Below are 72,089 nucleotides of genomic sequence, written 5' to 3'. Positions count from 1 at the left end.
TTGTCATAATTCCTTTATTCTCTTCCAGTGGTACCAGACTATAGGTCTTGCCTTGACCATAACATTTTTTTAATCATACAGGCCAGTTATTCTGTATAATGTTCTTCAATTAGCCTTATATAATTTAAAATTAGATTCAGATTAAGTATCTTGGCAGGCAGAGATCCTACATCCTTCTAGTATATTGCATCATCTGCATGATTTCCATTCCCATTTGTGATAAGGCTCAGTTTGATTCAAATGGTGTTTGTTAGACTACACCACCATAAAGTAAGTCTTTTCCCCTTTGTTGTCAATAAGCAGATGATGATGAGGTACTATGTGTATATAAAAATCGTGTTGCTCATCAAACTTCTAATTTATTTATTTATTTATATCTCTATGTACTCAAAATTATTTATTGAATGTTACAAATGTGTAACTATCATATATTACATGTTCAAATTGTTCCTGGTTTGACTGGTGGAGACCTATTACAAGTCTGCATTTTTATAATTTTCATTTGCTTCTATAAATCTTCAAGCACTTCCTTGATTTCTGGCAACCAAGTGCATATTCAGGGATTGTTTTGTATTTTCTGTATTCCAGACACAGAACCAGCCAATTATTCTAAAGAGTACTTGTTCCTTATAGTAGAACACAGTAGGTCTTCTCATTGTTATTGGAGCATCACTGCTGCCAGGCCTTATCAGTTAACAGATTTATTTCTATAGTTATGCGTATATATTGAAAGTGATGAATTGATACACACAATCTCATTCTGACTCATGGGGTTTCAACTTTTCTTTACTTGCTAACTCACTTTTCTGGAGAAAGAAACCTGGCTTCTGTTATACTTATTTAATTAGCTTATTTGGAAATCTTCCCGTATGCCACCAACCTTCCATTTGTATCCCCAGCCTTCTATTTCTTTCCCTGTGAATAGAGACTTGGCACTCTGGGTGTGGACACCCTGAACCAGGCTGTCCACAAACCTGATACGCTTCTAATTCTTATTACATTCCAAACTGCATGGTCAGTTGCCCCTCCCCTACCACCCTCCTAACCAGCTTAAGCTCTAAAACTTGCATCTTGGTTACTGCATGTACACTTTCCAATAGCACCCACATCTCTCTGCTAGTTCTATTTTTATGGTTGAATTATTCAAAACAAAAGGAAAGAAGAAAAAGAAAGGAGAGGAGAAAAAGTGCTTTCTTTTTTAATAGAAGTGAATATTGTAGTTATTCTGTCAGGCTTTGCTCCCAAGAACCTCATGGAACATGTTAAATGACAGATTGTGGATTAATGCCTGATGCCATAGTGAGATGAATCTTTTGGAGAATAAATTGAACATAATTTTCAAGTCAGAGAGATGTTTGGTCATTATGAGGATAGAACATGGCACACTGTGTTTGTGTTTCCAATGATAATCTAAGGAATAACTTCTTATCATGCTCATTTATAATGTGATTGCCATTTTCCTATCATAAGAGTGTGTCTGTTTCTCATGTTCTTGAATGTAGGCTGGTCCACTGACCCTTATTGACTAATAGAATGTGATCAAGTGATGCTATGGAACTTCCAAGTTTGGGTCTTATGATATCTGTAACTTCCACCATAGCAGCTGGGAACACTTGGAGCAAAACTATGAAGCTCCAGTTGAAAGCATTAGCTGAACTGTCAGCCAACATTCAGCACCAAGTAGAGTGAGCCATTTAAGTGATCTTTCTTGTCTGCTTCAGGTGTAACCATGCCTGCACACAGAGCTAATACCATGTAGAGTAAAAATGTTTCCCACCTGAGGACACTAAATTCTCATACTGATTGGACAGAATAATGGTTTGGTTGTTCTATGTCGTTAGGCTTTGGGCAGTTTAATATTGTAGTAGTAAATAATCAAACATGCTGGAATCTGAAATGTGGAATGGGGACATCTGAGTAGAATTTGAAGAAGTCAAGAATCTTGAATCTGTCATTCAGCCTACCTTCCTGTGAGTTTAAACCTATTTCCAGGTCAGAGAGTATTATCTTTTCTTTGTCTCCTGATTTTAAGAACAGACTTTTCTGTCTTTCAGAATCACTCTGCTCACATCTTCTTTACATAAGTCTATCATATTAAAGACTATTCTGTTCCTGCTTTAGAACATTATATTTTTTTCACCTGATAATAAAGTTCAACTGTCCTTTTTCAAGTAGAGGGAGTTAAAATCTTAATTTCAGGTTTTAATCTTGGATTCAACTATGCCTCACTGAAATATGTTATTATGCCATCCAAAATACATCAGGAAAAAAAGAGGTGCTGGATAAGATCACTCTGACAAGATTTTCAAATAAATATTTCATATGTATTCTATTATAGTGCCAACTATATTAGGCATGTGAATTTGGAAATGAACGATATCAAACACCTTTTTCTATAATCTAAAATATGTTTATAGATAATCATGATAAGAGATCTGGCCCTTTTTTTAGTAATATTTACAATGAAGTAAACATTGCATCAGCACAGTCAGGGGACTCCCAGGCCAATACACTTAACATTTCTAGAACCAATTTTAATATACAGGATTTGGATACCTGGGGCAGCTTTGACATATGCTCTTTCTTCCAAAAATTTCACTTTGGCAGTTATACAAAAAATAGAAGACAGCTGGAAAGCCCTCCCTCCCTTTTTTTATGAACCCCTTTCTGGCCATATTCTGCCTCTGGACACTGCCTCTTAGAAACATTAGGGACAATCACAGTGCTTCACTTAACCCCCATGTGCCTTCCTTCCAGTGGCAAGCTCAAAGGTGAAAGGTTTCCCTGAATCCATCAGTGAGACTGTCACCTAGGTCATTCTCTGGGGCCCACCTCTTACCTCCAGGGAGCATCAGAATCTAAAGAGTCAGACTCAAAATGGTTGTGACTAGTCATTTCAAAGACTCCCAGAGTTTCCCTATAAGTCCTTCTTTAAGTGATAGTAAATTGGACTTGAACAACTCCCCAAATCCTGAGTACCTTTCTAATCATTTCCTAAGAGAAACCTCATTGTCCCTTCTTATTACTGAGATGTGGTGGTTTAAGTTCGTACCCTCTCCTGCACCTACAGGTCACCCAGGAGTGGGACTGATGCTCACTCTGAAGGTCCAGTGACTGTCACACTTCAATGTGTGAAGAATCACATGGGGTCACATTCAGCACTCAGATCCTTGGGCCTTTCCCACAAGTCTGTCCTATGTGGGGGTCTATGCCTGAAGATTTTACATGCAGAGTGTCAGGGAGATGCTACTCGTTAAAAGTGACACAATTCACAGTGGCTTAGAGATAAGATTTGGCTTAAGTGTACCTTAGCTATTTCTTCCAAGAGTTCTAGTGGCAATGATATCTAATCTGACTCTGGCTACTGTAGAAGGTATAACATTTTAATTTATGCCTTTCATTCACTCTGGTTAACACTTTAAGTCACTTTGGAGACTTAGTTCTTAAATAATATTGTCACTGAAGTACTGTATTTGATAAACAGTATGATTTGATGAAGAGACATTGGAAGTTGGACTCTGCAGAGAAAATTAATTCATCTCTGACCTCAAGGAGTTTACAATACAGCAAGTCACTTAATCAGAAAAAAATATTAAGTACTTTATCTCAGCAAAAACTCCACTCAAGAGATAAAGTTCAGATCCTATTCATTTTCAGAAATTAAGTAAATACAATATCATCGCCTGAGGATAGGGATGGACACTCTTGGGCAAGATGACATCTATAGGGAGGAGGGAGAAGGACAGGTTTCAGAACCTTCCTTCTTCAGTGAGACATCTGTGGTTCCCTTTAGAACCTTCTGCTCTTCAAGTTTTATGCACATAGATCCCACGCCACAAGGTGGCAGAATGATCCTCATAATTTCTTGAGCAAACTGATGGAAGTCCTGGGCCTTTAAGTGCCTACTCTGCCTGTGCTACACACTGTTGGCTGGGAGAAATTTAGGGCAATTATCCAGAGTCGCATCACCTAGATCACAAAGTTGTTTCTGTCACCCACTCCAACCTATTCTCCTTTCAATGCTAACTCAAGGACACTGCAAATTTACACTTTGGAAGACATCTTACAGCAGTTGGAGTTTCAGACTACACCTTAAAACCATTTAACATCCTACTCATTTTAATGGCTGAATAGCTTCTTTCATATGAAGTTCTCAGTATGATGATAATCTGTGTACCCCAATACCAGTCCATGCCCTTTTCGTCCAAGATGAGATGTAACTCAGGAAAATTCTCCATAACACCAAATCTCTCCAAGAAAATGTTGTGAAGTCAAACTTTCTGAAAAAGTAGCATTCTCCAGAACATTCCCATACATTTCTCCACTGCAAGTTTAAACATTGTACGTTTTTACAATAATTCTTCAGGTTTCCCACAGGCTTATCTTTCTCTTCTCTGTGATCTCTCAGTTGTTAGCATGACAACCCTGGCTCTGAGGCATTTGCAGCAAGCTCTTTGGCTTCTGCCTCATCACATTGTCTTTGGCCTGAGTCAGTGAAACAGGGAGAGCTTGAGACAGGTGGCCTGAATGTGCCAGGGTCATCCTAGCTCATTCATGCCCAGTAAAGCCAAATGTTCCAGTGGAGTAGCAAAAAATCAAAGAAACAATTGAGCAATTGGGACCAGGAATCACTTACTAGCAGAGCTAAGGGCCCTTGGTGGACACTAGGTCCTATTTGGGTTTCTGGATGCGACTGTGGGGCAGAAACTGGCATTTGATAGTAATTGGAATAAAGTGGTCTACCCGCAGTGGGTGCCAGGTCATTTTTCTGCTGAGAACAGGTTTGGAAGCATCCAGGCTGACAGAGGGCCAGGCACCTTTGTGAGCAGTATGTTTGGGATGTCTCAACTGTAATTTCTGTGTCCTCTGAACAGGGTGTGGGGCCCTGAGTGTTTTCTGTTTCCTTTTGTCATTTGGGAGGAGGAAAAGAGACTCACAGAGCTCTTTTTCATTTAATACTGAGCTGGAAGGAGACATGTGCCATCATTTGTAGTTGGATTTGATTTTTACCACTCTGCCACTCTGGATTTTTCAATTCCCGGTGTTGAATCCTCCACATATGGAGCAGTGATAATATATTTTTTTGGGGGGGGGATAACTGGGATTGAACTCAGGGGCACTTGACCACTGAGCTGTATCCCCAGACCTATTTTGTATTTTATTTAGAGACAGGGTCTCACTGAGTTCCTTAGTGTCTCACTGTTGCAGAGACTGACTTTGAAATCCAAATCCTACTGCCCCAGCCTCCCGAGCTGCTGGGATTACAGGTGTGTGCCACCTCACCTGGTGCAGTAATAACATTTTGGTACATCATAATAATTGCCTAAACTTTGTACATAGGACAATAATCTTTGTGGGTTTTTATGCTGAAAAAGTCTTGAGACTCATAGTTGGCTTATGGTACTCTCCATGCCATCTACCTCTCTTTTGCCTTGTCTACATGTAGTTTTAGAGCAATAATTTGTGAAGGCTTTCCTTTTTTGGGATATCTTGGAAGATTATTATTTTAACAAATATTTCCTGCTTATATTATACAAATGGAATTATATGTTCACAAGAGAAAAATGAGAAAACCTCAGCAAGAAAATGATGATGTAACCACTTAACATTGGAGGTTTTCTCTTCTATCTATCTTACATTTATAGTTAAACTCATTTTTGTATTTAAATGTAAAATTGACTATACATGTTTATATTATTTATATTCACATTTTAATATAAGAACTTATTTGTTAACAATAATAATTCATTGTCTCTGTTTCAGGCAATTTTCTGAATGATCATGGATAAAACAATGAACAAAACAGATAAAAGTCCCAGATTTGCTTAATTAACATTTGCTTTACTTCACTGACATTAAGTAAACTATATAGCTAGAGGGTAATAGATTTAGGTGGAGAAAATAATGAAAGAGGTTTATGTGAGTGTGTGTAGGAATGTCAGGGGTGCAACTTATTCCAATCCTTTGCCACCCAGTTTTATTAAGGTTAAATGTTGAATAATATTCCATTTTAAATATTTATCACATTCTAACTTTTTAAAAAATTGTAACACAAAAAATTGTAACACAAAAACATAACATAAACGTCCACATTTCTGCTGTAGGTATAGTTTGTAGACCCCACCCTCCCTTTGGTCATTAAACATTAAAGTTCTGTGAGACTAGATTCCAGGCCCTCAAATCTTTTAATGCTATGCTCCCATTTTATTCTTGAAAATTTTGGTCACCACTCATTTGTCAAAATTACATCAAATTACAAGTTAAATCCTTAGAATTTCCAAAAGAGAACTGAGAACTGCTATATGGTGTTTTTTGTTTTGTTTTGTTTTGGTTTTTGTACCTGGGATTAAACTCAGGGGCACTCAACCACTGAGCTACATCCCCAGCCCAATTTTGTATTTTATTAGAGACAGGGTCTCACTGAGTTGCTTAGCATCTCGCTGTTCTTGAAGTTGGCTTTGAACTTGCAATCTTCATTTCTTAGCTTCCCAAGCTGCTGGGATTACAGGAGTGTGCCACTATGTCTGTCTATACAGTGTTTTTATCTTACTGGTAGATAATATTTTTACTTGGATATTTTGGAGGTACCTCAAACTCAACTCCAAAACTGATCTAATGATCAAAGATATTCATTATCTCTCTCCTCCACCACTATTGTAGCTCTTCATCTTTGAAGAACAATTTGGATTATGTAAGTCATTTGACTCTGGGGTCTCCCAGACATTGATCTCTGAGGATTCTGAGAGCTTAGTTCCTCTGCCTTATCAGGCTATATATGTTTTACTTTCTTGTCCAATGATATTGCTGAGCATGAAAGTACCAAAAGAAGCCCCAGTGCATCCTCTACATTCCATTCCTGTTTCTCCCTGTTCCTGTTATGTAGCAGCAACAATTGACAGTCAGAATAAATCACTCTGACTAGTGCAGTTAATCTTTTGTCAATTGGCATATTCAGATAATCCACCTGTGAACCAAGCCTGGGGTCCTTTCTTTTCCAGTCAGAAGGTTTTGTGAAACCTGCTCCACTTCCCACCTTGAAGCCAGAGGTATGAACTGAAGAAAAGATGTGGTACAGTGAAAGCATGTCTGTGTCTCAAGGAAGTGCTTCTTAATGTATCAAATAATTTGCAATTCCATCAGATGTCAAAAAACTTAATGTCAGGACAAATTTAAGTTGAATGTATAAAGTTTGGTCAATAACTTAAACAAAATTACAAATATAAAAATACCCTTGTAATTACACAATAATTTATTGAGTTACTTTTATTGCTCCTTTCATATAATTGAGAATAATGGAAATTGTATGAATTTTCCTTAAGACCCACAGATGGAAATGAGTGTTAACATCATGAATACTTTAAACTCAACATTAAAGTCATTTTCAATGACTTTCTAAATTATTTATAGTTTCTTCCTCTTACAGTAATTTTTAGGTAATTGTTCAGCTATTTGATTTATATTTCTTGTGCAAAGTATAATATAAACCACTCCTTCCTGTACAACTTACATAAATCCCACCTTTTTTCATTTTTTAAACTATAAAACTTTACTAAAATACATAAAATAACACATAAATAAAAAAATAATTTAGATAATATTCTTGATTAGGAAAAGTGAACATTATTTATGATATTATTTCTTCCTAAATTCATGAATAAATCTTAAACAATCAAATTTCAATAAAAATACAAAGAAACCTTTTTTGAAGTGGAAATAAACCAAATTATAGTTTATCTGAAAGAATAAACAGGCAAAAAAATTTTTTAGGAAAGAGATATAATAAAAAATACCTACATTTACTAGCCATTAAACATTTGGATCTGGTTGTGTAGTGCTTAGTGATATAACACTCACCTACCATGTATAAGACCCCAAGTTCAATCTCTAGGATGGAAAACAAACAAACAAAACAACAAAACAAAAAAAAAAACCAAAATATGTAATGCTAACAATAATAAATCCTGACTTTTAAGTCTGGACAATATTTTCAATCCAGGTTCTTATGGTGAGTGCTGTTTAAGATGATAATGGAACCTCATTCTAGCAATCCTTAAAATATGATTACTTTGTAGATATATATCACCCGTGTCTTGCTGAGGTAAGTTGCATTTGACAGATATAGTTTGTCTCTCTTTTTATTTATATTTTATGAACACCCTGTTCAGTTCTGAAGATTTTCCTCAGAGCATCTTTCATCTCCTTGTTCCTCAGGCTATATATTAGAGGATTACATAGGGGGGTTATCACAGAATAAAATAAGGTAATAATTTTTTGCATTTTTACCGTGTGTCCTGATTCAGGGCCAACATACATCATCAAAATAGAACCATAAAAAAGGGTGACAACTGCCAAATGAGAAGCACAAGTCAAGAAAGCCTTGCGTTTGCTTGCTGCCGAGGGCATCCTCACCACAGCTAGAATCACCAGAGCATAAGAAGAAAGAATAAACAGCAAAGTGCCAATCATGAAGAAAGCATTGAAGGCAGAGTAAATGAACTGGGTGGTGGAGTCTTCAGAACAGGACAGCATCATCAGTGGGACAGGATCACACACAAAATGGTTGATGATATTTGGACCACAATAGGATAACCGTGAAATAAAAATAAATGGAGTTAGAAAGAGGATGAACCCACATGACCATCCAAAGATGACGAGGCCAGTGCACAGCTGTCTGGTCATGATGTGTGGGTAATGCAGAGGACGGCAGATGGCAAGGTACCTGTCAAAGGCCATGATGCAAAGGAAGAAGCCCTCATCATACCCAAAGGAGAAGAAGAAGTAGAATTGTGCAAAACAGCTCACAAAAGAGATGGACTTGCTTGTGGAGAGGAAGTTTGCCAACATGTTGGGGACGGTGGAAGTGACATAGCATATTTCCAGGAGAGAGAAATTGCCCAAGAGGATGTACATGGGGGTGTGAAGGCGCCGGTCTCCCCTCACAGCACAGGCGATGGCTGCGTTCCCCATCAGGGTCAGAGTATAGGTCATGGAGAAGAGCCCAAAGTAGAGGAGCTGTATTTCTGGGCTGGAGGGAAAGCCCATGAGGATGAAGTGGGTAACAGAGAGTGTGTGTTCTTGGTTGGACCCATTCATTGGTGTAGAAGTCACTGAGATGACAGAGGTTATTGTCATTTAATGTTGAATATTGTTTTTTTCCTGGAAGCACCAATTTTTTATTATTCATTTTATAAGGTAATAAACAATTAAAGTGTTGCTTGAGCAGCAAAATTGACCTGAAAACTTGCAAGACTCAGTTCTGAACAAACAATGTTATTTTTAAAAGTCACAATAATAGCTAGGAGGAAAAAATATGAGGCAAAATTTACTTCACTAAGAACCCTAGATTAGATACTAAGAATATACTCGTTTTCTGCATATGTGGAATTATTTGAACACTATATGGATACTTCATAACTTTTTTATTATTTGTAACAGTGAAATATAATAAAATACTAAATCAAGATATTTTAAGAGACCATGTCTCAATATATTGCCTAATAGGGCACAAATTAATATTTATTTTCACTTGTGATTACTCATGGTGTTTTATAATGATAATAAAAAAGACCTCTGTCACTCAAGGATAAATAGTCTTTTATGCTAGTTTGTGTATACATACCAATGTTTAGTATTAAAAAAAAAAAAAAAAAAAAAAACTTTTTTTTTTTTTTTCCTTGTAGGCAGCTCCGTGCAGTGTTAGGAAGAGTTCTATGCCTTGGCCTCTAAATCAATCTGCCTAAATATTTTTATATACTTCCAGGTGAATATATGAATATGATGTACCATTTTTGGAAATTGGTCCTAGGTACAACAGCTGGTCTGATTGAATATGCCTAAGTTTAATGTGCCTGTACTTGTTAAAGATAGGTCTAGTGAGCTGCAAGAGTAATTGAAAGATTGGTTAAGTTTTATGATTATGGGACTCATAGTAAAATTTTAGTACATTTTTACTGATATTTGACTTAAATATCTTTGTATTTTATAAATAATACTCAGTAAGTGAAGAAATGCTTGTCAAAGTAAGACTCTCTGACCCTGATCAGAGAAATCCTGGTCATATTTGTTTATAGGAGATAATATTAGAGTTTCTCAGGCCATACTACACAGAGATCATTGACTCTTTCTTTGAGAGCCATTGAGATGTTACTAAAATTGGAAGAACTACTATTTAAGACCCTCATTGCCCTTGAACCTGCTTGAAAACTAGTGTAGCAAATTAGGCCAGCTGAATCCTGTCCCTTACTATGTTGTTTCAATAACTTATAATTCAATGTATAATCTTTTTGTTCTTTAGACATTCTTTTATCCTACTTACTTAGGATCCTTCTCTTAGTCATTTCAGTTAATTAATTTTATGTAGAGAAGTATCACTGGCAAAGGATTTGTTTCAAATCATTGGTACTTGCCTTTCTTGTGTCAGAATATCCTGGGGATAATACTTGTCCAGTATTACAGTTTAGAGTAAGTCCTGTAGTGAAACAACAACAAAATGGAATTCAAAAGCCATATATAAGCTTGGGAAAGATGTTATCTTTGGAAAAATAAATATGCCATATTTATTCATCAAGTTAAAAAAAGTCATCAAAATAAATAAATTTGATTTTATCAGTTAGTGTGCATCCTTTCTTAAAATCCTAAGCCTTTTTATATGTGTCTATCTGTGTGTGCATATATATATAAATAATAACTTATAATATACATATATATATTCACACACACATATATATGCGCATATACATATAACGTATTTTAGAGGGAAATGATAACTAAGTAAAAATACTCATCAGAAACTGCATTAATTTTTTGCCAGTTTTATTCTAATGAAAAACTTTGTTTTCTCAAAGAAAAGAAGAAAATATTTTTTATTATTTTTGCAAAACATTGAGCAAGTATGGCCCACATGTTATAAAGTTTCCACTCACTCCTTGGAGGAACGCTGAGAAGGTCAGAGATGGGGAGAGAAAATATTATTCCATGGAGCAAAAGACAAGTGGGAGACTTCCAAGAAATGGGATCATCCAGTTTGTAATCACTTTCAGATTGCAAAGAGTGAGCACTAAATACAGTTTCACTAACTTCAGGGTACATGTGATGAAGTGAACGTCCAGATGAAGGTTGCATGTATATTTATTTGCTTGCATCATGGCCTTTTGGGATTTGGGGCTCTCTCAATTCAAAATGAGGTCATTTTTGAAATTACAATCAAATGCCAAATTTTACTGTTCCCCAAAGAAAAGTGAAGATGTAGAAGAAAATTCTTTATTTCATTTCTAGTGTTCACAAGTTACAGACGGTTCCTGGGGAAAAACTAAATAGTAAAAGAGATGCTTCTACTAGCTGCCATAGAAAGCTCTGTTAGGTTCCCTATACCCATTTCAAAGAAGAAATCATTCTTTGCTTATCAAATATCTGTATCTGTATAGTTTGTTGGAGATTTTTGAGTTGAACATTGTGTAGAGCACAAAAAATTGACAGTTCAAAAAATTTAATTTGCATCCTCTTATTCCAAAAATATTTATCAAATGTGTATGAAGTGCCAAATGTCTCTCAGATCCTGGAGATATGTAGAAATCAACCCCACAACTCCTACTGTCACAGTTATTATATTCTGTTAAGGAGAGAAGAAAACAAAGGCCTAAATAAGATAATTATATAGTATATTGAAAATAGTAAGGAGAAAAATGAAGCATGGAGTGTGGCAGGGAAGTTGGAAGTTGGAATGGGAGATCATGATTTTACAGTGACAGGAAAGCTGTCTGGGGAATGTGACATTTAAGCAATGTCCCCAACTGGAAGAACAACCTGTGGATATCTGGAGGATCTGTGTTTCAAGCCAAAATAACAATTGTCAGAGGAACCACTGGCAGAAGAAAGCATAATAGAATGATAGTATAAAGGCCAGCAGGTTGTTGTGGCTGTGGCAGGGTAAGCAGTGGGGACAACCATGAGATACCAGGCAGAAGGACACTGGGTGAGGCAGATCGCTTAACGTAGACCATTTGTAAGGACTTTTTTTCAGTGTAAGAAAGGGTCAGTATTTGAGCAGAAAACAAAATGGTCCGGCTTAAAGTTTTCTTTTTAAGAGATTCAACATGGCGGCGGGTGGGGAGGCAGCGCTTTCAGTACCTCCTCAGTAATGGGGTCAGAGAGACGCATTGATACGCTTGGATTCTACCTGCTGAGAGGCTCCTGGCGAAATTCCACTGAAGAGAGACCGGCTGGCAATTGGTAGGATTTTTGGAGGTGACAGTTTGCCCCAGATGAGTGAATCTCCGCCTCGCAGCACAGCGCAGAGGTCCGGACCCGCCAGCCGCTGCCCGCGCGACTCGACTTGGTGACCGCCCGCCTGCGGCCCCCGCGACTGGGCGGCTAGCCCCCGAGGCGCGGCCCAGCAGGTGTGGCGCAGGGACTCTAGGAAGAGGTCTCTAGCCAGGCCTTCATGAAGTAGCAAACCGGAAGCTGAAACCAACCAGAGACAGACCAGTCCCACCCATCCCTTCGGACACTCCAGCAAGGAGCCTGTGGCCCGCCATAGCAGAGAGGTGACGTCACCAGAGTTCGGCTGATGGAATTCCTTCCCAGCGGAATCCACTTTAGCAGGTGTGTGACTCCCACCCCCTCCAAATACAAGCAGCCAGGAAACCTCGGGAATCTCCCTGGGGGCATGTCTGTAGGGAAGCAGAGGGGATTCCCGATCCCCAACTCCCCTTACCACCAGCGGCAACACCCAAGGTCTTAGCAGCCAGTTTCGGGGGGCATGCCCACCAAAGGGGTCCGGAAAAATTAAACTGTTGGTCCCCAGATCACCACACCACAGCACTGGGGCTTAGATGAATGACGGAGAGAGAGCTCAGTTGTTCGAGAAATAGGACACGCGGTGGGGCTGCAAGTGTAACCAGATCTTTGGGGAACTGCCTCTGGTGAACAGGACCTGGCTGGCTGGCAGGAGGAAGGGGGGGAGGGGCCGGAGAAGTGAAACGGCTCTGGACTAACAGGACTGAGAGACTCCCAGGAGCCGCCTTACAGGGATTGCTATCGACACATAGAGGGCAGAAGCTCGGCTTGGAGGGCACAGCTCTGCCTACTGGAAGAGAAGAAAATGGATCTCTATGACTTCAATTTTTTTTATTTTTTTTCTCTCTTTTTGTTCTTTTCTCCCCTTTTCCTTCTTTCTTTCTTTCCTGTTTCAAGTGTTATTGTTCTTTCCATTCTCCTCTAATCTATCTATCTCTCTCTCCTTCTTTCTTTTTAAGAGCACCTTCCTTCCCCTACCCCCCAACTTTCATCCCAAGCATTATGTCTTCCATTATGTGTAATTGTCTAAATGCAAATAGGTGAAAGTTTTGAGGCTGTCTATAGGGCTCCTAAATACCTAGCTACTAACAACACCCTGATCCAATCACCTGTTAGTATCCCCCTTCAGTAGAGCAATCTTCTAAAGTAGCCAAGACATACTAACCCTCATACCATCATAGCACCTAACCTAAACATAAAGTCCGAAGAACAGACAACAAATCACTATATGCATACAGAATCTGGAAGCCTTTTATGAATTGAATGAATCAGCTTTAAAGTACAATAAAGCCCAACATTTCTAGGCATAGTCTCCCATCACAAAGGAGAGACAACAGAGATATACAAAACCAAAACAAATTTATAGGAGAAAGCAGAAACACAGCAGTCAAACAGAGCTGGAAAGTAATGTGAACAACATGAAAAAAACAAGGGAAAAAAGGATTACAAACAATGCAGGACAACTAACATCTACAGGAGGACCTAGAGGCATCAGAAAAATGGACAGAGAAAGAACTCAAGGCATACCTAACTCAGATGGAACGGAATATTAGAGAAGACATGAGACAGCAAGTCCAAGCAATGAAAGTATATTATGAAAATGAATTAAACAAACAAATTCAAATGGTAAAGAACGAGCTCTACCAGGAGATAGAGATTTAAAAAAAAAAAATCAAACAGTAATCCTAGAAATGCAGGAAACCATAAACAAAACTAAAAACTCAAACGAGAATATTACAAATAGACTAGATCAAGTAGAAGTCAGAACATCAGATAATGAAGACAAAGTTTATCAACTTGAAAAGAATATAGTCAACACAGAAAGGATGCTTAAAACTCACAAGCAATCTATCCAAGAGATATGGGATGTCATAAAAAAACCAAACTTGAGAGTCATTGGGATAGAAGAAGGTATGGAGGTTCAAACCAAAGGAATGGAGAACCTATTAAATGAAATAATCCTAGAAAACTTCCCAGATATGAAAGATGGAATGGATTGCCAAATCCTGGAAGCCTACAGGACCCCAAATATTCAAAACCGTAATAGACCAACTCCAAGACACATAATTATGAAGATATCCAACATACAAAACAAGGAGAGAATATTAAAAGCAATGAGAGAAAGGAGGCAGAATACATGCAGGGGTAAACCAATTAGGTTAACGGCTGATTTTTCATCACAGACGTTGAAAGTGAGAAGATCCTGGAACAATGTATTTCAAACACTGAAAAATAATGGATTCCAACCAAGAATACTGTATCCAGCAAAATTAAGCTTCAGATTTGACAATGAAATTAAAATATTTCATGATAAACAAAAGTTAAAAGAATTCGCAGCCAGAAAACCAGCACTTTGGCAAGGCATTTTGAGCAAAATACTACAAGAAGAGGAATTGAAAAATAGCACCCAAAACTAACAGTGGGAGGTATCTCAGTAAAGGGGGAGAAAAATAACCAAAGAGGAAAAACTAGACAAACTAAAATAAATAAATAAATAAACATGACTGGAAGTACAAACCATATTTCAATAGTAACCTTAAATGTTAATGGCTTAAATTCACCAATCAAGAGACATAGGCTAGTAACCTGGATTAAAAAAAACAGATCCAACAATATGCTACCTTCAGGAGACTCATATGATAGGAAAAGACATACACAGGCTGAAGGTGAAAGGTTGGGAAAAATCATACCACTCACATGGCCCTCGGAAGCAGGCAGGAGTGGCCATACTCATATCGAATAAAATAAACGTCCAACCTAAGTTAATCAAAAGGGATAAAGAAAGACACTATATACTGTTAAAAGGAACCATCCACCAACAAGACATAACAATTATCAATATGTATGCATCAAATAATGGTGCTGCAACGTACATAAAACAAACTCTCCTCAAGTTCAAGATTCAAATAGACCACAACACAATAATTAAGGGTGACTTCAACACACCGCTCTCTCCATTAGACAGATCCTCCAGACAAAAGCTGAATAAAGAAACTATAGAACTCAATAAAACAATCAATAACCTAGACTTAACTGACATATATAGAATATATCAACCATCATCAAGTGGATACAAGTTCTTCTCAGCAGCACATGGATCTTACTCAAAGATAGACCATATACTATGCCATAGGGCAACTCTTAGTAAATATAAAGGTGTGGAGATAATACCATGTACCTTATCTGATCATAATGGAATGAAACTGGAAATCAATGATTAAAAAAGGAAGGAAAAATCCTGCATCACCTGGAAAATGAACAATATGTTACTGAATGATCAATGGGTTACAGAGGACATAAAGGAGGAAATCAAAAAATTCTTAGAGATAAACGACAATACAGACACAACATACTGGAATCTATGGGACACAATTAAAGCAGTTTTAAGAGGGAAATTCATTTCCTGGAGTTCATTCCTCAAAAAAAGAAAAAAAAACAACAAATAAATGAACTCACACTTCATCTCAAAACCCTAGAAAAGGAAGAGCAAAACAACAGCAAATGTAGTAGAAGACAAGAAATAATTAAAATCAGAACGGAAATCAACGAAATTGAAACAAAAAGAAAACCACTGAAAAAATTGATAAAACTAAAAGTTGGTTCTTCGAAAAAATAAATAAGATCGACAGACCCTTAGCCAAGCTAACGAAGAGAAGAAGAGAGAGAATTCAAATTCCTAACATACGGGATGAAAAAGGCAATATCACAACAGACACTACAGAAATACAGAAGATAATTAGAAAGTATTTTGAAACTCTATATTCCAATAAAATAGAAGACAGTGAAGATATCGATAAATTTCTTAAGTCATATGATCTGCCCAGATTAAGTCAGGAAGACACACACAATTTAAACAGACCAATAACAAAGGAAGAAATAGAAGAAGCCATCAAAAGACTACCAACCAAGAAAAGCCCTGGACTGGATGGGTATACAGTGGAGTTTTACAAAATCTTCAAAGAAGAATTAATACCAATACTTTTCAAGCTATTTCAAGAAATAGAAAAAGAAGGAGCTCTTCCAAATTCATTCTATGAGGCCAACATCACCCTGATCCTGAAACCAGACAAAGACACTTCAAAGAAAGAAAACTACAGACCAATATCTCTAATGAACTTAGATGCAAAAATTCTCAATAAAATCCTGGCGAATCGAATACAAAAGCATATCAAAAAAATTGTGCACCATGATCAAGTAGGATTCATCCCTGGGATGCAAGGCTGGTTCAATATACGGAAATCAATAAATGTTATTCACCACATCAATAGACTTAAAGATAAGAACCATATGATCATCTTGATAGATGCAGAAAAGCATTCGACAAAGTACAGCATCCCTTTATGTTCAAAACTCTAGAAAAACTAGGGATAACAGGAACTTACCTCAACATTGTAAAAGCTATATATGCTAAGCCTCAGGCTAGCATCATTCTAAATGGAGAAAAACTGAAGGCATTCCCTCTAAAATCTGGAACAAGACAGGGATGCCCTCTCTCACCACTTCTATTCAATTTAGTTCTTGAAATACTAGCCAGAGCAATTAGACAGACAAAAGAAATTAAAGGCATAAAAATAGGAAAAGAAGAACTTAAATTATCACTATTTGTGGATGATATGATAATATATCTAATAGACCCAAAAGGGTCTACAAAGAAACTGCTAGAGTTAATAAATGAATTCAGCAAAGTGGCAGGATATAAAATCAACACGCATAAATCAAAGGCATTCCTGTATATCAGTGACAAATCTTCTGAAATGGAAATGAGGAAAACCACTCCATTCACAATACCCTCAAAAAATAAAATACTTGGGAATCAACCTAACAAAAGAGGTGAAAGATTTATACAATGAAAACTACAGAACCCTAAAGAGAGAGATAGAAGAAGATCTTAGAAGATGGAAAAATATACCCTGTTCATGGATAGGCAGAACTAACATCATCAAAATGGCGATATTACCCAAAGTTCTCTACAGGTTTAATGCGATGCCAATCAAAATCCCAACCGCATTTCTTGTAGAAATAGATAAAGCAATCATGAAATTCATATGGAAAAACAAAAGACCCAGAATAGCAAAAGCAATTCTAAGCAGGAAGTGTGAATCTGGAGGTATAGTGATACCAGATTTCAAACTGTACTACAGAGCAATAGTAACAAAAACAGCATGGTACTGGTACCAAAACAGGCAGGTGGACCAATGGTACAGAATAGAGGACACAGAGACCAATCCACAAAATTACAACTTTCTTATATTTGATAAAAGGGTTAAAAGCATGCAATGGAGGAAGGATAGCATCTTCAACAAATGGTTCTGGGAAAACTGGAAATCCATATGCAACAAAATGAAGCTGAATCCCTTTCTCTCGCCATGCACAAAAGTTAACTCAAAATGGATCAAAGAGCTTGATATCAAATCAGAGACTCTGCACCTGATAGAAGAAAAATTTGGCTTTGATCTACATATTGTGGGGTCGGGCTCCAAATTCCTTAATAGGATGCCCATAGCCCAAGAGTTAATAACAAGAATAAACAAATGGGACTTACTTAAACTAAAAAGTTTTTTCTCAGCAAGAGAAACAATAAGAGAGGTAAATAGGGAGCCTACATCCTGGGAACAAATTTTTACCCCTCACACTGCAGATAGAGCCCTAATATCCAGAATATACAAAGAACTCAAAAAATTAAACAATAAGATAACAAATAACCCAATCAACAAATGGGCCAAGGACCTGAACAGACACTTCTCAGAGGAGGACATACAGTCAATCAACAAGTACATGAAAAAATGCTCACCATCTCTAGCAGTCAGAGAAATGCAAATCAAAACCACCCTAAGATACCATCTCACTCCAGTAAGAGTGGCAGCCATTATGAAGTCAAACAACAATAAGTGCTGGCGAGGATGTGGGCTAAAGTGTACACTTGTACATTGCTGGTGGGACTGCAAATTGGTGCGGCCAATTTGGAAAGCAGTATGAAGATTCCTGGGAAAGCTGGGAATGGAACCACCATTTGACCCAGCTATCGCCCTTCTCGGACTATTCCCTGAGGACCTTAAAAGAGCATACTATAGGGATACTGCCACATCAATGATCATAGCAGCACAATTCACAATAGCTAGACTGTGAAACCAACCTAGATGCCCTTCAATAGATGAATGGATAAAAAAAATGTGGCATTTATACACAACGGAGTATTACGCAGCACTAAAAAATGACAAAATCATGGAATTTGCAGGGAAATGGATGGCATTAGAGCAGATTATGCTAAGTGAAGCTAGCCAATCCCTAAAAAACAAATGTCAAATGTCTTCTTTGATATAAGGAGAGCAACTAAGAAAAGAGCAGGGAGGAAGAGCATGAGGAAAAGATTAACATTAAACAGAGACGAGTGGGGGGAGGGAAAGGGAGAGAGAAGGGAAATTGTATGGAAATGGAAGGAGACCCTCAATGTTACACAAAATTACATATAAGAGGTTGTGAGGGGAAATGGGGGGAAAAACAAAGGAGAGAATCGAACAACAGCAGATGAGGTAGAGAGGGAAGATGGTAGGGGAGGGGAGGGGGGATAGTATGGGATAGGAAAGGTAGCAGAATACAACAGTCACTAATATGGCATTATATAAAAATGTGAATGTGTAACCGATGTGATTCTGCAATTTGTATTTGGGGTAAAAATGGGAGTTCATAACCCACTTGAATCAAATGTATGAAAGATGATATGTCATGAACTTTGTAATGTTTTGAACAACCAATAAAAAAAGTTTTCTTTTTAAGTTTTAAAACCTTGAACCTTAAAAAAATGTGTATATAATAAAGCTCACTAAGTACAACTTCTTTCTTCTTCCTAAAGATCTTCTAAGTACAACTTCTTTCTTCTTCCTAAAGTAACCACCAACCTTATCATAAAGGTATAGGGGAGATCAGTTGGAGTAGAAGAAGATTGAGAGGGAGAGAGGAGAGATGGGTAAGAAAAATAAAAGAAGAATGAAATTGACAAAATTACACTATGTGCATGTATAAATATACCACAGTGAATTCCACCTTTACATTTGTTTATAAAGCACCAAATAAATGAATGAGTGAAAGGAAGACCAGTAGGGTAGAAGAAGGGGAATAGGAGAAGACAGGAGAGAGAAATGGGGAGCACCAGGGAGTGTAATGGAGAAAATTAAATTCCGTTCATGTATGAGTTTGTTAAATTGAAATCAACTATTACATTTAAGTAAGGTGCACTAATAAAAGCAAAGGAAAAAAAAAACTATCATCTTCTGTAAATTTGTATGTTTTAGAAATATGCATTAATGAAATGATATATGTGCATAGTATCTGGAATCTTTCACTCATACATTTCTGATATTTATCTGTGCATGTTCATATATTAAAGTAAAATGACACTTCATGGATTTTCATCACTGTATAATATTTCTTTACCTTTGAACTTTTGTATAACTATAGTTCATTGATTTTCATGGCCGTTTAATATTCTTTTGAATGCTTATACCACAAAAATAGATCTATTGCTGATGGGACATTTGGGTTATTTTCAGTTTTGAATTGCTATGGAAAATGCCACTGTGAATAATATGCATATATTTAAGCATATGCTTTCAAGAATTTATGTTGTATATATATAAAGTTTCAGGATCCTAGAGAATGCATGTGTTCAACTTTAACAGATAACCTGCTAGAAATTATTTTAAAAATATTTACTCCAAGGTACACTTCCATGAGTAATACATGATAATTCCCATTATTATATATCTTTTCCCAGTTCTTTATTATTTCAGTTTTTAAAACAAAAAATATTTCAGAATATATGTAGCCATATCTCATTGCAGTTTTAATTTGGATTTTCTTTATAACTAATATGTTTGAGCACATTTTCTTATATTTGTTTATTGTTTGGATGTATTCTTTTTCAGAAATGATTTTTCAGAATCTTGCCTGTTTTTCTTTTTATTGAGATCATATTATTACTTTAAAACTTTAAAAAATGTATTCTGAAGGCTCTGTTTTCTCTGCTCCAGGATGTCCAGGTTTCTCTACCCTTGGTCTCTGCCACTCTTGACCTGCAGGTGTGCAGAGATCTACAGAGAAAACCTCAGGACATCTTGCAAGCTGGGAAATGAAATCCAGGAAGTAGAGATTTCAAGATGACTGAATAGAGGCATCTAGCCTTCCCCTCCTCTCTACAAAGGAGAATCAAAGCAACACATGTATGGCCTCATTTTGAGGTGAGTGTTCATGGGAGACTACTGGAGATCAGCGAGAGAGAGACTGGGAGCTTGTAAGACACAGAGACAAATGAAAATGGCATAGTGAGAGAAACAAAATATTCCAGCACCTGTCTTCCCAGCTCCAAATCTGGGGTGGGGGAATGTCACCTCTTCAGGGGTAAGGGTGAAAGAGATTGTCCCAGAAAGCTCCTTAAGTACAGATACTGGCGATGTTAGCTGTTGGAAAATTTTGTTGCTGTAATAGGCCTACAGCCTAAACAGATAATAGGCCTGAAATTCACACAGCAATCTGGCTTGGAAGACATCCTCTCCCACTCTACCTGGTATGGTAGCCAGGAGCTATCTGGAGAAAGGACCTATTGTCTGAATTTGGACTGCTCTATGGGTCTGAAGCCCCTGCATATGCCTATCTCTGGGTCTCAACAGATATTCCACTCCATTGGGTCAGTGGATACCTGCCTAACAAGCCTGACTAAGCCCATCAGAGTGACTCTGACCAGCCTTGTTGGGGGCCCTGCACTGTAGGGGATTGGTATTGGGACATAGGAGCGGTTGGGAAGCATTGCCTTAAAGAAACAGGAGATGAGGGATCTTGCCCTCTGAGATCAGAGGTGTGGCCAGTCTCATGCAGGTTCATGTTTGCGCCAAGACTGAAGGTAGTAGCAGTTCTCTTTGCTCCTTCCTCCTGCCCTGTGCACAGGTACCTGCTACTAACAGGGTGGGGAAGGAATATCATGGTTCCCTGACTGCTCCCCACAGGAATGTGCTGAGGGGAACTTGAGCAACACTGTGGGAGCATAGCCAAAAGAGGTATACAGCGAAAGTTTGCCTAGCTCTGGCTACATCCTGATACCTCTTGTGGGCATTTCAATTGAAGGAGTCAGGAAGAGAAAACCCTTAGCAGTCACCCTGTTCCTGGGTACACAAGGCCCTGAGAGAATTTTGCCTGCCTTAGTCATGTTTAGCTCCCATTTGCTTCCTGGTGGGACCTGCAGCTTAAAGATTCAGAAAAGCCCCCATAGTTGTCCCGACTCCAGGCATGCAAGGCTAGAGGGTCCAAGGTTCTGCTCCTGGGTTGGCACTCTAATAGTAGCAACAGAGGGAGCACTACAGGTCCTGCTGCTGCCACACCAATTGCTGGCTGCCACACACCTTGACTGACCACACACTGCTGTTAGGACTGTGTGTGAGCAACACAGAGAGGGTGCTTGGTTCCTGTCACCACCTCTTCTCACGAAGTGCTTGGGCATGCACCTCTGTCTGACCAGAGTCCTAGTGCTTCAGACCCCTCAGTGTTTCAGAAACACAACTGGTTCAGTCATTGCCAGAAATCCTTACAAGTAACAGAGCCAACATCAGCAGTTCCAGAGGAAACACATCACCAAGTAGGTGTCAGCACTCCTATTGGAGGAGTAGCCAAACATTGTGCACCCTACACTCTCTGTTTTGTACAGCTCAGCTGCTAGAGTGTCCTACAGAGACCGTGGTCTCTGACATATAACACATTGTCCCCAAATTCACTTACAACAGTCAAGGAAGCTACAGGGAGATGACACTATGATGCCCAGTTGGAAATAAAGCCAACACTGCATAACAAACAGACAACCCAAGACACGTCTTTAGGAGAAAGCTGCTGACTAAGAAAGCCATCCCATGAAAGTGGTAGAGATATCTGAGTTACCAAATTCTGCAGATCTCAATGTAGGAACATAAGGGATATAAAAACATCAAGATAATGTGACACCTCTGAAAGATTATGATGCTTTAACATTAGACTCCAAAGAAATTTGAGCGAATGAAATGCCTGATAAAAAATTTCAATTATTATAAAAAAGCTCAATGAGATACAAGAGAATACACTGTCAAATACTGAAGTTAAATTGGGAAGACAAAGTGTATATACACAACGGTATATCATTAGATTATAAAGAAGAATGAAATCCTGGCATTTGCAGCAAAATTGATTGAACTGGAGGAGGTTATCTAAAATGAAATAAGCCAGACAGAAAAAGGCAAGTACCACATGCACTCTCCCATATATGGAAAGCAACTGAAATTGATCTGAAAGTAGAAGAGTGATTAGTAGAAACTGGGGAGGGTATTGGAGTGAGAGTGGGTGGTGAGGCTGGAATAAAAGTGGTTGGACATAATCGACACATGTACATATGTGGAAATATCACACAGAATGCTACTAATATATATAATTAATGTGTTAATAAAAATATATTTTAGACATAAGCCTTTTGTCAGTTACATCTATTACAGATGTTTTCTCCTATCTGTGTGGATTGATTTTCCATTCTCATTTTTCTTACCTTTATTTATTTATTTTTTTACCTTTATTTTATTTATTTATTTTTATGTGTTGCTGAGGATTGAACTGAATGCCTTTCATGTGCTAGGAAAGCACTTTACCACTGAGCCACAACTCCAGCCCCTCAATTTTATTTATTTATAATTTTTAAAAAAAATTTTTTTTGTGTGTTGATGGATCTTTTTTGTTTTATTTATTTATATGTGGTGCTGAGAATTGAACCCAGTGCCTCATGCATGCTAGGCAAGTGCTGTACCACTGATCCACAACCCCAGACCTTAATTTTATTTTAATAAACAGAAATTTTAAATTTTAATTCTTCTGATTTATTAGTCCAGTTCATTTATAATTATTATTTTTTGCTTATTTCAAAGTCATGAAAACATTTTACTTTATTTTCCAGAAAGTTTAATATCTCACTTTCCACATTTAAAATCTGCAATCTGCCTTGGCTCTACTTTCTGTGTGTGGTATGAAGTTGTGGTTAAATTTTACTTTTTCATATAGAAATCCATTTGACCTTTCATATATATATATTTTAGATGGAAAAGACCTTCTTTTACCTCCACTAAGAAGTTCCTTTATCATAAACTAAAGGTATGTGTGTACATGAGTTGGTTTCTGGAATCCTTGTTTGATAATATCTGGCTTTTTGTACTTATTGTATCAGTAGCACATTCTCTAAATTAGTATAGCTTTATAATGAGTTTAGATATCTGGTAGTAAAGGACACAGTTGTGCCAACAGAAAGTAGATTGTTAAACTAATTAGTCTATACTAAGTTGTTTTTTCATTTTTGAAAGATAATTTATTTTATTTTTACTATTACAAAAGTAACACGTTTATTTCAGAAAAAAAAATGGAGAGCAGAAAAGGATTAGAAGTTTAAATTATTCATAGGGCTTTTACCAGGGCCATTTTTAAAATTTTACATTTCTAGTCTCTTTCTGTCTTCATATTTCATACATTAAATACAGAAGCAATTATTTTCATATTTGGAATTATAGCACACACGATTTGCCAATGTTTTTTATTTGATATTATATTTTGGTTCTCTTCCCATAGCACTAAATATCCTTGGAGCATGATTCTTAATGAATGCAGGATATTCCATCTTTCATCATTGTACTTTATCCTTCTGTTTCAGGGCACTTATTTTATGCAGTTTCTGAGAATATGAGAAAAAATTCATATAAATAGATATGTGTGTTATTTTGACCAGGTTTACCCCATTTTTGCCTATTTTAACTTGGTGGCAAGGTCAGATGTCATTGGTTAGAAGTAAGTGGAAATAGTGGAGAGCAGAGTACTGGATTGTGACTTAGAGCAACACTAGATCCAAACTTTTTGATACAGGAACTGTAATAGAACAGAAAGCCACTTAACTTCATTTATTTAGATTCCTCATGTGTACTATGGGGTAAAAACCATCATTCATAAAATCCTGTCATTGGGAGAACCTCAGGAATTAGGAGAACTGAATTTGTTGGACCTTTGGTAAGTCACATGCATGATTTCAATTTAGCTTCAGAACACTGACAGATACCCATAGATTCTTGTCCCATTCCTCTGGAATAGTATAGCTTTTTAACAAATGAGTGAACATCTTGCTTTTAACAGAGGCAGAATGAATTTATTTTGAAAAACACACATGAGATTCTAAAATCAATTTTTTGTGTATTTGCTTTTTGAGGGATATTTTGTGCTGTGAAAGGCCTAGCCGGTATCATAACTGTCCTATGAATGAATATCTTATTTCTAGTACTTTAAAATGTTTTCTCACTAGAAATTGCTATCTTCATTTGTATCATTTTAATAGATTTGAAGTAAGTATCACCTCAGACCCCCTGGTCAAGCCTGCCCTCAGACCACATGATGGCATCCAGGTCACTGCTAAGATATTCCTGTATGGTTAGATCTCTCAAACCCTTAATCATCTCTTTCTTGTCCAGCTTTCCTTAGCCTTTTCCGAAGTTGCTCACAGAAAACATCCCACTCCACTCTCCCTTGAGGCAAATCAAAATAGTCCTCTTTTTGAAGCCACCTGGTGAGTCGGTGATAGCCGCAGAGCTTCCGCGGATCAATAGGCTCCAGAAACAGCAGCAGGAGGCAAGCTGTTCCAGGTCTGGCCACCAAGTGATAGGTGGCAAGCCTTAACTCCAGATGGCACCGGGGACTCCCCAGGGCTTTGTTGCTGAGTACACAGAGGATGGCCCTGCAGTTCTCCATGCTGGCAACCAGGGCATCCATCCTGTCCTGCCCAACCCCAAAGTCCCTCTCTGGCAGGCACAGCCTCAAGCCCTCACCTGCTGGAGGAGACTTCTCCAGTGTAGGAACCAGTTCTTCCAGCACCCAGTCTTGGTCCTGCTCACAGTAGGATATAAAGACATCATAGTGGAATTGGCTTCTGGGGCCACGCCCACATAGTTTCCACCACCACACATGAAAAAGAGTCCGGAGGTGGTGAAGCCAGGACCATTTGGGGCAGCCAAGGAGTACAAGGATAGTGAACAGAAGCACCATAGTCAAGCTGGCAAGAAAGCCCTGAAACTCAAGATCATGTGCACACTGATGAGAAAGGAAGGAGAGCAGTGGAGTCTTGGAGTAGTCAGAAGCATTGGCCATGCAGATGGATTTCTCCAGCCCATACACAAAGGTGTTGGGGGCCTGTGTTGCCCAAGGCCCCACCCAGGAGCTTTCACACTGGCAGGTGAAGGTGACATCTGAGAAATAAACATATTGAGGCATCTGGGGGATTAACTCCTGAAGGCTGCTGTCTAACCCCAGCATCCATTCAGAGTTGAACAGCAGTAGCTGCAGGTGGTCCAAGTCCTTGAAACTAGACATGGAGAGGTTCCCAAGATTCAGGTGGCTCAATGCCAGCACCTGTAACTGAGTCACTTCCTGCAGTACCAGCTCCAGCTTCGTTGACCTTGACTCATAGTGGAAATTCAGATCTCCGAGCTCGAGCACTCGAAGCTTGGGCATCCCAGATAGTTCCAGGTTTTCTGTACTCCCATAATCAGACCAGAAGTGCAGGTGCTCCAGGACAGGAAACTGAGGGAAGGATCTCTGAGACCGTTGACCTGAGAAACCAAAGAAACTTACGCCTCGAAGAGTGAGATGACGCAGGGAAGGAAAATGAACTGAGGTGTTGTATGGAGACAGTACCACGTTGGAAGTTTGTAAGATCAGCTTCTCCAGGAACAAGAAGGGCTCTTCATTGAAGTTATTAAACCAGATACCTGTTTCTGCCCATATCTCTAAGCTGAGCAGAGCTGGAGGCCAGGGAGGATAGAGGTCCAGCATCTGAAGTGAACCCAGCTGCAGATGGCTCAGCCTCTGGGGACCCTGGAGCTCCTTGCCTGGGATATGACTTAAATAGGTGCCCAGCAGGTTCAGTGAGGTGAGAGCAGGGAGAAAGGAGAGCCAGCCTGGTTTTAGCACCTTAATTTTGTTCCAGCTCAGGTCTAGTGTCTTCAGCTGCTTTAGTCCCTCCAGGCTCTCACTGGATAAGTTGGAGATGTTGTTGCCACTCAGCCACAGCTCCTCGAGTTGAGGAATAAAGGAGAAGGCTCCATAGGGCAGAACACATAACTCATTGTTGGACAGATCTAGCACTCTCAAGTTTGTGCTAACCAGCCCATCTGGGAGCACCAAGGTTGGACCCAGCTTCTTCATGGATAGGTTGAGACTTTGAAGCTGGGGCAGGGCATTTAGAAACTTTATGGGAAGCAATTTCAGGCCATTGCTGTAAAGGCTGAGATGTTCTAAGGAACGGCAGCTTGAGAGATCTCCATCCTCTATGTTTTGGATTCGATTTCTCCCAAGGTCAAGTGCTCGAAGCTCAAAATAGCCTGACACATTCCCAGGCAGTTTTTCCATACCTGTACCCACAAGGGACAGAAAGTCCAGATGGAGCAGTCCTGAGCCTAAAAGACCTAATGCATTTAATGGGGTGCCATCCAATCTCAGGGAATGGAGCTGGAGGCCATTCAAGGCTCTGACACCTGCCTGGTTCAGCTTCAGGTTGTAAGACAAATCCAACACCTCTAGGAAGGAAGACCATGATCTGGGGCTGGCTGTAGGAGAAAAACTAAGCACAAGGTTTGAGAAGAGCACTTGTAGCTCCTGCAGCTCCATCAAACAGCTGTGCCCCAGGGTTAGATGCCTAAGGCTGATTGGCAACTGGATGTTCTGGCTATAATTCAGGCAGTAGCCTTGAAAGGAAAGACTACTGAGGAATGTGAGAGGCACCAGGGCATCTGGAGGGAGAAATAGACTCAAGCAACAGGGAGCATGATGCTCAAAGGAAAGGTACTGCAGCCGATTCAATCCTTGAAAGGCCTCAGATGTAATCTTGAGGGTGCCCAGCTGTAGCCTCAAAAGCTGTAGGAAGGAGAAGTGACCAAATGCATTAGCTGGCAGGACAGGAACCATGCCCTGGAGGCAAAGTGCCTGTATATCCTGGGGCACTGCTCTCAGGGTCTGTGTCAGGTCTGTAACATTGGAGCATGATGCAAAAGTATGCAGCCCTGGGGCCAAGGGACAAAATGGGATGTAGAAGGAGAGATTTGACAATAGGGAGCTATCTGCTATGGTACAGTCAGGGACAGTCCATGCCTGGCTCTTGAGATCACAATCCATCAAGTCCAGCAGTAAGAGAGGGAGGACTGCAGAGACCAGACGTCTTTCCATCTTTGACATTGCTTCTAGGATAAGAGGAGAAAGAATAAGAGTGTCAAATCCTACAGTAATGGATAACACTAGTCTCAGACCCTTCTAATACACAGAGCATCCTTGGGATTTTGAAGACATATTGAAGAAAAATATATGATATGAATTAGACATTTGATCAAGTAGGAAACTCAAATTATGCTCATTCATGTGTTACTCCACGCAAGGGAACAGAAACCCAGAGACGGAAGCAAAAAAAAAAAAAAAAAAAGTCAGAATCTGTGGTAGATCCAGGGGAGAAACTGATAACACTTCCCTATCTTCCTGCTGGGGATGATTAGCTCAGGTTACTAAGTCCTTTGGAGGGGAGCCCTCAACCATGAATGCGTTCATTCCAAGACAAGGCAGCAAATTTAACTGTCCACTACAGAGTGGACTGAAAGAGGAAAAAGTGGTGATGATTCAAACATAAAAGGACATTAATATACACTCTTATTTAATCTGAAACTATGTGGTGTATGTGGGCCCACTGTCTTATTTTACTTACAAGGCAGTTGACTGTCAAAGAAGCCAAGTTACTTGGCCACGATTGAAGAAATAGAATGCAGGCAGGACTAAGGAAACATTCCAAATGAATTCTACTGAAGAGTTTTTGGAAAGTAGTCCCAAAAGCTACCTCAGGCAAAATATTCAAAAAAGCAGGTGAAATAAGCAGGGTAAGAAGTTGAAAAAGTAATTAAAGAAACCATAGTCTTAATACTTTTGTGTTCAGAACACAATGCTGAAATTGGGGTAACAGGGACAAGGACTGACTGTGCTAAAAGCAGTGACCCTTTACTTAGACTTGCAGATACCCCATGGATAACTGAAAGCAGCATAAAGCTTGACATCCCTGCCTTCAGTTTATTACCTTAAACTGTGAGTCAGGCCTCTGCTGGGCTCTGCAGGTAGGCTTGTTGATCATTTAAGGAGTGCTCATCTAATAACTAGGTAAACTTAGCCTTAAGTTTACCTAGTTTATCTTGTCCAGCTTCAAGACTGATGTAAGATTTGTATCATCATATTTAAGACCTTTGGAGTGGGGCCTAGAAGTCTGCAGTCATTGTTCTGTGCAATGGAGCCTTGCAGGCACATCAACCCAGGATAAGACTGCTCCCCTAAGCAGGAGCCATCATCTAAGGGGAACTGAATCATGCCCTTCCAGGATCAGAAGCCTTCCAGATAAACATCCTTAGCAACAAGTGGAAATTGCCCCTTCCAAGTGATAAAGAGCTTCTTCAGAGCCATGTTGTAGAATAAGAGCTGAGAAAATTATCAACAAGACCACACTTTAACCAAAACAGCTTAACTATGTAGACTTCTTGCCGACTGCTCCATTTCTTCCTCTATTGAAACCTACAGCTCATGTCATCAACCTGAAGTTGGGGCTGAGATGCTGGATCTCACTTTGCCTTCCCAGTATGATCATATTGATTAAAGTTCTTTTCCTTCTTTTTACTGTTATCTTTTCTCTTTGTTTTTTGGGGTGAGTGGTCAGACCAGTTTTCTTGGGGCCTTTAGAGTCAGACCTCTGTCCTAGGACTCTGGTAACCATAGAAGTTTTCATTGACCCTTTTCTCAGTTTACTTATTTCTCTTTTATGGTTAAGGCTCAGACTGACCATTATGAAATGAGTAGTAATCACACATTTCCTGTTTAGGACCCTGAAAGAATGAAACTAGGCAGGAGAGCAAACTGGTGCTCTGGGCATGAGCCATAGCAGTTAGGCACAAGTGAAGGGCATTGATCTCCTAAGAGTGTAACTGACACCCAAAGGAGGATTTTGTATTGAAAACATGAACTTCTCCATCTTTCCCTTAAGCTCTCATGACAATGATTTGCCTAAGTGGGATTGAAAACCTGGCTCTCCAGCACTGCTGCTGCCTCTCCTCCAGAAATACCCTTTCAGTTGCTAGAGCATCGTAGTCACAGCTCCTCAGACTTCAGCAAGAAGCTCAGAGGAGGCCTGAGAGGAGGCCTGGGAATCTTCGTCTGGATGACTCAGCCTTATAGTTTATGGCATTTGCTACCCTTGATGCCCTGTCCTTATCTTTCCATGGTGGTTCCCTACATTTTTGAAAGATGTTTCTTGAACCTTGATAAGTCACATAGCATGTCCTGTTAGTTTGGGGCTTTTGCCGGGTTTCTGTTCTCGCGACTAAAAGGCTCAGGGATCACTCCAGTTGAACTGGGCTAACTGGGCTGCATGAAATAACCACACAAGAGACACAAATACCTTTTTCTTTGGGGTCACTGTGATGGGTGACCTTAAGGGTCCGCAGGAAGAGAGAGAGAGAGAGAGAGAGAGAGAGAGAGAGAGAGCATTCACTGACCCATTTTATTGAGGAGAAGCTATTCAAATGAGGCAAGGGGTCAGGTTTCAGGGGCCTGAGTCTATCTTCATGATGTCCACTGTCAGCAGGTTGACTGACATCTGGTAGGCCACACCCAAGGGCACAGTAAGAGAAGGGGACACACACAAGGCAATTCCATGGAAGATTCTATCCTAAACAGGGCAATGGGTTGTATTACAAAGGGACAGGTGAGTGTAGCTTCACCCATGGGGCTGTAGCAAGACACACCCATGCATGAGACACCGACCCTCCAGCCCAAGAAGGGTGGGGAAAGCTCTGCCACATTTCTGTGACTAAGTGCCTCAGCACCCAACCGGGGAGTGTGACTCAGTCACTTGCAAGGTTGGTCTCCCACAGGCTTTCCCTCTCTATTCTAATATGTAGGGAGATTTTAGGGGCTAGACTATCTCTCAGGCCAAAGAGACACAATGGCCTTGGGACATTTAGAATTCTGAGCTGCTGAGTACTCTTTTTTCCTCAGGAGATCAGGTTTAATGGTATTGACCTCTGGCATACTTATATCTATCCTCCATAAATGACAGTTCCTCATTTGGCCAGTTAAATTGTAGCAAAACTTTTCCAAACATTCCCCTTAAGCTCTCCTGGGCCCTTTCTACCTCCTGCTGCTGGCTTCCCCAGAAGAGAGACAAGTTCTTCCTTTAGGGGCTAATCTCTTTCTTCCCTGTCAGTTCTACCAATTGCTCTTCTATCTTGTCCACAAAACTCACCTGGCACAAGGGCAATAGCAAGTTTATCTCTGAGCACAGGAAATTGGGGTCAGCAGAAACAAGGAGCTGAAACTCCTCAGGAAGGATTCTTTCTCATCTTCTCCTGCAGCAAAGGAGAAAAGACCTTTTCTCCTGCAATTCTTTTCTCCACAAGGGCCTCTGTTGGGTCACACATCAGTATGACACTCCTGTTAATAGCTACAGGGTGGGAAGTTCCAGAGAGAGAGGTGATTGCTTTGTGAACCTCTTGACTTCTCTCATACTGTATCATTTTCTCTTCCTTTTCTCTTCTCATGACCTTTTCTATTTCATGGTTTCCTCTTTCCTCTTCTGTTTGGAGATTTCAGTTCTCACTTTATATCATATCCTCCTGAAATGTGAAAGGACAAGTCCTCTTTTATTTTCCAGGAGCGCTTTCCTCCTTGATATAACAGTGACCTACCAACTCCATTATCTCTAACCTCCCCACCCATGCTCCTAATAGTCTTTTCTTTTCCACAGTTTTTATTGGTGCCTTATATGATGGAATTTGTTACATATTCATACATGTACACAATATAATTTGGCCAATATCACTACCCAGCAAGACTTAAAGCAGGAGGATTAAAGAGGGACACACAACGTTATTGGAGGGAACTTGACTTTGCCACTGAGGTTGGAAGTGCAGAGTAAAAGAAGGGAAAGGCTGATTTCTCTCCAAATGGTAGGATCTTCTTTTCCAGAGCATTTGAGCCATGGGGAAATTTCTGGGAAGAAAGTCATAAAATCATAACTAAGTGTTGATTATTTAATATCCCAATACGAGAAAGACCCCCAGATTTAGATTCATATCTCCTTTGATTTGAGTGAAACAAATTTTGATATTATTTTGCTTCTGCTCTTATAATAACAATGTCTGTTGCAAGTTTGATTTTGTAGATATTTGAATAGTTTTCTCATCTCTTTTTTCATGCATTCAGTTTTCAAATACCATGTGAAGGATTTTTGTTCTATTGAAAATTAGGAAACAAAGTTAAGTTTATTTTTCCACACATATTTATGAGTTTTTACTACAAAATCTTAAACTCCAGAAAATAATTTTTTTTGCTGATTAAAATTTTGTCTTTGAAATCTTTCCTATTAAACTTGTTTATCTTGTTGTTTATTTGTATATGAAGATTTATGTGGGGCTGGGGTTGTGGCTCCATGGTAGAGTGCTTGCCTCACACATGTGAGGCACTGGGTTCCATCTTCAGCACCACATAAAAATAAAAGCAACAAAATAAAGGTATTTGTCCACCTGCAACTAAAAAAATAAAAAAAAGATTTATGTAAGTAAAATATCAACCTCCTAAAGTAAGACTTCTAAGAAAAGAAGCCACTTCTAAACTTTTATCATTATATTTCTTATTTTGTGCCTAATACAATCTCAATTTTATTCTGATAACAATGTGCCTAGTTTAAGAAACTAAATGGTGCAGCGTCTCTTGTTTATAGGAGTCGTTACTTGACACACTTATGTGAAGGCAATAACACAAGTAGGTCACAGGTTTGCCTCTTTTTGCTGACTGAAGCTTTTGCTGTCATCTTCAGATAATAAGGTGGCCTTGAGAAAGGAAACATATATTAAGAAGGATTCCTGAAAACTGCAGAAGAGCCAGGGTGCCCAATGGTGTCTTAGAACTGCTATCTCCAGGTTGCCATGGACCTCTTAGAAGTATTAATAAGACAGAGGTGAGGGGGGAGAAAGCAGACATCTAACCACTATGTCTTGTTACTTGAGCTTCTATTCTAGGTAGTTCAATCTAAGCTTAATGCACATGATAATTCTGGGTCATTGGACAGAAGCTGAGTTTCCTTTTTGTTTCTAACACTTCGGTGGGTAATAAGTGGAGTAGCTGCAATATTTGATAAAAAGTTATTATTTATTCCTTAATAATTATTACTTAATAAAAAGTTAGTATTATTCCACAATAATTACTATTTATTAAGTAATACAGTTCCTTAAATCCTGGATTCTTCTTTGGAGATAGTTGAATTTTCATTAAAAAAATGGATCTGTTTTTATTAAGATGATTAAATGTATATTTTGACAAATAAATGACTTATTTGAAAGGGGTGATGATTTAAGATATATTGTTATAAAAAACCACAGATAAATAGTGGGTAGGTATACAAAGCATAATTATTTAAACTTTTAATGAAAACTGGTGCTTATGCTAGTGATAAGCATGGGGCTCAGGGCAGAGACAGATATAGATAGAAGTTCCTGGGGAAAACATTCCTGTTTGGGAAGTTTCATTAGCGATTCATGTGACTGCATGGTATTTCCCTCCATTGTTTTTCTTTACTTCTCTTCCAAGCATTTAGAATGAAAATTGCAAAGTCAGAGTTTGCAGCCACAGATTCCTTATCCCTGTACAGAAAGAGCTGACTCTGAGAGAAATACAGTTACTAGGGTCCTAAATGTCCACTTCTCTACAAAACGCCCACATGGAAAAGTCTCTGAGAAGCTCTGCAAAGATAACATTATAAAGGTTATCCTAGCTGCAGCAGTATTTATTTCTTATGCACAGAGTAGCAGGGAAGCTTAGGTAGGTGGTGTCTAAAAGCATTGCTCGAAGTTATGTATTCATTCCTAGATATTAGTTTTCTAAGTTCCACACCCAAATTAGAAGTAACATACATTTTTATCATGGAAAATTTAGACAGATGTTAACATAAAAGAGGAAATAAACAATCTAAGTTACCCACATCATGACTCTATGTAAAATTATATAATAACGTTTCACGGTCTTCCTTTTTCACTCAATACATATTTTACATATTAAATATTTTCATATAATTTGTGTAGTTTTTCTCCCAAAATAGCTGAGAAGAAATTCCTTTGTGTTATCCTACACTCATTTGTCCTTCATAAATCCTGCTCTTTGGTCAGCATGGCCACATCGTGCTGAAGGCAGACACAGAGGACTCAGCCATAGTTCCTAGGAGTGGACACATGGTACAGCAGAAAGGTGACTGAACTCCTAGTCAGAACTAATTCCTTCACTTACTGAACATGACCTTCGACGATGTATTTGCTTTCTTTGAGTCTCATTTATAAAATAAATATGGAAATATCTACCCTACTTAAGTGACAGAAACTGCAAAATTTAACTGAGCATCTATGTGAAAGTGTTTTATAAATGCAAAGGGTTTTAAAATGAAAAACATGAATAATATTAATTGAAATTGATTCCATACACAATATGTATAATATGGTATTCTGATTCATCTCATTTATTCATCTCAGCCACTCTCTGACATATTATTATTAGCTCTATTTTTTTTTTTGATTAAACAATTCAAGGCAAAAAAGCCAAATAATTTAGATTTGAAATCAACCTACGTGATTCCAATGTGCTGGCCCTTTCCTTCTTTAGTGGTAGAGAGTGTGGTCGTAGCTAATAAACTCATGATTCAAATTTAAAAGTAAAAAATGCTGACTGTCTATTTTCATTTCCCTTGAGGAAACCACTAACCAGCACAGTTATTTTTAAATGTTACCCTATTGTGCTCTTTTGAAAGTCTAAAAGCTGAGGGGGGAAGAAATTTCTATCCTTTTTATTGCCATCCCTAATACTCTTTTTCTCTTCCCCTCTTTCTCTCTCAAGGATATAGTTTGGATTTGAAAAAATACAGCATGTTAATTTGTAGTGTAAATAATTTAGCATTATGGAAAGTACTGTGAACCAATCATAATATTTGGAATTATAAGACAAAACTGTTGAAAAGCTAGTGGCTGCATAAAGATATTAACTTAGTGATCAAAGACAAGGAATTGTGATATTATAGTGGAAATATTGCCAGTCGTTCTTCTTGACGTCTTTTCTGATCAAGCTCAGGAAATTAAATAATCACATTCCCTGGAAAAGGATGTAGAAATAGGAAACATCCCATGGGGCTGTATAAGTGAGAAATATATGTCAGTTTCTGTAGTAAGATTGAATGAGGAGTTTGACAACTTCTTATATCAAAGGAGCAAATATTTCTCCTTCTGAAATGTTCATGCCAAAATTTACAAACGCATTTCTGCCTTTTGAACTGAATAATCATCTCTTTTTCAAGATACTGTTTTAAGACAAAAAGCCCTAAAAGTAGAATTGCTAGATGCATATAATATTCCCATATCCTGAATTTTCTGGGACAGTTCTGTTTTGAATTAGACGATGAATCTTGATTTAAGTTGGCAAAATATTTTCATGGCAAATCTTTATGAAGATTTGATTGAGATATTATTTTATAACCAAAAAATAGGGGTAACTATAATGTCCAAAAGGAGAATTGGTAGTAAATGGAAAGAGGATATGGGAGTGTTCAGTAACCTGTACTAATTCTGTAAGAGATTATTTTGTGGTGGTGGTATTCATTTTTCTTACATTTCTCCTCCTAAAAATTACTTTTCTTACTCCTTTAAAAAAGAATTCTTAGTTCCTTGGAAGTAAAGCCCTCCTTCTAGGAAAATGTTCACCTCACCACATAAAAATTCACAACCCATATCATATTTGCTCAGTGGAATATTATGATTATTAAAAGCAATAACTATAAAATTTGCTATAATATGGAAACAAATTCCACATTATATTAAACAAAACACATATAAATAAAAATAGCTACATTATATTGAATTCTGGATGCTTTTCTCCTTTAAAATTTTTTCTTAATTTGTTTTCACAGTTTCAACAACAAATAACAATGAATAGTCATTTTTTTTTGGAGCTTTTGCAATTTATCCCCAAGTAAGTAATTTCCCTGTTTGATACTTAGGAGAAAATATTCTATTATCTAAAACTCAAAGGACCCATGAAGTTTTTGGTGATTCCTCATTTAGGTAAAAAATTAAGTGCCCAGGACACTGTATTTCTAATAATTCCAACTGATGTTGCTGTACATAAAATTAGAAGCTTCTCCTTAGAGGCTTAGAAAAAGGTAATATATAAATAAAACAGCATACATTTAGATATCATTAGGCTAGAATATTTTATTGTCCCATAAAAATTTTAATAAATCATTCAAGGGCTTATTTATCAGGAATGACCATATAATAAAGGCACATAGGGTAAGAACCACAATCAAGAAACTATATTTTCCTCCTTTTATTTATAATCAACTAACAAAACAAACCAAATGACATACTTATAATTTTATTTATCTCATAACTATAAATTTATATTATCAAATAGAACAGAAGAAGTTTTTTACTTATGAAAACTATCCAGAAAACACCCAACATGTACCTTCCTCAGTTAATATACACAAGTTCAAACAAGAAGCCACAGGCATCCATTTATCTATGTAATCTGGCCACTTTAATTCTACAAAGGGGCCTACAGATGTTTAATTTCATAGCTAATATAGTAAATATCACTATTCACATTTGTAGATATGGATAACTATATAATTCTTAATGCATCTTGTTTGACTATACTGACCTGATCATACAGAAACCATCCAATAGACCTCAGATTATGTTAGGAATCCCCATAATTTTCCTCATGGCTGCCTTTATTTCCTTATTTCGGAGGCTGTAGATGAGGGGGTTAAATAGTGGGGTCACCATAGCATAAAACAGTGTTGCAACTTTCTGCATCCCAGCAGAATGTCCCAGTCCTGGGCTCACATACATGACCATCAGAGAACCATAGAACAACGATACCACGGCCAAGTGAGACCCACAGGTGGAGAAGGCTTTATGTCTTCCAGAGGCTGAAGGCATACGTAGCACAGCTATCAGGACCAGAGTATAGGACCCAAGAATAAAGAAAAAGTTACCAAAGATAACTAATGAGCTTAAAGTGTAGCATAGCATTTGAGTTCCTGGGGCTGTGGCACACGCTAACGCAAAGAGTGGCCCTGGATCACACACAACATGGTCAATAGTGTTTGGTCCACAGAAAGGCATTTGAGAGATGAGGGCAATGGGAATTAAGAACCACAGAAACCCACAAACCCAGCAGATAATGACCAGTTTGATACAGGAATTCCCAGTCATGATATTAGGGTAGTGCAGGGGACGGCAGATAGCTAGATACCTATCAAAGGCCATGACAGTCAAAAGCAAGCATTCAGATGTACCCAATGAGAAAAAGAAATAGAACTGGAGGAAGCACCCAGCAAAGGAGATGGTTTTTTTCTCTGACAGGAAGTTGACCAACATCTTGGGGACAGTAGAAGAGACATACCAGATCTCTAGAAAGGAGAAATTCCCCAGGAACATGTACATGGGGGTGTGAAGTCGCTTGTCACACAACAGTGCACAAACAATGGTCCCATTCCCAGTTATGGTGAACACGTAGGTTGTAGTGAAGAGAGAGAAGAGGAAGATCTGAATCCTCCACTCACAAGAGAAACCTTGGAGTATAAATTCTCTTACAGAAGCAAAGTTGGACTCTGGCTCAGAGATATTCATTAGGTCGGTATCCTGCAAGATCAAGAGACATATTACTAATAGTTTAAAATGTGTCTCTTTTTTATGAGTAAAGAGACAAGAACAGACATGGATCATTTTAAAAAGAATTGTCAAAATATATCATACTTTAATTTTTTTCTTGGTTGTATACACTGATTTTTTAAAAAATACCAGTTTTCCACACAAAAACAAATGTTTGCCTGTTCTAAATTTCTTCCTATATGACCACAGTTGAACTAGATAAAATTAAACTCATTTTGTAAGTCCGTTATTTTGGGTCAGGAATGATCTATATAGTTTCTGGCAAACATGTAACACAAAAATTGACCCTTAATAAAAGTATTTGTTTCTTAGCCCAAATCCTACTTATAGTATAATATTTATAGTTCAGTTAAATATATTACTTAACTTTATTTAAATATGCAGAAATGAACATATTTTATAGTAAGTGAGTAGAAATCACCTTAAAGCCATTATGACTGAGTTTCCATGGTTGCTATTAGCTTGAGCACCATAAAACTGCAATTTTATAAAGTTACTTACCAATACTGACTTTTGATATTGTAATGTTGCAAGATCTTCTGAAGAAAAAGAGTCTGTAAGCTTTTGCCTGATCTTTCACTTTGTTTCATAGGCTGATAGATGTCCTATATTAACACAGCAATGTTATATTTATTTGGTCAATATGTGGAGAAGTTTGAAAAATAAGATCCAAGCATGAAACTTCCTTTTTAAATGTATTTTCTTTCCTCCCATAGAATATTGGGGTTGATTTTTCTCATATGCCTGTGTAAAACTAAAAATTTCTAATAAATAAGTCAAATATTTTCTTTTGTCATAAATTTCCTTCATCCCACATTTTATGAGAAAGATGTCAGGGATTTGTTACATGAGAAAAAAAAAACTTTAAAAAATATACAGGGATATTAGTCCTGAAAGTTGTTAGGGCTTATATTTTAGGCAAAACAAAATTTTCAAGAGTTTTTCCTTCCAGCCTTGTCTGCACACTGATGCTCTGGGAAGTCCTCAAGAGAAAGCTATATTTATTCGTCTTTTCATTATAGGTATCTCTTTTTAAAATACTGTAAACCAGAAGCATTAATAAATCAATTTTAAGAAATTATGGAATAAGAGGAGAATGACTTAGAGGTGTCACAACTTTTAGCAGTACCCCCAAAATGAAGCCATCACAGTTTTGATATGACCTAAATCTTAAAATGACTTATTTTATAATCACTAGATAATGACTTTTACTGCTGCACAAAAATTAAGAATGTGCTTTCTTTATCTCATATTCTCTTGGGACTTGGCCTCTGTAGCATTAGGGAAAAACTTCTCTTCCAAGCCAGTGGGTCTTTAAGAAGCTAATGATTACACATTCTTTGAGAAACCAGTAGAGATGGCAAACTTCTTTAAGGTACCATTGACTTACAAAGAGCATGACCATTTGGAATACAGAACCTAGAAACTTCCAGAAGACATAGTTTGAGGAAAAATGAGACACACAATACATTCCCAAATGTTCTGACATGAAGTTGAGAAACTATTCATAATCTCTGTTGTTCCATATACTGAAGGATACAGAACTCAATGAGATTTTTTTTTTAATAGCAGGGATTGAACCCAGGGGGTGCTTAATCACTGAGCCACATCCCCAGTCCCCCTTTTACTATGTTTTATTTATTTTATATTTTATTTAGAGACAGGGTCTCGCTAAGTTGCTTGGGGCCTTGCTAAATTGCTGAGGCTGGCTTTGAACTTGCAATCCTCCTGTGTAAGTCCCTGGGATTATAGGTATGTATTACGTGCCTGGCAAGAAAATGTTGAGTTACAAACATTGTAGGGTATTAAATGAAAATTTATAGGATTTTGAAAAAGCACTTAGCATGATAAGATTCTTTAGATATGAAAGGTAAGTAGAAGAAACATTAATATTTAAATTACTTGAATGGTTTCTCAGCATGAGAAAAGTATTTACTTCATTTTTTATTTTTATTGCTTTGATTGCTTCTGGTCATTACTGTTACAAACCCAATTTCTTCTTTTCTCTATATACAAATGTCCTGTGTAATATACTCTGTTCATATTCTGTTTTCCTTACTTAAAAAACCAATTCGGGGGGCTGGGGATGTGGCTCAAGCGGTAGCGCACTAGCCTGGCATGCGTGCGGCCCGGGTTCGATCCTCAGCACCACATACAAACAAAGATGTTGTGTCTGCCAAATACTAAAAAATAAATATTAAAAAATTCTCTCTCTCTCTACCTCTATCTCTCTCACTCTCTCTTTAAAAAAAACAAAACAATTCAGGAATAGATTCCCTTATAACCCACCACCCCCAATATTTCCTTGCTAACCCTCACTACCAAAATATTTATTTTGTCATTTGTCTTTTGTTCTGGGATTAGGATGCCTTTGTGTCAGACAATGACAATGAGGGTGGGGAAGTTAAATTAGAACCAAGTGCTTTGATGAGGGAAGGATGATAGGCGTTGCACAGAGGATTTTAGGACTGTGAAACTATTCTGTATGGTGCTATACTGGTGGATACATGCCATTACACATTTATCAAAACCCATACAATGTACAACACAAGAATAAACTCTAATGTAAACTATGAACTTTTGGGTTTTGGTGGTGGTGCATTGTGGCATATTCATACATGCAAAAAGTATTTAGTTTTATTAATTAGTGTCCCTTCCATTTCTACCTTATGTAATTCAAGGTTTACATAGTATGACTAAAACACCAGGTGGTAATGAATGCTTAGACCAAGTGGTATAAAATACCGAGGACATCAGCAATGCACACCCTAGGAACACTTGTTTCTGTACAAATCTGATGAAAATGAATAAAAATGTCCTCACTTTGACATTTTTAGGAAAAAATTATTTAGACCTTTATTACCTCTTACTCAATATACCTCACTCCCTAATAACTCTTCAAATGTAGCTTTGATCTTATTTATTTGCCTGCTCAAAAGCCATCAACAGACCTGGGCCCAGAAGAGCACGCCTGCCAACTCAGTGATTCAGGATGATGAGGTAGGAGGATCATTAGTTCAAGGCCAGCCTTAGTGATCCTGTCTAAAAATAAAAATAAAAAGGGGTGGGGATGTAGCTAAATGGCAAAGTGTCCCCCTGGGTTCAAGCCTCAGTACTTAAAAAAATACAATACAATAAAATGAAAATATAAAAACAGTGGTGTCATTATTCACAAAATAAAGTCCAAATTTCTTAATTCTCCATAATTGATTTATTACTCCATTTTTTTTTTTTACTTTTCTTGTGAGATGATATCTGATTGTAATTCTGGTTTGTATTTCCCTGATAATTAATTATGCCCAAGCTTTTTTTTTCATATAATTGCTGGCCATTTGTACATTTTCTTTTAAGAAATGCATATTCAGATTCCTTGCCCTTTTTTTAAAAAAAAACAACAACAAACAGGAATTGAACTCAGGAGCTCTCAAGTGACCCTGAGCCACATCCCCACCCCTATTTTGTATTTTATTAAGAGATAGGGTCTCACTGAGTGACTTAGCACCTTGCTTTTGCTGAGGCTGGCTTTGAACACACTGGGCTTGCTCATTTTTAAAACATCAGATTATTTGATATTTTTCTATTCCCACAGCCCTTATATGGCTTAGAAATATTCTTTCCCTTCCAGATGTTACCTCTTCCTTCTGTTGGTTTTCTTGCTATGCAGAAGCTTCTTAATTTCATTCAGTCTCACTTTGAAATGAGACAGGATTGAACTTCCTGTGATGGGTCCTGGAATGGTGAGGAAGCCGAATGCCTCCTTCCAACTCACTCCCACTGTAGAAACCGCTGGTCCAGGGGAATTGTCCATCTGTGATAACCACATTGGCTTGGGGGAGGGCTGATGTGGTCAGAGAACCTTCCTCTTTCCATGTCTTTTCTCAGCTCTGCAATGAAGAGGGTGTGTCTGTCAACCCTGAGTTCTGGGATATTCACAGGGGCATTCTTGACTGTGGATATTTGCTAGCTGGGTTTTTTAGAAGAGAGTGGAACCAAAGAACTTCTGTTCTTCCATCTTGTTGATGTTACTCTCATCCTTAACATTTATATTAAAATAAAAAGTGATTCACTCACCACCAATATAGTATTAGAACAATAGGATTTTGATGATATACTTGCCTTTATAGTTAGTTAGTATGTTTTCATGTTTGAAACTTGAAAAAAAAACTTGGCCATTTGAACTTGAAAAAACGTCTTTTAGTCACATGGAGGGGTAATAAAACTCCCATAGCTTTTGTTTCTTTACCGGTTTTCAGTATTTGAAGGTGATTTTGCCGGTATAGTCTTCTTAGTTGGCAGGGTCTTTTGTTTGTTTGTTTGTTTTCTTTTTTTAATATTTACTTTTTAGTTTTTTTAGGTGGACACAATATATTTAGTTTATTTTTTTATGTGGTGCTGAGGATCGAACCCAGTGCCTCACGCATGCCAGGAGAGTGTGCTACCACTTGAGCCACATCCCCAACCCCTGTTTGTTTTCCATCTAGTATTTTAAATCTCCTCCCTCTTCCTACTGACCTGTAGGCTTTCTCCTAAGAAAATTATGATTTGGTAGTTCCCTTTGTGAGAAACACACTCACCTGTTCAAGCCCAAAGAATGGGTTAAAAGACACAAGTTACAGCAAAAGCCAGGCTTTACTTCAATGCTGGTCTTTCAAGATCAGGTGCCTGGAGATCAGGGATCCTCAGATTGGGTACAACTAGTGTTTTATTTCCTACAGTACAAGATCCCTTTCCCAGTTCCTCATTATTTGAGTACTATGGAGTGCATAATCTTCTGGAATGTCACCTAGGTTTTACTATCTCCTATTGAGTAATTTAAAGAAATCTACTTTTTCTTGTCCTTACCTCTCTTTGTTCTCTGTGGTAAGAAAGTCCCCTGGGATCAAGTACCTTTTGGCAAGTACATTGTTTATCTCCATTGGTCAGGTGGGGGTGAAGGGCCTTTCTTCTTACCTTCTGTTTCTCAAAGAGCTGTGAATTTTTACACTCTGGTGTTAACAGCTTGTAACTTTCCATTCTGTTCTCCCCTCCAGATACCTTTCTTACATCACAAGTTTTATATTATATCACAAGCTTTTTTATTCAAATATTATATTACAATTTTTACACTTAAAGCTAAATACTATATTCTGAAAATAAACTACAGGACTCTATTTCTCACATCTTTTTGTCAAAAGTTGCTTTTTTCTTATTGGTTCCAAAATTCTCTTTGTTTTTGACAATTTGATTACAATTTCAATGTGGATTCCTTTGGGTTTATTTGAACTTCTTTGAGTTTCTTTCTTGTGGATGTCCATTTTCTCCCCCAATTTTGTCAAATTTTTATCCTTTATTTATTTTAATTGATCTATTGTCTTCCCCTCTCCTTCTTAGAGTCCCCTGAAGTATGTGTTAGTCCAGTTGCTGGTGTCCCATTAAAACTTTTAACATTTCTGTATTAATTTTTTTTTTGCTCTTATAGATGAATTATTTACAACAACATATCTTCAAGTTCACTAACTCTTCTGCTTGGTGCAGTCTGTGTTGAAGTCCTATGGTGAATAGGACTTCAGTTTAGCTATTGTTCTTCAGCTCTATGATTTCTGTACTATAACAGTGGTCCACTTCACCTTTTGAATATAGCCCTCATTGCTCTGAGGCTTATTTTTATTTTTTTATTTTTAATTTATTTTTAATTTTTTTAATTAGTTATACATGACAGCAGAATGCATTTCGTTTCATTGCACACAAATGGGGCACAAGTTTTCATTTCTCTGGTTGTACACAATGCAGAGTCACACTATTTGTGTAATCATACATATACCTAGGGTAATGATGTTGGTCTCATTCCATTGTCTTACCTACCACCATGCCCCTTTTTCCTCCCGCCCCTTTGCCTAATTAAAGTTCTTCCATTCTTCCCATGTTCTTTCCTGCATTATGCATTAGCATCCACTTATCAGAGAACATTTGGCCTTTGGTTTTTTGGGATTGGCTTACTTCGCTTAGCATCGTATTCTCCAACTCCATCCATTTACCTGCAAATGCCATAATTTTATTCTCTTTTAATGCTGAGTAATATTCCATTGTGTGTATAGACTACAGTTTTTTATCCATTCATCTATTGAAGGGCATCTAGGTTGGTTCCACAGCTTAGCTATTATGAATTGAGCTGCTATAAATATTGATGTGGCTGCATCACCATAGTATGCTGGTTTTAAGTCCTTTGGTTATAGACCAAAGAGTGAGATAGCTGGGTCAAATGGTGGTTCTATTCCAAGTGTTACAAGGAATCTCCCTATTGCTGTTCAGAGTGGTTGTACCAATTTGCAGTTCCTCCAGCAATGTATGAATGTAACTTTTTCCCTACTTCCTCGCCAACACTTATTGTTGCTTGTATTCTTGATAATTGCTGAGGCTTATTTTTAAAAGGACATGTTTTTTTTTTCTGTCTTCTCCCCTCTCCCCTCCTTAACAAGATTAGGGAGACAGTGTTATCTTTTCCCCTAGTTAATTGTCCTTGAAAACACCACAGAAAGGAAATATCTGCCAGAGGATCTTGGAAGTGAATATCTCCCAAATGATCAAGTGAGTCCTAACATACCATCAAGGCACCCTAGGATCCCTACCAGAGCATACCTGGAATGCAATGTTTGAAGAGTTTCTTTAAATATCCCTGTTCCTCCTGATGGGCAGAATCATAGCCTCTGTGACTGGAGTCCCCTACATTTCTCCTTTACTAACAAAGCAATAAAACTTCCTTTTTTCCTCTTTTCTTAAAATCATGTCTTGGGATTGGCTTACGTCAAAACAAAGGGCCAAATGTTTTCTCTGATAAGTAGATACTCATCCATATGGGGGTGGGGGGCATGGGAGGGATGGAAGAATTTTGAATGGGCAAAAGGGAGGGAGGTGAGTGTAGGGGGTTTGGGGATAGGAAAGATGGTGGAATGAGATGGGCATCATTACCCTAGGTACATGTATGAAGACATGAATGGTGTGACTCTACTTTGTGTACAACCAGAGAAATGAAAAAATGTGCTCCAATCTTGTTCGATGAATCAAAATACATTCTGCTGTCATGTATAACATGTATGACAAATAAATAAAATAAATAAATAAAACATATTTATTATAAAATTGGCATGAATTGTCATCTGGGACCAGGACTGAGCTTTTGGTAATAGTAGTTTAAAAATATTTTCTGTTTTTTTTATTTGCAAAATTCTCACATGGTTAATGCATTATTCCCTTTAATTCATAGATATTTATTTTGACAGTTATTTTGAATACTTACTGACAGTTATTTTGAATACTTTGTCAGGATAATTATTCAGCTCCATTTTATTAAAGTTGATTTATCTTGCCTATTTATTGGGCACATTTTTGCTTGTTTCTTGATGTCTGTGTTTTAGGTAAAGGGAGCATGTCTCCCAGGTTTACATATTGGTCTTGAATAAAAGAAGAATCCCATCAATCAACCTGGCCAGAGATTGATTATGTGGCCCTCTATCTTTCCCTTTCCAGGGAGAATGAGTAACTGCTTTTTCTCTGCTCACTCTGTACCAAGCCATGGACAGGAAGGATCTATGATGTCTACCAGTCAAATTGCCATTTCTCATTCTGTAAAGAATATCATTGGCTTTTTGATATAAATCACACTAAATCTGCATAATGCTTTTAGTAATATGGATAGTTTGACAGAATTAATTCTGCCTATTCAAGTGTAACAGTGGTACACTTTTATCTTTTGAATATAGCCTTTGCAGCTTATTTTAAAAGGAATATATATTTTTTTCTTTTCCTCTTCTCCCTGTCCCCCTGACTAACCTGGGGGTAAGGAACAAGATTATCTTTGTTGTCAAAAGCTTGGTCCTTTTCCCCAATGCCAATCCAGTAACAAGGACGTGGTTTTTAGAAAAAAAGTAAAAGAAAGCTTATTGCTTTGCTAGCAAAGGAGAAACAAAGGGGACTCCTGTCCTGAAAGCTGTGATTCTGCCCATTGGCAGGAACACAGGGCTTTTAAAGAGGTAATTCAAAGGCTACATTCCATTTCCATGCAATTTCCCTTCTCTCTCCCTTTCCCTCCCACCTCTCGTCCCTGTTTAATGTTAATTTTTTTTTCTCATGCTCTTCCTCCCTGCTCTGTTCTTAGTTGCTCTCCTTATATAGAAGAAGACATTTGGCATTTGTTTTTTAGGGATTGGCTAGCTTCACTTAGCATAATCTTCTCTAATGCCATCCATTTCCCTGCAAATGCCATGATTTTGTCATTTTTTAGTGCTGAGTAATACTCCACTGTGTATAAATGCCACATTTTTTTTATCCATTCATCTATTGAAGGGCATCTAGGTTGGTTCCACAGTCTAATTACATATAAGAGGATGTGAGGGGAAAGGGAAAAAAAAAACAAGGGAGATAAATGAATTACAGTAGATGGGGTAGAGAGAGAAGATGGGAAGGGAGGGGAGGGGGGGATAGTAGAGGATAGGAAAGGTAGCAGAATACAACAGTCACTAGTATGGCAATATGTAAAAATGTGGATGTGTAACCAATGTGCTTCTGCAATCTGTATATGGGGTAAAAATGGGAGTTCATAACCCACTTGAATAAAATGTATGAAATATGATATGTCAAGAGCTTTGTAATGTTTTGAACAACCAATAATAAAAACAAAACAACAACAAAAAAAACCAACAAAGGCTACATTCCACGTGTTCTGTGTTGGAGTTATAATTCACTTATTAATTTGGGAGATAGTTAATTCTGAGATATTCTGGTAGCATCCTGAAGTATGGATTACTTTGTTTCCTCTGGTGGGAGTGTACTCAGGAACAGATAAATCTGCCCCAGATGGGGAAGAAAGGTAATCCTGTTTCCCCTGAGATTAGGGAGCAGGAGAGATTAGGGAGGAGCAGGGAGAAAGGAAGAGAAAGAAACATGTCCATTTGAAAAATAAGTTGCAGTGACAGCACAACAGGGATATATCCAAATCATAAAGTGGACCACTGTTACACCTTGAGTTATCTGTTCTCCACAGGAAGGAAATGCCACCAGAATAAGTAGAAAGTAACTAATTCCCAAATTAACAAGTGAATTTCAACACAGCCTCAAGGCACACCTGGGACCCCCTGCAGGGCACACCAGGAATCTAGCCTTTGAATACCTTCTTTAAAAACCCTCTGTTTTCCCTGATGGTCAGAATCTCAGCATCTGGGACAGGAGTCCCCTGTGTTTCTCCTTTGCTAGCAAAGCAATAAAACTTCTTTTTCCCTTTTCTCAAAACCATGTCCTCGTTATTGGATTTGTATTGGGGACAAGGACCGAGCTTTAGGTAACACAAGGATATGGGTGGACTTTGTGTCTTCTAAGTTCTAAGTTTATTGTAGAGGCCTTTCACCTTTTTGGGTTAGATTTAATCCCAAGTATTTATTTTTTTTGAGATTATTATGAAGGGGATAGTTTTCTGAATTTCTTTCCCAGAAGTTTCATTATTGGAGTAGAGGAAAGTGTTTGATTAATTCATTTGGAAGCATAAAATTCCCAGTAGTCAAAGCAATGCTGAGCAAGAATAACAATCTCAATATATGATCAACTTATACTAAAGTGCTATAGTAACAAAAACAGCATAGTATAAACATCAACACACACACACACACGAAGATGAATGGAATAGAACAGAATACCCAGATGCAAATCCACATGAATATAGTCATCTGATACTTGACAAAGGTGCCAAAAACATATTGGAGAACAGATGACCTTTTTAACAAGTGGTGCAGAAGAATGAAACTAGATCCCTGTCTGTCATCCTGCACCAAAGTCAATCCAAAGTGGATCAAAGTCCTAGAAATTAGACCAGAAACACTGCAATTGCTAGAAGAAAACACAGGTTCAGCACTCCAACATATTGGTGCTTTGTAAGATGCCTAAAACTCAAGAAATAAAAACAAGAATCAGCAAATGGGATGGTATCAAATTTAAAAATTTCTTCACAGCAAAGGAAACACGAGTCTGAAGGGAGACCCTACAGAATGGGAGAGAATCTTTACCAGCTGCTCCTAGGATACAGGATTAATATCCAGAGTATAGAACTCAGAAATGTAATACAAAAAAAACAAATAATCCAATGAATAAATGGGCAAAAGAACTGAATAGATGCTTCTAAAAAGAAGAAATATAAGTCACCATCAAATATGTGGAAAAATGTTCAATATTCCTAATGATCAGGGAAATGCAAATCAAAACTATAATGATATTTTATCTCACTCCAATTAGAATACAAATAATAATAAATGCTCCCAAGGATGTGGAGAAAAAGGAAAACTTATACATCGTTGGTGAGACTGCAAATTAGTTCAACCACTCCAGAAAGCAGTATGGAGATTCCTCAAAACTCAAGGAGTAGAACCACCATATGACCCAGTTATCCCACTTCTTGCTATTTATACAAGAGAACTAAAATCAGCATACTATAGTGATATGGGAACATTAATGTTGATAGCAGTGCAGTTCACAATAGCCAAGTTATGGAATCGGCCAGGTGCCTGTCAACACCATGGACACACATTTGCACACACACATATATAACCAAAATCAAAACCCCAAACCAAACCAAACAGTATATTTTGGGTAAAAATGTAGGAATCATGCTCTATGTTCCATGGAAGTTCACATGGAAGAGATTTGCCAAGAGAAATAGGACGTGACTTTCACAGAGCGGGTGGGTATGAGATTGCTTTTGATTCTGATAAAGAAGAAGAAAACACAAAATGAACCACAATTAATATTCTAATAACATTTATTGAGTGCTTTCTACATGTTAAAGATAGTAGCGGAGAATTTAATAAACAATTTCTCATTAAAATCTGACACTAATTGTTCTATATTATAGGAATTGTCATACTAATTTCATAGATTTAATTAGGTAATGTCAAATTCAACAGTTGATTAAGGAAAGAATCAAGTTCCTATCAAGAACTTCAGATATAAAATCTTATATCCTTTCACAATAAGATTGAAAAAGAATTCAAACTAGAAGTTGAGTAGAGATATAATGCTTTCTTCTCCCTTCACCATCAAAAAATACAGTCAAGCATTATGTTGACTGAAGTCCTCCCTAACAGTCATTCCTCACAGCCCATCCCAGGGAAATTTAGGTGTTTCCTTTTTGTGTTCCTGTGACAACCTGTATATATAATAATTAGAGAACCTTAATTGCATTTTATGGTAATTAGTGTTTTTTTTTTTTTTTTTTTCATACCAGGGATTGAACTCAGGGGCACTCTACCACTGGGCCACATCTCCAACTCTATTTTGTATTTTTTTTTTTTTTTTTTAGAGACCGGGTCTCACTGAGTTGCCAAGCACCTCACTATTGCTAAGGCTGGCTTAGAACTGGCAATCCTCCCACCTCAGCCTCCCTAGCCGCTGGGATGGTAATTAGTTTTTTGCTTGCCTGTCTCATCTCACAAGACTGTTATTTGAGGGAATGGGTTGTGTCTGAATTATTTAAATAATTATCTGCATAGCCCAGTGTTGAGTTCAGTGTCTAACACAGAGGAGACAATCAGTGAATTTTTTTGAATTGATGATTCTAAATGTGAATATTTTGCCAGCTTACCCTCATCACACTAAACTAGATTATTCCACACTTCTGGACCTGTTGCCAAAGATGTTTAGAGAAATTTTAAACTTTTCCAGAACTTTCCACAAAGCGCTTTTCATCTCCTTATTCCTGAGACTATAGATCAGGGGGTTAAAGAGTGGGGTTACCATTGCATAGAACAAGGTCATGATTTTTGGCATCAAGGTGGAGTGGCTAGACCCTGGGCTTACATGTATTACCATAATGGTACCATAGAATAGCAGCACCACAGCCAAGTGGGACCCACAGGTAGAAAATGCCTTCTGCCGACTGGATGCTGAGGGCAACTGAAGAACAGCTAGTAGAACCAGGGCATAGGAGATGAGGATAAAAAGAAAGCTAAGGAGGATGACCAGGGAACTTAGGGTATAGCTAGTGAGTTTGGACATAGGGGCAGGGGCACATGAAAGGGTCAGCAATGGGCCAGAGTCACAAACAAAGTGGTCAATGACATTAGGACCACAGAAAGGCAGTTGGGAGATAAGAATAACAGGTACCAGATACCAGAGGAAGCCACACGCCCAGCAGGAAACCACGAGGTTGAAACAACGCTGTCCAGTCATAACTATGGCATAATGGAGAGGATGACAGATGGTGAAGTATCTGTCGAAGGCCATTGCTGAGAGAAAGAAGCACTCAGTAGAGCCCATGGAAAAGAAAAAATATAACTGTAGGAAGCAACCAGTGAAAGAGATGCTCTTGGTCTCTGAGAGGAAGTTGACCAGGGTGTTTGGGACAGTGGAGTTGACATACCAGATCTCCAGGAATGCAAAATTCCCCAGCAGTATGTACATAGGGGTGTGGAGATGCTGGTCCCAACACACAGCACAGATGATGGCTCCATTTCCCATGAGAGTCAGGAGATAGATGATGGAGAAGACCATAAACAGCATAAGCTGAATCTCCCTGCTGCAAGGGAACCCCAAAAGGATGAATTCACTCACTGACCCAGAAGAGAATCCTGATCCAGAGACGTTCATTGAGTCTGTAAGCTGTGCTGCAATGAGACATTGTGACCATGAGGCCAAATCCAAATGACCAAACACAATAAACAAAACCTTTTCTGATGTGATCTTTACTTCCCTAGTCTCATCTCCTTCCCTCTGTCCCCTCAAATCATATGGCCCAGTAAGGTAGTTTGTACTTCCATCAAATGACATGCTGTTCTCTGTACCTAACGTAGATGTTGCTTCTTTCTTCTTTCTCTCTGTTTGTTCATTCCTCCTATGCCCTTTCCTTTTTTTTTTCTCCTTGTTTTGACTTTTTGTCTTTCTTTTTTGATTTGAACTACTGGTACTTTCAGTTTACATTGTTCATCAAATGATTCCTTCAGAAAAATATTGCTGTACTTCACAATCATGTCCTAATTCTTTGTTCTGCCATAATAGCTGATGTCTCTGTGTAGAAATTATTATACTAATGGCCTGGCGTGGTGGAGCATGCCTGTAATCCAGCGGCTCAGGAGGTGGAGGCAGGAGGATCTTGAGTGCAAAGGCAGCCTCAACAATTTAGCGAGGCTCTAGGCAACTCAATGAGACCCTGACTCTAATAAAAAATACAACATAGGGCGAGGGATGTGGCTCAGTGGTCGAGTGCCCTTGAGTTCAATCCCTGGCACCCCAAAACAACAACAAAAAATTATTATACTAAGCCTTATGATAATCGGTCACTTTCTTTCTTTACCACTGTGAGTTTCATGAAGGGAAAAGTCATATTTTTCATCTCTGTGTTATTGGTGCAGAGAGAACGTCTTGAGGTTTGGAGTGCCACACTTACTTGCCAACTGAAGCCACAGTTTGGATGCTGAGCTTTGTGGAAATACATGGCAAAGGTCCTAGGGTGGGTAGATGCCACTTAATGATTTTATTTTCCTTAAGACTGAGTTACCCCCTTGTTCCAGCACTTTTGGACCCAGAAATTTTCCTCTGGGTTGCTTTTCTTTGCTTTGCTCTTTGCTCAGTTACCACTTAGTTCATTTTTTTCTAAAGCTATTTTTTTTTTTTGAGAAAAGGACTCTATGAAGCTCTTGGAAAAGGGAAACTGTTACTGGAGGAATTAACCAATAAGACTGATGGACTCAGTATGTAAGAAGGATTTAGGGGTTGGTCTAGACTGAACTGATGATCTTACAAAATATTTAATGGTCTTGTCTTTGATGACCAATCTAATGAAAGAACGGTGTAACCATTTAGGAAAAAGAAAGCTCTAAAATGATTAATTTGGTTTCCTCACTTAAGAGAAGAAATACCTCTTTTTCCAAAGACTGTTCTGATATTGGTATTAAGTCCATTTATCTATGACTGATCCTTCTTTCAGAAGAATTTTGAATTTCTCCCTGTTGGTCAATACTTTGGTTTGGCCAAGTTTTCTGACTGATGTGCTTCCTTTGCTTGCTGTGATATCATTAAATCTATTTCTATCATATAAAACCATTAGTGTGATTTACCCAGCCAAGCTATTCACTAGTTAGACTAAAAACAAAACACAAAGAGCTAATGCTCTTTAAAATGCATTTGTGATACATTTTGTGACTAGTTTGAGTTTGCTTTCCTTGTTTCATAACCCACCGGGACTTCTCAGTGTGTGATAATCGTTTACTGAATCTTTTGTTTAAGTTTTGAGTCTGGAACCCTGTAACTACATGTAGATATAACCTCTAAAACGTAACCAGGAGAACGACCTTTTAATCCTGTCTGAAATTATTTAGTGTGGATTATTGGTCATAACTGAACTTTTATCTCAAAAGATATCATACTGTAATATAGTTATAAAAACAGAAATTAACATTTTAGAAAATACATTCATCTCTACTTACCTTGGATAATGACAAACACCAGTTTTTCCAAAAATGAAAGCTGTTTGGATATAGTCCTTCAGATCTTTCATTAAGGACACCACCAAAATAACCACCACCACAACAAATTAGGATTCTCTCTCTAGAAAAGAAGGGCAAGGTGATTTCTGCATATCTGGGAACCGTAGCTTGGGAGGAGCCACACACCAATGTCAAATGTATCCTTTCTTCTCAGCCTCAGTCTCAAACGTGTATTCCATGAATTTCACCAAAACCAAACCCCTTTTGTACAATTAATTTTGCAATAAATGCCAAGAGCCTCACCGAGGGAGATGCTGGGAAGATAATATAGATGAGACCTTGGGAGTAGTCTTCAATTTTTTTGTTTATAAGGAAGGATTCAAGTATCACCTATATTAATAGTTTAAACAGACTGCAGAGGACTCTGTCCTTGACCAGTATCTCCAGGGATTTGATCCCTTGTGTTTAAAAAATGACTGCTTATCTCAGAAAGCCTAAGGGCAGGCCCATCTCTCAATCCTGCATCTGCCTCTAACTTCTGTGATTAAATGCCTTATGGAAAAGAACCATGGGAAAAAAGGAGGTATATGAAATAAATATGTGGATATATCTTCTGAAACCAAAGCCAATTATGATTTGTCTTTTATTCTGTAAAACCAAGATTTCTCTAGGAAAAGGTGATAGCCATATAGAATGACGTAGAAATAAATCCCCAGAGATATGGAGAAGATAAAAAAAAGAAATAATATATTTTCCTCTTGTGAGGAAGAAAATAGAGCTAACTTAAAGAATTTTTTTGTTTATAGTGCATAAGGGAAAACACCATTACGGTATATTTCAGTTTTATTAGACTCGATGGCCTAATCTTAATAGCTCTGCTGTCTCATAGCATAATAATATGTATCATTTTTTTAAATATTTTGTGTGGATGTGTGCATGTGTGAGTGTGCATGCACACACACATAGGTGCAAGAGATGTAACTTTTTTTATTGGTTGTTCAAAACATTACAAAGCTCTTGACATATCATATTTCATACATTTGATTCAAGTGGGTTATGAACTCCCATTTTTACCCCATATACAGATTGCAGAATCACATCGGTTATACATCCATGTTTTTACATATTGCCATACTAGTGTCTGTTGTATTCTGCTACCTTTCCTATCCTCTGCTATTCCCCCCTCCCCTTCCCTCCCATCTTCTCTCTCTACCCCATCTACTGTAATTCATTTAAGAGATGTAATTTTTGATTGGTAGAAAGGACCTAAGTAACCATATTCCAAAAATATTTTCTCTAAATTGTTTCTTACCTATTTGGTCAACACATGCAGCATGGGAATAGTACATTTTCTACTCAAAATTAGAACAATATCAGTCATTATTTAGCACAGTACCTGTCATGTATTTGTAGTTCAGTAAATATCTTTGAATAAAAAAATGTTCTTTTGAGCCCTTTTGATTTGGACTACTGGTACTTTCAGTTTACATTGTTCATCAAATGACTCCTTCAGAAAATATTGCTGTACTTCACAATCATTAATATCAGAAGATATTAATAGGCATTAACAAAATAAGTTTGGTGATAAATACTAGTTTGAATAAAGTTAAATAAGTTGATTTTTTTTATTATAGAGTGGCTTAGAGCATTTTTATTGTCAGGATGTGGGTTTAGCCCTCTAGATGAGATTGTACAGTGAAGTGATGACCAAACTTATGTGAAACCAGACACATTAATTTATTTCCCAGAAAAAAAAATCTCAGGACTGGTGTGGTGTAAAATATGATTTGGGAAATACTGTTGAATACCTCTTTTTTTTTGGCATGTTACAAAGTTGCCTTTTCTTTCTTTTTTGGGGGTGGTGGTGGTGGTGATTATCAGGGACTGAACTCAGTGGCACTCAACCACTGAGCCACATCCTCAGACCTATTTTGCATTTTATTTAGAGACAGGGTCTCACTGAGTTCTTAGTGCCTGATTGCTGTTGCTGAGGCTGGTTTGGACTTGTGGTCCTCCTGCCTGAGTCTTTTGAGTCATCGCCGTTTTCTTTTCTTAAGATAGTATTTGGATTTGTATTTTGCCTTCTTAGTTGCAATAAGTAAATATGTTTCTTGAAGTTTTGCATTCCTCACATACCAGTGGCTTAATAAGTATTTCCTGCTGATGACAATAAATTTACAAACATTAATATAACTAGATATTATAATACAAAGAAATATCATCAAAAATTTAGAAATAAGACCAAAAAAAATGAGAATGCCATGTGAAAGAATAGTACAAGACCAACTAGTGAAACTGTCAGATCAGCTCACCTACAAAATACCCCTGGCTCTAACAGCAGCCCTTGACTGAAGAAACAAAACAAAATGTGTGCCTTTGAAATTATTTGTGTCTCCTTGATCTGTCTGGGTGTAGAGGCTCTTTATTTTTTTAAAAAATAATTTTTTATTTGTTCTTTTTAGTTAAAAATGACAGTAGAATGTATTTTGACATATCATATATACATGGAGTATAGCGTCTCATTTTTGTGATTATATATGATGTGAAATTATACTGGTTGTATATTCCTATATGAACGTAGGAAAGCAACGTTCGATTCATTCTACTGTTTTCCATTCCCATCCCCCTTTCTTTTCCCTCATTTCCCCCTCCACTCTAGTGAACCTCCATCCCCCACCACACCCCTGCTATTGTGAATCAGCATCTCACTGATTATAAAGGGAAAATATGCTGTTGTATAATTTTAAAATAAGAAAAATACACTGAACTTTTAATGATTTAAATGTGCTAGGCTTTTAATAAAAACAAGAACATCAACCAAACTTCTTATAGAAACTTCTAAGAAGAATTTCTTTGTAAGAATTTGGAATAAATCTTTGGTCCAATCAAACTGGTTTGATCATTTTGGTTTAGAACTATATGTTTTCATCATTTTGTAATATAACAGATACATTTTATTATTTTTGAGATACTTTGTTTTCTTTCTTTTTTATATATGACAGCAGAATGCATTACAATTCTTATTACACATATAGAGCATAATTTTTCTTATCTCTGGTTGTATACACAGTATATTCACACCAATTTGTGTCTTCATACCTATACTTTGGATAATAATGATCATCACATTTCACCATCATTAATAACCCCATGTTCCCTCCCTTCCCTTCCAACCCCTCTGCCCTATCTAGAGTTCTTCTATTTCCTCCCATGCTCCTGCTCCCTATACCACTATGAATCAGCCTCCTTATATCAAAGAAAATATTAGGCATTTGGTTTTTTGGGATTGGCTAACTTCACTTAGCATTATCTTCTTTAACTCCATCCATTTACCTGCAAATGCCATGATTTTATTCTCTTTTATTTCTGAGTAATATTTCATTGTGTATATATGCCACATTTTTTTTATCCATTCATCTATTAAAGGGCATCAAGGCTGGTCCCACAGTTTAGCTATTGTGAATTGGAGACACTTTGTTTTCTAGTAGAAAAACAAGTTACACAGAACTATATAATCTTCCTATACTAGTTTCACTGATCAGATAAACTAATGTTATTTCTTCATATTTAATATTATTAAAAATGAAAAAGTTATGTGTTAAATTTAATATTTTGGTGAGTGATTGATTCGTATAAATGATTGATATAAATAATAATTTTGTTGCTCTATCATCTAATACATAATTTCCAACATTGTTTGTTCACATTAAGAACTTGGAGTAGAATTAAATTGAGTTAATTAATTTTAAAAAAGTGTGGATACTTTGATAATTATTACTAAGGGAAAATGCAGAAACATTAATAATCAGGAATGTTATTAATTTGCCTACTTTTGTACATTACAGAAGATTATCAGTTAACATTTTGATAGTATTTTTAGCTATTCATAGAGCATGAGTAGCCTTTTCACATTTCTTGCCTTTTATTCAAGAAATGTGAAAAAAGTGTGACCCTAGATATTCATAAAATCTATGCTTATTATTACTCTGCTAAGATGCTTCTCTATGACAGACAATTGTCAATCATTAACCTGTGGTTTTTCTATGTTCATGAGGAAATAGAACTTATTACTTTGTTTAAAAGTTGTAATTAGTATGGACAGTTGAGACAATTCTAAATATATCATTGTAGGGAAATATAAATGTGTGTGTAAGATAATGGGTATTTTTATTTATTAAAATCTAATTGTATTAAATAATATTCATGTCAGACTATAAAAGAAAATTTAAAAAGACAAAATTTGAGATAATTCAGTGAGTTATAAAAGTTTGAAGAAAAAAATTTCATTTGTCTTATTTTAAATTATCTACAAATAATATTTTCCCAGACTAAATTTGATCTCAGGTTAATTCTCTGGTTTTGTTCATTGAAAATATGAGAAAGGTGAAAATGTCAATCAGGCTATTGGAAATATAGCTTATGATAAAAACAACTTGATTGGTAAATTTTTTATCTAGAGTTAGAAAATAGTAACTTATTAATAGCTAATGAGACACTTAGATTTGAACCTTCCTGAAACCCACAATTCTAAGGGACTTGGAAGCTCCGCTGATGGAGTTGTTCCATAGAAGATGTAGATTCTATGGGACCTGACTTTTCTAAGTCATGGAGGATCCTGCACCCAGCTATGTGCATCTCTTCTTTCTCCCATTGAGCTTTTACCTTGCTGGAAATGGGAAAGTGCCGCAGTCTGGCTGGGCACAAATCACGAGCCACTGAAGCAGGAACAAACTTTATTTTTAAACTGCAGGAAAACACTTCACACAGCTCCCGGGGAATCCTCCCGAGCGCGCCAGGAGGCTTGTCCAGGAACCCCCAGCCGGAAATATCTCTCCCGGAAATCCCTCCTCCTGCACTTCCCCAACCAATGGGAACTCTCGGGGAATCCCCGGAAATCCCCACGAGAACTCCAAAATAGTGCGAGAACTCAAAAGTTGCGGCAGAGGCAGATAGTAATGTCTTGCCTGTCAATCAATACTGTTGGCAAAATGCCAGGGGCCATACAGACTCGGCTGTGGCTCTCAGCATCTCCCCCTTTTTGTTTAATTAAACAACAAGCAATGTGGCTTAGGGACCGTGCCTGTTAGGCAGTCCAATTCAACATATGGTCCTTACCCGTCATCGGATGAACTGACCTCTAGGCGTCAGCCTCCTGTCTTAGGTTGGTACCACTGCAATTGGATCATACCCGTCAGTGACTACCGGTCCAGCATACAGCCATACTTGTGGATAGGCCTTTGCACCAGTGGGGGGGTGAGGTTCTTTGCCTCACCTCTGTTGGCCCCCAAATTTTAGACCATCACTAGTAGAAGGGAGGAGGATGCAAAATGCCATGACACTAAGCCAATTGAGGGCTCCTTTGAAAAATTGTACCACCGGTGACACCATCAGCAAAAATACTCCAGCACTACCACAATTCACTATACCAACAGATAGTTCACAATGCATACAAGTGATACATAGTCCAGGCAAGGTCTGCAAGCAATTCAAAGCAGAGGAATCTGTCAATATGTCCATTTCCTCCCAAAGTAAATCAACTCCTTAATTGAGCATTACTTGTTGAGTTATTATTCATTGATGCATCAGTTTTTACAGTTTGTTGTGATAACTATCGAAGAAGCTGTAGTTTGGTTTTATCTTTGTCTTCACCGGCACTGGGATGAAGATAGGAATTCTGGCAATGATGCTAAGAAAAAAATTATGTAACATTCCAACAGGCACTAAGAAAACAATTTTTTGAACAATTTACATTATCCTGAACAGAATTATTAAATATAATGAGAAGGAAAGGTGAAAGTAAACAAACAGATCTGTTAACCTCCTTATTTGTTCACATATTAAAACAATTTTCAACAGCTGTTTACCCAATCTAAATTAAACCATTAAAATCACGTGAATAAAAAAATTCGGATCCATTTATTCATGAGCGCTCCTCATATATGATATATGGACATACGCACATACAGACATACAACACAAAACAGAAGTGTGCACACATAACATACAACACATAAGACAATAGTAAAGGCCTTGTAGCTTTACCTAGGTGAAATCTCCATTGCAATGCTTAAAAACTCCACAGTCAAAAAATAAAACTGATCAGAAAAACATTAACCTAGGTCTGTATGAGCTCAAAAATAAAATAGAACTTTATGATGTGGGAAAAGGCAAATAATAAAATAAATATTGAAAAAAGCATCCTGGTTAATCACTGTCGCAGATGTAAGAATAGCCAAACTGGAGTTCTGGATATCAGCTGTTATGGATTTGAGTCAAATCATCTTCCTTTTGGCCTGTAGAAATTGTTTTAGTTAATCTCTCTGGAATCCAAATCGGCTGCTGTTCTCCCTGTGGAAAAACACAAACAGAACCCCGACTCCAGACAATCACTGGGTCAGGACCTTTCCATTGTCCTGTTAGAATATCCTTCCAAAGTACCTTAGGCTTATGTACATTTTTTGAACACATATGCCTTTCCGCAGCACTAAGCCCTGAGGAATCCAAATTTAAAAAGTTTAGAGTAAAAAGGGTTATTTTAAGTTTATCTTTGGGTGACATATACCCCTTTCCAATTCCCTCTTTTTGCTTTAGTAAGTACATTTTAATAGTTTGATGAACTCTTTCAACTATGCCTTGTCCCTGTGGATTGTATGGAATTCCTGTTATATGAGTAATGCCAAATGATGAGCAAAATTGTTTAAAAGAGGTAGAAATATAACCAGGACCATTATCTGTTTTTAACTGTTTTGGAACGCCCACAGTGGCAAAATTTTGTAAGCAATGAGCTATAACATCTTTAGTTTTTTCTCCGGAATGAAGGGAGCCCATCAAAAATCCAGAAGAAGTATCAACTGTAACATGCAAATATTTTAATTTTCCAAATTGTGGCAAGTGTGTGACGTCCATCTGCCAAATATGGTTAGGTATCAGTCCTCTAGGATTGACTCCAAGATTAACTTGTGGTAAAAAGGTCACACAATTTTGACATTGTTTTATTATTTGTCTAGCTTATTCCTTAGTTATTTTAAAACGCTTTTGTAAAGTATTAGCATTGACATGGAACCTCTTATGAAAATGTGTAGCTTCTTCTAGTGTAGAGAAAATATGTATGTCATGTGTAGTTTTATCTGCTAAATTGTTGCCCAAACTAAGGGCTCCAGGCAATCCTGTATGTGCTCTGATATGTCCTATAAAGAATGGATCTTTTCTGTCCCAGATTAGACTTTGTATAGCAGAAAACAAAGAGAAAATAGTAGAGGAAGGGGAAATCCTGCCAGCATCTTCAAGGGATACTATAGCATTAACTACATACTGACTATCAGAGAATAAATTAAATACAGAATCTTTAAACATCACAAAAGCTTGTAAAACTGCATTAAGCTCTACCGTTTGAGCTGATTGTTTGGGTATTAAAAATGTAAAAGTTTGATCAGGGGTAACTACTGCTGCTGTACCATTATTTGACCCATCAGTGAATACATTTGGAGCATTCATGATAGGGGTTTTTCTTGTCATTTTTGGAAAAACTACAGGATGCGAAGACCAAAAACACAACAAAGGATTAGATGGTAAGTGATTATCAAATGAAACATTAGATTTACACATGATTATTGCCCAAGTATTTAACTCATTAGCTAACTCATCAATTTGATCCATAGTATATGGAGTAATAATTTTATTGGGAGAAATTCCAAACACTCCCTTTGCTGCTTTTATTCCTTTGAGTATTAATTGTCCTACAGCCTCAGGATACCTAGTAAGAATAGTGTTAGGAGAATAAGATAAATGTATCCACAATAATGGACCTTCTTGCCAAAATACCCCTGTAGGAATATTTTTTGTTGGTATTACAATAAATAATAAAGGCAAAGTTATATCAATTCTATCCAAATGCATATTTTCCATATATGTTTCAATAATTTTTAATGCCTTTCTTGCTTCAGGCGTTAACATGTGGGGTGAATTTGGATCTGATGGACCTTTTAGGATATCAAATAAAGGTCCCAACTCTCCTGTTGGTATGCCTAGATAAGGCCTTATCCAATTTATGTCTCCTAATAACTTTTGAAAGTCGTTAAGTGATTTGAGTTGATCTACTCGTATTTGAATTTTTGGTGGACGGACCATGGTTGAGGATAATAGAACTCCTAAATAATTAATTGGAAAATGTAATTGTACTTTATCTATTGCTATCTCTAGATTATAATTTTTTAATAAATTTGTAAGTGTGGCATAACGTTCTAGCAATGTGTTTTTATCTTTGTGTGCTAATAATACGTTGTCCATATAGTGAAATATTTGTAGTTCAGGATTTTGATTTCTAAGTGGCTGGATTGCTTTGTTAACATAAATTTGACACATAGTTGGGCTGTTAGCCATCCCTTGAGGGAGTACTTTCCATCCATATCTCTGATCAGGACCTTCATGATTCAGCGCAGGGATAGTAAATGCAAAATGTGGACTATCCTCAGGATGAATTGGAATTGAAAAAAAACAATCTTTAATATCTATAGCTAAAACGTACCAGGTTTTTGGCAAAGCAGACAATTGAGGAATCCCTGATTGAGCAGGTCCCATAATAACCATCTCATTATTAATGGCTCTTAAATCTTGCAATAATCTCCATTTACCAGATTTCTTTTTAATGACAAAAATGGGAGTATTGTAAGGAGATACGGCAGGTTGTATATGTCCCTCCGCTAATTGTTGTTTGACCAGATCATGGGCTGCATGTATCTTTTCTTTAGTCAGGGGCCACTGAGGAACCCATACTGGTCTATCTGATTTCCAAGTAATTTTTATTGCCTCAGTGACCCCTTCTGAAAACCCAGTCCATGTCTATTTATTCCCTGATCTATTTGAATTGGTGCTGCTATGCCTTGTTCTCCTAATCTTTTTTCTTTCCTGAAACCTTGTCTAGCCCTAATAGTGGGCGCATTTGGATTGATGTTATTTGTTAATGTCAAACCTAATTGATCTAGGACATCTCGTCCCCATAAATTTATAGGAAGATGATCCAATACATATGGCTGTATAGTTCCTTCACATCCTTCAGGATCCTTCCAATCTAATACCATTGCACTTCTATGGGGATTAGTCGCCACTCCTAGGCCTCGAAGCGTTTGAGTGGCTTGTTGTAACGGCCAATGTTTTGGCCATTCTTGACGAGATATGATGCTAAGGTCTGCACCTGTATCCAGTAGTCCATTAAATTCATGTCCTTGAATATTTAGTTTTAGCATGGGACGAGAATCTAAATTTAAAGACAGCATAGCCCAATCTACACCTGTGGAGCCTAATCCCCTGGAACCTCTTTCTATAGTACTACTGGAAAATTTATCATGTAGGCTGGGTATTATTAATAACTGTGCTATTCTATCTCCTGGTGAAATTACTGGTATACCCTTTGGAGAGCTAGCTATAATTTTTATTTCACCTTCATAATCGGAATCAATTACCCTGGGACTTATCATAAGTCCTTTTAGCGTAGAAGAACTGCGTCCTAACAATAAGCCTACTGTTCCTTGGGGAAGAGGTCCTTTTACTCCTGTGGGAATGATTTGAACTCCCATCTCTGGAGTTAGTACTGCTCTGGCGGAGGCGCAGATGTCCAACCCTGCGCTTCCTCTGGTTCGTCTGATGAGAGATCTGATGGATATTGTGTCCTGGGCACTACCCTGATGGTGTTGCTGGGTTCCTCCATGGTGTTTCTGGGTTCCTCCAGAGCCCAGTACATTTGTGGTCGTGGGCCCCGGAGCATTAGGCCCCCCTGTCTGTTTTTTGGCAATGGAGCTCGATGCCTTTCTCCACGATATCGTGGGTAAACACTTGGTCCTTGTCCGTTTTTTGATAATGGAATACCCTCTATGGTGGCTTGAGAACGGCATTCATTAGCCCAATGTTTCCCTCTACGGCATCGTGGGCAAATACCCGGTATTCTATTCGTTTGATATCTAGCTTTGTTAAACCCTCCTCCTATGGGGCAACTCCTTTTAAAATGTCCTGTTTGATCACAATTATAGCATGTTTTTGGCCTGGCATCTAAAGCCTGTTGTACTGCTGCTAAGACTTGCCCTTGTTCATTAATGTCTCTACATAATTTAATATATGTGTTTAAATCTTCATGTCTCCATGGTCTAATGACCTCTCTGCAACAACGATTTGCTTGGTCATAAGCCAGTTGTTTTATAAATGGCATTGCCTGTTCTGTATCCCCAAAAATTCTGGAAGCTGCTTGAATAAGCCTATCTACAAATTCAGCGTAAGGTTCATTAGTTCCTTGTATTACCTTAGATAATTGACCTTGTAAACCTCCATGCCCCTGTAAAGTTTTCCATGCCCTAACCGCATCTACAGCAATTTGTGCGTATACGCCAGGATCATATTCAATTTGTTGCCATTGACCCTCATAAGGTCCTTTTCCTAACAACATATCTAGATTTCTTTGAGGGTAACCGGCTGCTGCATTTCGTCTAGCTGTCTCCCTGCAAAATTCCTCATTGGCAACCTTCCATAACAAATATTGTCCTCCATTTAGCACAGATTTACACATACTAGCCCAATCTGCTGGCGTCATGTCCAAGTTGGTAATGGATTCGACCATGCTTACAGTGAACAGTGCTTGAGGACCATAGGTTGTTACAGCCTCCTTTAACTGCTTCACTGTTTTGAAATCTAAAGCACGGTGAATTCGCTGCCCTCCTGTCTGCTCAAGTACAGGGCATGCTAATCTTTGAGGTCCTGTCTCAGGATCCCATCTATCAACTACAGGGGTTTGAGGGCCACTCAGCTATCTCCATAGGGGGAGCTGTTGGTTGAATTACGCCCTCTGGTGATAGAACGGTGTTAGTAGCAGCCTCCTGTTGTAGCTTTTTCCCTAATAGCTGTTTCTCCTCTAAGCTTTCTTCCTTTAAATTTTCTTCCTCTGTCTGACTAGCTTGAGAGACCTTCTCTTTTGCTTGATCTAAAATGTCTTTCTCCATGGTCTGAACCTCTAACAATTTACTTAACACTCTTTCAGTTTGTTTTTTACTAATTTCTAATCTGTTATAAAGATAACGCAACCCAGTAAGGTAACACAAAACAAAACCGAAACAGAATGAAACAAAAACGGAACAAAAAATCGTTGTATCAATTTTCCTATTTTCTTGACATGTGCATTTGTGGTCTATTTCTATCTCTTCCTCAGGGGCAAACAACTTCAAACCTTGAGCCAACCGTTTTTCCCAATCTGCCTGAGAAAATTCTAGGGATAGGCAGCTTGAAACAAACACAAAACAAATCAAAACAAGAACACATTGTTTTTTAAAATGGTCGCCCATTCTCTCGCCTTCCCTTAGGGGCAAGCAATTTCACTTACCCCGAAGCTTCAGACGTTCCCCGAACGGGCCGCCAAATGCCGCAATCTGGCTGGGCACAAATCACGAGCCACTGAAGCAGGAACAAACTTTATGTTTTAAACTGCAGGAAAACACTTCACACAGCTCCCGGGGAATCCTCCCGAGCGCGCCAGGAGGCTTGTCCAGGAACCCCCAGCCGGAAATATCTCTCCCGGAAATCCCTCCTCCTGCACTTCCCCAACCAATGGGAACTCTCGGGGAATCCCCGGAAATCCCCACGAGAACTCCAAAATAGTGCGAGAACTCAAAAGTTGCGGCAGAGGCGGATAGTAATGCCTCGCCTGTCAATCAATACTGTTGGCAAAATGCCAGGGGCCATGCAGACTCGGCCATGGCTCTCAGCAGGAAAGTTCTACCAACTAGACTGATGTGAGAACTCCTGCAGAAGAGAATTGTCTGATACTCTGTTGCTGGTATACTCTGCCTCCCATCCTTATCTTAGAATGAAATTCAAGTATGGACTTCTTGGCTCTTGTAACTACAAGTCCACTGTAGAAGGAAAGCAATGACATGTTATAAATCATACCACATTGATTCTGTATTAGTGAACTTTTTTTTTTCTTCCCAGTGCTAGGGATTGAATCCAGAATCTCACACATGCTTGGCAAGTGCTCTGCCACTGAGCTACATTATTAGCCCTAACTTATGTGTAAGATCAAACAAAAAAATTGTGAATTCTTTATTATCATGTCATATTATTGCAATATTAAACTTCTCTTTACTTTCTTCAAATGATAATGGCCAGCTCACCACTTCAAGAAAATGATTGTACTACCTATGTAGAAACAATGCCTACAAAGCCTTCCCCAAAATCTGGTTTGGTACTATTTCATGGCCTATGGAGGGCCCCACTCTACATGTAAAAAGGAAAGCTATTTCCTGGTAAGCCAAATACCTTAGAAAATATAGGAGATATGAAGAAAAAAGAAGTTTATTCACATTTGTGCCAGTAGATAAGCTGTAGCAAAATCTAATGTGTATTTATTGATTTTATTTTTCTAATCTCAGAATCGATAAATAATAAAATCAATTAAAAAACATTCTCTGGGATTATAAAGATATGAAAATGCAATGCTAGGCTACTCATATGACTTTCAGAAATTATTTTTTTGGTCTTAGTGTTTGAACATGATTTGCTGTCTGTATAACAAAGAGATTTGCTTGTGTTAATGAAAAAATATTGCTGAATATATACAAACCAATTAAGACTAATAAAATTTAAATGCAATAAAGTAAAAAAAATTGTAGTTTAGAATATTTTTGGAGGCTATGATAATTTCTTCACCACTTAAGAAAATTTCTAAATAAGGCAAAGCAGTGATTAAGTGACCTGTTGATATCATATTCAAATATTGCTTTACAAGACTGTCTACAAGTCATCTGATTCTAGAGGTATGTAATTTTTTAACATACTATTTACTGTTCATTAATATTTCTGAGATCTTCAAACATTGTATAATTATATTATGTTAGATGACATAAATGTTCTAATTTTTGTTGATATCCTTTTATTCATGGTATAAAAGATAATGTTAGGGTTGTATTGACCTTTAAGGCATTAATTGGATTACATAGAATTTAAAAAAATTTTGTTTTGTGTTATTTTTGTGCTCAGATTATTTTAAATCACATATTTTATATTCTCTTTTGCTATGACTATGTTATCCTGCTGACTCTCATTAATGAGATAAATACATTTTTGACATGCTCATCATCTATTAGTGAATTATGTGCATGGCATTTAAAATATTGTACTCTGACAACAATTTATAAAAAATATTCAATTATATTATAGTGAGAGCAGTTTTGTTTTCTGAATGAAATCTACCAGTAGGTGCCAGTAGATAAGTTGCTTGAGGTGTCAGGTCACTCAGGTGTTTTATTAAGGAACATGAAGGAAGTGTTTCTTCTTCAGGTTCCAGGATTAGCTTGGTATTAATCCTTCATTTTCTACCATTCCAAGGCACATGGTTGAGACAGAAACCAGTGGGAATCCTTTTGCTCAGGTACAGGTTGAAACCTGAAAAATGGGTGGCATACAAAGTCCCAAATTAATCAATACAAAGTAAGTAAAAGGCATGGACTATTATGCATCAGGTCTGACTATTTCAGAGAGCACAGGGTCAGTTTTCAGGCAAGAACTGAAATGCAGACAAGTCAAACAGCAGCAGCAGCCTGGGGAATATCAGGGATCATTAGGCTGAGCAGTGGTGTAAGTACCTTGAAAACCTCAGCTACAGCCAGAGCTCTAGGGACAGAAGATTGTTGCAATCTATACAATCAGCCCTCAGTGAGAGCTTGGCTTATAAGGAAGCAGTTAGGGCACAGATTGGGCAACTGTGGCGGTCACCTTATGATTGCTCATTTTCAGAGCTTGAGACTGTGAGAAGGGGGTTGGTGGGATGGAAGGCAATATAAAATATTCCTTCCTCGAAGCCACATAGCTCCTCACAAGCAATGATGTAAGTTTCTCATACGTGTTTATTCATAATCCACTCACCTCCTTGCTCCCTCTTCTGTCTTGAATGTCATTTTCATTTTTATGCTTATTATAATCTATGATCTTTTTCTCTGTAACTCTAGCATTCATCATTTTCAATTTAAGTGATCATTTGAGCTTTATTGCTCTAGATTCTTAGAAGCATTGACAGAAAAATGAAATTTCTATAGCATCAAGGAATTTTGGGGTTAGTGGTATCTTGAAAAGTGAAAATATTATTTTGCAGTGATCTAATTCACTGTGGACCTTTGGACTGCTCTGATGCTAAATGCACTTAACTGGCCACACTCGTCCTGATAGAGAATAAGGACTTTGGGTTACTTCCCCCAACTTTACCCCTTTTCAGCAGGAGATATCATTGCCCATTCAGTTTGGAGATATCATTGCCCATTTTTTTTTTCATAGAAATGAAATGTAGAAATTGACATTGGGGAAATTTAATGGTGGTCCACTTTATGCTTTGAATATAACCCTTGCTGCTCTGAAAAAAAAAAAGAAGAACAGACTACCTAATTCTACTACACTTCCTCTTAGATCCTATTTTCCATTTCTGTAATCATTTAATTTGCTTTTGCTAAATCTTTATGTATTTCAAATGCAATTTAAAATTCAATATTTCAAACAAGGCCAAAAATGTTTACAGCAGAGAGTATGCCTTTCTTGAGAAGAAATGCTGCCATGGGTGTCATCTTCAAGGACACCATTTCTTGGTGTTTCAAGGGAAATTAGAAACACAACTGACATCTCCCAAAAGAGTTCAGATGGCATTTAAACTTCAGCTAAAAAATCATTTCACATTGTTTGTATGGTCAAGTTTTTTTTTCCCTATAAGAACACTTTGAGTGTAGCATATATGTAAAATAGCAAAAAATACACTCTACACACACACACACACACACACACAAATTCTATGGTGAGAACTTTACTATCTTTCTTAGTATTTTCCTCATAGCCCTTTCTGACTGCATGTTCAGGAAAAGTAGAGACTAGCTGCTCAGCTGATCATGAGTAATCCTGTGTTATTTCAAGAGCTTGATTTTTGTTCTTTTCCCTTTTGGCAGAGCAGCCCTTTCCCAAAGACTTGCATTTCTCATTAAGCATTCTAAATTTCTTTGGCCTATCTTGTAAACTAAAAACAAATTCTTTTGCTATTCTTAGGCTTTATAACACAAAATCCTTGATAGGGTTTTGTCCTTCTACTAAGAGAATGATAATGGAACTGACATTTTTTAATGTGGTTCTTCTGGCCCTGCAGAGATTTGACAAGGAAAATGTCTTTAAATTGAATTTTTTTCTTAGCTGATACATAAACATAAAAATTGTGTATGTTAGTGGGATAACACACAATGCATTGATATATGTATGGATTGTGAAATGTTCAAATCATATCTGCCTCCTCAAACATTTATCATTTTTTATGATGCAAATCTTCAAAAGCTTTTCTTTTACCCTTTTGAAATGTGTATTACATTGTTGTGCAAATGCACATCTTGCCTATTTTATGTAAATTTAAAATTTTGAGATCACTATTAATCAGAATCTTTTCTTATATTAAATATGTAGGAACTGTTCAAACATTTATAGTACTAAAAGTCTCTGATACTAAATATGACTAAAGAAGTAGGTTGTAAACTAGGGTTTAAGGATGATTTATAGTAATTTGGGTTATGTTTTGAATAGTTTCTCTTGTTTAATCTACCCTTCTGATTTATTTAATTTTGATCTTGTCTAATTAGATACAAACTTATTTTTTTAAATCTGTTCTGTGGCAGTAACAAGGGTATGATACATCTGTCATGTACTATGTTTTCACATTAAGGAGTAATCACAATTTTTTCCTAATTATATTTCTAATGTCTTGGTGAAAGACATTATTGAGAAGACTTCTTGTCATTAAAGATTATTCTTTCAGGAATTCAAGTACTTTTCTTTATTGTCTTTGCAAATCTCTGGCACTGAGTATAAATGATTTTATCAAATATCTTTCTTTGAATGGTTTGAGAGAACTAACTACAGCAAAGAATAGGTAACTAGATATAGAAAAGTACAAATCTTGTCTCATTCCACATTTTGTCTAGAACTGGTTCTAGACAGAATATTGTCTAATTTAGAATAGAAGCAGCTACTAATTTTTAACTACTTCAATGGAAAAAAATATGTCAGTGTTCCCTGAGTTTTTATTTGTAATCCAAGATATTCTCACCCAATATTGGGTCTGAATGTGAATGTTGAGTATGACAAAAATGGATAGAATTATATCTTAGTGTATCCTTTATGTGTATCTTTGATTGTTGAAGAGTCTAGAACAACATGGCCTTGATTCTTTTTATTATCTTTTCATACAAAATAGGCCATGGTGGCCTTTTGCACCTGCCTCATTGGTATGAGTTATTGTCCTTGGTATTTTTCTCTTGTTGATTAGTGTCTTCTAGTCATTACCTTCCACTGAGCTGTATACTTCCCTAAACTTTAAAGATAAATATTTTATTTCTTCTTACCCAGTCTCTACAAACTTCCCATTCTCTGTGACCTGGAAAAATAATAATTATAATAATAAATACAAAGAACACAAATTCCTTTTTCAGTTCTTCCTAAGTGATTCACGTTTCATAACAGACATTTATGATAAGTGTTGACCTTTGCACGACATATAAACTCATTGTTTACAAATCTTCTCCCTTTGATTTGTTAAGTTATTGAACTTCTGTTATGCAGTAAGCACTGTGGTGTAGATATAAAGATGAATAGGAATTTGCTTCATCATATTTTCCTGACTTAATTTCTCTTGTACCAATCCAATTCTTCTTTCTTTAGGTCTATTCTTGGCTTGATGAAAAAGGAAAATGACACTAAGGTGACAGAATTTGTACTTCTGGGCCTGTCATCCTCCTGGGAGCTACAACTATTTCTCTTTTTAATATTTTTGTTGTTCTATGCTGCAATTGTCCTGGGAAACCTCTTGATAGTGGTGACAGTGCGAGCTGATGCTCACCTGCTCCAGTCTCCTATGTACTACTTCTTGGGCCATCTCTCCTTCATTGATCTGTGCCTGAGCTGCGTTACTGTGCCCAAGATGTTAGGTGATTTCTTACAGCAGAACAAGACTATTGGTTTTTTTGGATGCCTGGCCCAGATCTACTTCCTGCACTTTCTGGGAGCCAGTGAGATGTTTCTGCTGACAGTTATGGCCTATGATAGGTATGTTGCCATATGCAATCCTTTGCACTACCTGACAGTCATGAACCGCCAGCTATGTCTTCAGTTGGTCTTTGCTTGCTGGTGTGGGGGTTTCATCCACTCAATCACACAGGTCATCCTGGTCATCCAGCTGCCTTTCTGTGGCCCTAATGAACTGGACAACTTCTACTGTGATGTTCCCCAGGTCATCAAGTTGGCCTGCATGGATACCTATGTGGTAGAGGTGCTGATAGTCTCCAACAGTGGTCTGCTGTCTCTTGTCTGCTTCTTGGTCTTGCTCTTCTCTTATGCTGTCATCCTGATCACCCTAAGGACTCGCTTCTGCCAGGGAAGGAGCAAGGCACTGTCTACCTGTGCCTCCCACCTAATAGTGGTCAGCCTGATCTTTGTGCCATGTGTATTCATCTACTTGAGACCTTTCTGCAGCTTCTCTGTGGATAAGGTATTCTCTGTGTTTTACACTGTGATCACACCCATGTTGAACCCACTCATCTACACTCTCAGAAATGCTGATATGAAGAAAGCTATGAAGAAGCTGAGAAAAAAGCACGTGGCAACCTGTTGCCCTTTTGAAGGATAAACAGGAAGAGGTGACTTGGAAAAGAGTTTTTCTTGGGATTCTGTTACCTTATTCTGCACATTCATGTACATGCAATTCTGGTGACTTTGGTACAAAACACAAGATATCATTGTAATTCATGCCTCTTGATAAGATACAGTAAGACACAGTGGCTTTCTTGGGTACAAAATATTAAGCAGGGAACTCAGAATTATTTAATGGCTGACAAATGATGGAGGTTAATTGAATGGTAGAATTAGAGGAATCTTAAAAGATCAAGTCTTCTATCATTCTGTCCACAAAATGTCTTTACTTATTCATTTTACTATTTGTCCCTACTTAGACGAAAGAAGACATTACATCTCCTTTTGTGTCCTGCTTCTCCAGGGTCGAAAGATTCCTAGTGTGAGGAGGATCCTCCTGACATTTCATCACAATCTCTTTTGAAGCAGTGTGAATTCCCTTTGTCCTTGCTCTAACAAGCCTGCAAACCATGCTGAACTCCCCATAAGTTAGTGTTCACCCAGGAACTGTGCTGCGTACTGTGCCAAATTTTAAAAATATGGTCAGACAACTCGGGTGAATGGACATATGCTCTTCACAGTGTTTACATGTGAAGGACAGGAGGCCTGAGAATTCTGGGATGATGAAAGCTGCCCCTGTTCTGCTGCAGAGAATTCTCTGGAAGAGACATCTCTTTTTCACTCTGAGATTTTCTTTAAGTGAAATTATAGTAGGGTGAACTTTATAAGCTTTAGCTAATCATAATGTTTAAGAGCTCTGAGCACTGGGGCTGGGGATGTGGCTCAAGCGGTAGCATGCTCGCCTGGCATGCATGCTGCCCGGGTTCGATCCTCAGCACCACATACAAACAAAGATGTTGTGTCCGCCAAGAACTAAAAAAAAAAAAAAAAAAAAAAATTAAAAAAAAATTCTCTCTCTCTCTCTCTCTCTCTCTTTAAAAAAAAAAGAGCTCTGAGCGCTAAAGAAAAAGAAGCAGAAATGATCTATCATTTAAAGCATTCTCCACATCCTGAGGTGCTCATAGTTAGGACCCCTGAGTCACACATGGGCTTTGAGGAATAGACAATATCATTGAACTTCATTTTTACCAAGGAACTCAGTGCTGTAAGCAACTTGCCCAAGATTGCTTAGAAAAAAGTGTAATTAACCAAGAAAGCTAGTAATTTTAGATAATTTATCTATTTTTTCCCTCCTCAGAAAAATATTTTTATCAAATTTATATGGACTAACTTCTTGATTTGTGCTGTGTCTATATAGGAGCTCCAAAGCTATGAGATCCTTAAAAAAAGTTTGCTTAATGTTTATGTTTAAAGTTATCTATTTCTGATATAAGGCTCCTTGCAACTTTTTATCCCATAGAAATGTATTTATTCTATTTGCTGTATAAAAAGACAATGATAAACTCTTAGCAATATTTTTATATTTTCTCCCTTTCTTCCCTAATCAATTGCTATGGAGAAGATTTTCTGATTACTTAGTTGAAAAGCATACCTAAGAAAGGAATATCTAAAACTCTAATAATTATTAGGATTTTCTAGCTAATTTTCAATACTATTGGACATGAAAAGCTATTTTTATATGGGAACAAATCATGCATTTTTATTTTTGTGCTGAGACTCTATGTTTAAGACACTGTGTATGTATGAATGTACATAAGTTTTGATATAGAAGGAATCTTCGCAGACCAGGAGCATGGTGGCCACTGGGGAATTTCAGCACAGGGCAGGTGGGGGTGGGAGTGGCACCCCTGGCAGTTGTTCCTCTTTCCTTTTTGATCCACTCAACATTTCAACAGATGTTCTTTGCTTACAATGAACACCCTGAAGAACAGGAGAATACCCTGAAGGTAATATCCCTAAGAGTGGGAAACTCTCAGCCAAAGAGTGCTGTGTGGGTTGACAGAAAGATTTAAGTAGTGCTGTGGATCAGCCAGGCACATTGCAAGGACAAAGCTTCAAGCATTCTGATCAAGATGGCTACAACACCCCTCTTTCCTGATGTTCCTCTTTCTTAGCAAAATTTGGGTCTTGGCAAATTATTTTAAATGTTTTGTTGATATCTGTGGTTGGCAGCATTATATTCAGAAAAGCAAGAATTTATATATTCTCTTTTGCAGTTGCAGTCTTCAAATATTTAATTAACCAATGATCTGTGTTAAATTTCTTTTTACTAATAAATAAATAGTTTGCATTTTTTCAACTGTATATGATTAGTATTATCTGGGTGTCCAATGCAATAGTTTGCTGCTCAGAACATGGCTATCTTCCAGAAGTTTCATGAGCTTTTTCTTCAGGTCTGTTCTAATAGTGAACCACACCACTTGTGTGTGTACCCCTAGACTACATGGTTGAGGGACACTGTAAAGTGTGTGGAAGGGCCTGGACATCTGGGTTTCAGGGTCCACATTCATACCTGAGAGGCTTCTTGTGCTAAGGTTTGGAGCCAGGAGAAATGGTGGGCTGGAGGTTGAAGGCTTGTGGGGAGCCATTCTGTATGACTCACACCTTCCATCCTGAAGCCAGAGGCTCTGACTTATCACTACATTTCTTAGTGACTTGGGCATTGTCCCAGCTCAGGAAGTTGAGGGCGTCTCTTTAGATGTAGGCATGTCACCCCTGGGGTTGAGCTATACTCACCTTTTTTTTTTGTAATACTATCCCTTTGTCCTGTTTGGGATAGAATGTTCCTTGGAACTGCACTTTGTGTGTCCCCTTCTCTTGCTCTGCCTTTGGGTGTGGCCTTCCCAGATGTCAGTCAACCTGCTGACAGCAGACATCAGGAAGCTAAATTCATACTCCGGACACCTGACCCCTTGCCTCATTTGAATGGATTCTTCTCAATGAAAAGGGTCAGCAC

At 37.7% G+C, this 72,089-nt stretch overlaps 5 protein-coding genes across 5 annotated transcripts; 1 reads left to right on the top strand and 4 right to left on the bottom strand.

The window, feature by feature from the left end:
* Positions 1 to 8,139: 8,139 nt before the first annotated feature.
* On the bottom strand, positions 8,140 to 9,093 carry LOC124104753 (olfactory receptor 11G2-like). The gene has a single exon (XM_046461846.1). It carries the CDS (start codon positions 9,091 to 9,093, stop codon positions 8,140 to 8,142), a length of 954 nt encoding a protein of 317 aa, XP_046317802.1.
* A 14,598-nt stretch (positions 9,094 to 23,691) lies between these two features.
* On the bottom strand, positions 23,692 to 31,007 carry LOC124104495 (toll-like receptor 11). The gene is made up of 2 exons (XM_046461470.2): positions 30,644 to 31,007; positions 23,692 to 27,557 (listed from the first exon to the last, which is right to left on the bottom strand). The coding sequence occupies exon 2, from the start codon at positions 27,550 to 27,552 to the stop codon at positions 24,775 to 24,777; it is 2,778 nt and encodes a 925-aa protein (XP_046317426.1). The 5' UTR covers positions 27,553 to 27,557; positions 30,644 to 31,007; the 3' UTR covers positions 23,692 to 24,774.
* A 4,753-nt stretch (positions 31,008 to 35,760) lies between these two features.
* Positions 35,761 to 37,100, bottom strand: LOC124104520 (olfactory receptor 11H12-like). The gene has a single exon (XM_046461513.2). It carries the CDS (start codon positions 37,071 to 37,073, stop codon positions 36,126 to 36,128), a length of 948 nt encoding a protein of 315 aa, XP_046317469.1. The 5' UTR covers positions 37,074 to 37,100; the 3' UTR covers positions 35,761 to 36,125.
* An 11,634-nt stretch (positions 37,101 to 48,734) lies between these two features.
* On the bottom strand, positions 48,735 to 49,898 carry LOC124104752 (olfactory receptor 11H12-like). The gene has a single exon (XM_046461845.1). The coding sequence runs from the start codon at positions 49,896 to 49,898 to the stop codon at positions 48,735 to 48,737; it is 1,164 nt and encodes a 387-aa protein (XP_046317801.1).
* An 18,378-nt stretch (positions 49,899 to 68,276) lies between these two features.
* On the top strand, positions 68,277 to 69,230 carry LOC124104773 (olfactory receptor 4Q3). The gene has a single exon (XM_046461867.2). The coding sequence runs from the start codon at positions 68,283 to 68,285 to the stop codon at positions 69,228 to 69,230; it is 948 nt and encodes a 315-aa protein (XP_046317823.1). The 5' UTR covers positions 68,277 to 68,282.
* Positions 69,231 to 72,089: the final 2,859 nt, after the last annotated feature.

This window comes from Marmota monax, unplaced genomic scaffold, assembly GCF_021218885.2.
Source record: "Marmota monax isolate L192 unplaced genomic scaffold, Marmota_monax_Labrador192_F-V1.1 WCK01_AAM20220418_F8-fsc00001, whole genome shotgun sequence".
NCBI classification, from domain to species: Eukaryota; Metazoa; Chordata; class Mammalia; order Rodentia; family Sciuridae; genus Marmota; species Marmota monax.
The sequence above is the reverse complement of the archived record's forward strand: the minus strand, read 5'-3'. Positions and strand labels throughout refer to the sequence as shown.

Excerpts from the sequence above, each read along its gene's own strand:
- LOC124104520 (XM_046461513.2), bottom strand. The coding sequence starts at position 37,073 with ATGAATATCTCTGAGCCAGAGTCCAACTTTGCTTCTGTAAGAGAATTT.
- LOC124104753 (XM_046461846.1), bottom strand. The coding sequence starts at position 9,093 with ATGAATGGGTCCAACCAAGAACACACACTCTCTGTTACCCACTTCATC.
- LOC124104495 (XM_046461470.2), bottom strand. The coding sequence starts at position 27,552 with ATGTCAAAGATGGAAAGACGTCTGGTCTCTGCAGTCCTCCCTCTCTTA.
- LOC124104752 (XM_046461845.1), bottom strand. The coding sequence starts at position 49,898 with ATGTCATTTGATGGAAGTACAAACTACCTTACTGGGCCATATGATTTG.
- LOC124104773 (XM_046461867.2), top strand. The coding sequence starts at position 68,283 with ATGAAAAAGGAAAATGACACTAAGGTGACAGAATTTGTACTTCTGGGC.